Genomic DNA, 56,450 nt, shown 5'->3' with positions numbered 1-56,450 from the left:
GTATGTGAAATGCATGCTTAATTTGGTCCTGAAAATATATTTGGGCCATTGTCCTCCTGCATGGTGAAATTTTAAAGCATGTGCTCGCTTCTAAGACATTAAGGTTCACATGTACAGTTAAGAATGAATTCTGCTGCTCTTGTCAACAGTCATCAATAAAGACAGTTGGGACTCTTCCTGTGGAAGCAATACATGCCCCTAACAGTATATTTCATAGATGAGCATTTCAGCTTTGGATCATTTACTGACGGCAGTTTCCACTTTCCGGTGCCTTTGAACTTCACACTTTAACCTGACCTTTCTCTTGTTGTTTGCCCTTGCTTCTTAACAATATCCCAAATGTAATGTTTTGGCTATTTCTGGTGTATTCTGATTTTTCACTTTACTACCTGCAACTTCTTGCAACAAGAACAAAGCACAAGGTGCAACTGCAACATATAGAATTACCTTCTTGTTGACTTATTGTTAGCTATGAGCTAAGGAAACACCTGATTAGCCAATTAGCCTGATTAGCCTGATTATCTTATGGTATCCTAAAATGGGGATTATGCAATTCATATGTACTTCACCCTGCATAGATTTAAATACCCTGACATTCTGCACCTTTTTTTTTCAGATCCAACAGATCTTTATCTTTAAACTTGCTCCTCTCCAGCTTATAACTTGTAAGCCTACCCATAGTTCTCTAACCGAGGTCACAACCTTAGCCTCTAAGGCCTGTCAGAAGTGTATGTTGCATTGTGGTGTGGCCACAAACCCTAGGAGACATGAGAATAGCACGTCACTCTGTGGTTCAGTGGAACCTTGATGGGTATATAGTCACACCTGGAATTACTAAGCAAAATGGTCTTGTATTGATTTCTGATAGGCCGTCAACTCCGCTGCTTGACTGCACCTGTCCCCACCACCTTCCTGGGCACTGGGCCAATCTTTACTTAAAGCCTGGGGGATGAATATAGTCAAGCAGAGCCCAAAGCATTCAGTCACAATTCTTATTTGTCCTGGGATGTCCAGTTTAGCCTCACCAGACAGCTGACTCAGCTCAGAAAGAACATTTCATCAGCCCGACTGATCACTTCCATGGCCATCTTATCAGACTTTGACAGTCTTGTTGGAGAATGATGTCTGTTTTTTCATTTCCCACCAGGTTAGGAAGCTTGCCACGAGAGCCCTTGTGAATCCAGTGTCTTGTACACTCAATGAGAAGATCAATAGATTATTAGAGTGGAACTACCTGTAGTGAGTCTCCATTTTCCATTTTGTCAGACTGAATCCCAGCTAATGTTTTCCCATTTTATTTGCATTGGGTTAATATCTGTTTCACACATGATAAAGAGGTTGTTGCCAGGATGAACTCAAAGGTTTTATCAATAGGTTGTCATTTAATAACTTTGATTCACTGCCTGAAAGCCACATATGTGGGAACACATAAAAACAAACAAACAAATAAAGATTTTGACTGAATCTATGACTGTCTTATGACTGAATCTGAATTTGGGGAACAATTTATTATATATTATTTTTATTTTGCAGTGTTGCAAAGTTTACTTTTGTAATTTTTTATTATATACCTAATTGAAGTGTACAGTTAACATAAGCTTGTCAAAATAGCCCTGATCAGATTCAGAGGGCACACCAAACCAAATGCTAAACCAGCTGATAAGACTGACAAAGCGCAGATGGTGTTATTTATAACCCAAGTATCTACTTACTGTCCATCAAGACAGATAAAGGAAAAGGTCTGAGAGAGGGGATTAGACTAGGCCCATGCCAATCATATTCCAGTAAGATTCCTCAGTGCAGAAGATACTTTGTTAAGTACTTGTTAAAAGTGTTATTATGTAGGATGCCACAAGCATCTCCCTAGTGGCTGACCTCTTTAGAGGCAGAGAGAGAATGCGGGAGGAGAGTGGATAACATTATGTGCCACTTCAGACACTTTCATTAGTGTACATTAACTGTCCTTTCCAGAAGAGGTTTTGTATATATTACAATGACAACCAAAGTTATTATTAACGTGCCCACAGCAATATCAGACAGGCTTCTAACAGTTATCAGTACTAAAATGGGATACACAAGCAGATGCTGTGATGACTAAAGTAGGTGTAATTTTCTCTATAATTGTTTATTGAATGAGCAAAATGTGTTCAATACTTTAAAATAAAAAAAAAATTTTAATTGATGTTCTGTTCATTTCTTTGGGGTCTCAGTTGAATCTTTATGAATTTCTTGATGTTAAGTGTTTGATACATATGTTTTAAACTTTATTTTATAGTCCATTTAGTAAACTTTAGACTATATGCTGATATTAAAATGTACAGCTGTGGAATCTAAGACAAAGATTTAACATCATTTTTCCTTATCTATCGTGATTGCAGCCTTTCAGCATAAAGAATTTCTTTCTAAACATGCACAGGCGGTTGATCCTCAAAAGTAGACTAAACGAACATGGAGGATTTTTCAAACATAAGTGCTGACCAACCACCTGTGCTTTAATCAATCTCTACACGAGTCAAATGAATGAGAGATAAGCGCGAAACTGTATATATGCTCTCAGATAAGACTTAAGCCTTTGTAGAAATTACACAGTGGAACAAAAGGCTTCACTACTGATATTGAGTGCACAGCCTGGCCTTCTTACATGATTTTTCTCCACACTTTTCCTCGCTAATGTAATTGCTTCTATTTGTCTTCCCCTGATAGTGTTTTGATTTGTCATTCATCTGCATTCCAGGCCCAAAGCTGAGTCAGAGGACTTCAACTCTGCCATTTCTCATAATTCCATCAGTCATATATGACACTGAAACCACTTGCATGCCTCCCTCGCACTTATGTTCAGCCAGTTATACTAAATCTTTGCAATAGTGATTTTTAAAAATCTATTTTGATATAAAATGTCTCCTCCTGATGTTTGCCTGGAATTATTTATTTGTATTTTTAAATTTCCACTACTGAGTCTAACCACCTTTCATGTGCAGTACAGTGCTGAACAGAACACCTCACTAATAAAATGGAGACGAGGCAATCTCACACGGAGAATATTTTGTGTTTTGGTGTTGCAATTCTTCTACTTTTGAAAGACCACTGTAGCATTTAAACACTATATCTCTCAAATTTAGCTTAAGGAGAATGTAAGCTGAGCAATAGAAAATAAAAATCACATATTCAGTGCAACTCCAAACCTTTACACTGACTGGATGTTCAGCAAAACATATCCATAGATCTTTGTAACTAAAGGCCTTCACAGTCCCTGCCTCAACATTACCACTGTCACACTATGAGGCTTATAAGATGTTATGTTTCCCTTTCTCATTGTTACATGGCCAGTCCGCTACTCAGAGAGGGTTAAGAGGGAAAGCAGCCCTTAAAGTGTGTGCCGCTTAACCTTGACCCACGTCGCGCTCTTTTCAAAGTGTCTGTGTGTGTGACTGCAGCTGCCCCCTCGCCACTTCACAGAGTGTTTACATTCTAGCGAGAAGTCTTTATCTTCCCCCAGCCTGGGATCCCTCTCTGTGAGTTTACACAGTATGAGCGCGCGCGCGCGCGCACACACACACACACACACACACACACACACACACACAGAGCGAGTCTTGCTGTCTTTCGCTCTCTTTTCCCCTCTCTCTCTCAGGGGTACACACACTCACACACAGGGCCCAAAATGAGTCTCCCATAGAGATGGGAGAGAGGAAAGAAAGCTGTCATACCCTCATACATTTGCACTGGAGCCAAGGCCAAGATCCCTTTCTACAGCAAAGCACTTTGAGGCCAGACCTGTTTGTATACATGATACATGATACTCATGATACGATATATATTTAGTCTGCTAAAACAGTTTTAGGGTTAAAAAGTGTTTTCTCAAGTCTACAGCACAGTGCTATACTTTTCCACTACATCAAATATTTGTTTTTCTTCAGGTCTTTCAACCAGGCCCTATTCATGAACAAATTCCTGTTATGGGTTTGCTTAAACTAACTTTACTGATGCTTTAAATATCCATAGAGGCCAATTAATTGATTGAAAAGGATATTGATTTGGCATTAGTTTATCTGCTGATAACTTCTCTGCAGTCCCTTAGAGATAGTAAAACTAAAGAGAATTCTTTATATAAACTCCTTGTCACATCACATTTGGTGATAAATATTGTATATTGAACGTTGGAATGTTTGAATCTCAGCCTTGTCCAAATTGCTAAATGAGTCTTATCATCTGAACTGTAACAGCACTCTTATGAGCCAATCATGATTTGTGTGCACAGATTGTGAGGACGTGATTGGCAGGACCGAAATCTCTGTGTCACTGAGTAGTCCTGTGGACCTTCAGTGGTGTCATACAATCAGCATGTGACTGCCTGCACTACTCATCCATCATGATAGTGCTTCTGGTATGGATAGCAGAGATGGTGAGTCCTCTTCCCTATTTGTATCGTCACCACTCTGCAGTCTTGTTTATGTCAAGCAGACATGACAGGTTGGGTTGGTTAGGGTTGGTTAACCAAATTCAAACCTCAAAAAGCCCATGGTTTAGTAGCCCATAGGCAATTTGTACAAATTTAATTTAATTGTTTGAACATATACAAAGTATCTGTATGAAAGTAGAATGATTTCCACTCATACACAAATGGACCATCAATTTCGTGTACAGTTCATCTCAGCAGCTTTTTGTTTACATCAAAACAAAACGTGCAGCAAAGGAGAACTCTTCATGATACCTGGCAAAAAATGAATAATTCCTCTGTGGTGACCTGTGCTTTCCATTCTCTCATTGCCCATCACTATGACTGATGGCATCTGTTGTTCACGATGTGTGCATCAGAGGAGACAGACAAATACTCTGTCATCAGGACATGTGCGAGGGCCTCTTCACCGACCCGTCTGCTGCTGCTGCAGTTAATTGGAAATGCAAACTGAAAACACAGATTTCTCAAGCTAGGCAGAGGTTGACAAGCTGAATGAGAGATTATTCACTCACCCTGTAAGGCCTTTTGATAGTCCAGGCATATTTATTTAACGCCGGGCCGAGGGCTGGAGTGATGAAGGGCCCAGTTTGTTTGTAAGGCAAATGTGGTGCTGGACCACCAGCATGTAGAGAATAACAGTGCCCCTCCAAAGATACACATACACAGACTTAGGCCCAGAACTTCGAGGTGAGTATGTGCTCTCAGAGGTTGAGGACTGAGCTGTTACCAAAGCCAAACAATCTGTCACTGATGAAAGAAGACAAGTGGATGATGGGCCAGGGTCTTCCAGCAATGATGTCAGTGTGTGGCTGGAAATGATACTTCTTATCACAGTTCTCTGGAATCCCAAGACTGTTACTTATGACTCTCATATATTAGTATTTCCTTATTTCTTTGTTGTTGATAACCTACTAGCAGGTCACTTTTAACCATCTAGCAAATTTTTTTAATTGTAATATTTAAGTTTGATACTTGACATAATAGACATCATGCAGTTGGAAATTGATTATTTACTGAGTAAATAATATACTGCATATACTGCATATACTGCATATATACTTAATGTACTGCAGTAAATTGTAGATGTAATTATTTGCTTAAACATAACCAAATATCACTTATGTTTCAAACAAACCTGAAAACTGTTATTTTCTTAATAGTTTCTTGTGTATTTCTTAATAGTTCATTCTAAAACTATATTCAGGCATGTCCAAAACTCCAGATGAACATACAGTCCCCTATGTCTTAGTTTTGCATTCGTAGGTGACCTCTCTTTAGACCCACACACACCCATGCTATTCTTCATAAGCCTCAGCATGCACTTCCCCGGGCCCTTATCCACAGAGCACATGCACATGAGTTAAGTTGTGGTTCAAGACAGACAGACAGAAAGGCTGAAGCGATATTGAGTGTTGGCTTCCTACAAAGCTGCTTTCGGCTGAGGTGAGTCAAGATCAGCATTCCATTCGACAGTGGTAGGTTATGACTCCAGTCTGTAGCAGCAGGGGATTTTATTGATAATGTCAAATCACACATTGTCCACTTCCAAGGCTCCTTGCTCTCTTGTGTGGTGTGCTGAGGCAGGTGCTCTCAGGTTCAGACTGTCCAGAGGTTGGTGTTTCCACCAGACAGCAAGGGTTCTAGATCCCTGCATTTAGTGAGATCAATATCATTCAAATAGCAGCTGGATCAATACCAAGAGACAGGTCCATATCGACCTCTGACAAGCATAAATAGAGCATGCATATAGGACTGGTAAGCTTTGTGTTTTTAGATAATACTGTATGCGTTTACCTTTTCTGAGATCAAATGCTATTTCAAACTGGTGAAAGGACATGTGGATCCTAATGGTGGTTTAGTGTTAATATTAACAGCAATATAATGGAAGTCCTCCATGACACAGAAGCAGACATTCCAATGAGAAACAAAAAATTATCTGGTATTTGTCAATAGCTAAAGGACTTTACCATGAGATTTTGTACATCTATGGATCAGTGAGCAGTGTCTGGAAATATAGTTACTACTTTCTTAAATAAAGAGGATGGCCAAACGTGGGTAAATTGATCGTGAATCTCACCCTTTGTCAAGAGTTGTCATCAGTATTACTGGCTGTCTGACACCATACCAGATAACATTACATGGGTGTTTGTTGATTTTTTTAGATACAAATTTGTGGCATTTGCTGGGTGCATTCATTATAACCACATGAAATATTTGAGTAATCCATTATTTGGTAGTTAGTGTCATAAATGTGAAACACAGACTTGACTGAAGACCAATAATTAACTCCTCAAAGAACCTCTCTGTCACTAGGAATGGTGTCCTGTTGTGAACTGGCGAGATTCACTGACCTGTTGAGTTGGCTCTTAAGGCCCCTGGGGACATTGTGGGGGGCTCATTCACCAGGTAGTTTATTGATCCTCTGGGGTCCAGACACATGTTTCCTGTTGGGGTCTTTCAGTCCTCAGATCTTCTTCTCCATTCACTCAGTACCACCTTCCCAGCACAGACCATGGTCTATGCAGCATGCAAGACACACTCCAGGATGGAAAGCTCTGTTTACTCCTGTCCAGTCTTGACACACCTGCAGATTTTATATGACCACATCACTACTGCCTGATTTAACTAATGACCAATGATTTTGAATGACTCTGCCCTTATTCATTCTGCTCCACTTTGCTGTACCCAGCCAAAGCACGCTAAATCAGAGCAGACGCACACAAGTTCTTTCAAGTACATGGAATGGTCACCAGTGTATTTGTCAGATCTCAATATGTCTTATGTGTTTTTGATGTGATGATAACTACTGCGAAGAATGCCAGAAATCAGTGAGGCTATAAAAAATGGTTTACAGTTTGAATTATGCCCAAACTATTCTGTGCAGATAGTTGATTGATTCAGGCCGTTGCTTTAAAATGACCTGCAAATAATACTGTAAAACTCCACACTGAACAGAACTGCAGTATATGCTGCTGTAAACTATATACTACTATCAATCTACTATTAAGCTACAACATATGTACTATATAGTACTAAAATTATTTTAAAAACAGAAAAATAAGAATTCCAGAGAGTTTCCAGATAGATTCTCCAAGATTTTCCTCAACTTAAAACACACTGAACCATATTTAAAAAGAAAAAAAAAAAAAAAAAATACCACCTCCCCTCAAAGTTTTCTTCAGGTTCTAATAAACATTTTCACCTTTCTTACAACAGAATAAGCAGATTATGGTTTTGGTGAAGACTGCAAAGAGATCTTTGCTATGAACAGCTTGATGAATGAGAGATTTTAGTGTACATGTTTTTGTCTGAAGAAAACAGACCAGGCCTGCAGAAGTCAATTTATATGTAATTTAGCCCCCTCAAAGTGTCCCAACTGTACCTTTATAAGAATGCGTGATAAGAGAATAGAGAGTGAGAGTGATGCTGTCAACAAATAATGAGAAAGACAGAGTCTGAAATGACGCAGACCCTCTACGTAATACCCACCCACCCTCCAAATAAGTAAGGAACCTCAATGTTTTCCATATGGAGAACAAATGCAGGTGAAAGAACTAGCTGGGTGTACCAGAGCACCCCATGGGGCTTTTACCTTGTTCCACAGATGGCCTGTAGGTGGAGAGAATGGGGTGCCTTATCTGTCCTAATGATTAGACAGCTGGAAGCCATTTTCCAGGCCTAGAGCTAGATTAAGCTTTGAAACCTTCACTGGTCCATCCAGCCATCTCATGACAAGGACGGATGAAGGCGCTCTGACATACATTAAAATCTGATATGACTGCATTTTAAATCAATGCCATCATTTCACCACATGATTCTGCTTGGACCTCATGAATCACATTATGCGAAACTCAATGATGAAATGAATTTTTGATTAGTGCTGAATGTTGGTGCACTGTGATTGCTTAAGTTATGATGAAAGCTGATAAACAAGTTATTAACTTGAATTAATCGTATTAATCATATTAACTTGAATTAAACTCATTAGTTATGTGGCTATGTTACATTTTCTTTGTTAAAAGCAAGCGTCTCCTTATTCACTCTGGCTGATTGTGAATATTGGACACAGTGAGTCTTTCTGATTTTATCAAGTGTCTTGATGCAACTTTTCTTCTTACATATATTTGCAGGTTTATTTATTGGCACTGCTGCCTTCACCATTTCCACCAATCTAAACATATCCATCAAGTAGAAAATGTTATTTTCTTTTAGCTTAGACAGCTCTTGCATGCCTAAGCAGAGCAACTCTCTCTGTTTCTCACCCTCTCAACACCCCAGTTCCTGCAGCTCCAGACCTGGCCTGGGTGCTGAAAGACCAGATATAGGGATTGGTGGAGCGCCCCCATTCCCATCTCAGCGCTGTCCAGTGCTCTGTGCTGTGCAGCACATCAGCTGCCTGATGCATGTCTCTGCTGATATGCTGAACATCTTTACAGGAACCAGAAAACATGCTGTCTGATGGAAGCTTGGCCTAATTTGGCGTTCCTTGGTCTCGCATGGTCCTGCATGGAATAAATGCTGGTGAGACTTTTCTCCATTTTCTACTTACCTGAGCTTTTTTGCAAGCTTTCCAGATTGGACATAGTTTTAGTATTCACATTTAGTTCATTGTCACATTTTAGACATTTATGTAAATACATTATGCATGTAATCATGGAAGCCAAGTTAGTAAGCTTGACTCTTATATTGTTTGACTCTGGGCTGTTGGGTTGCTCATACCTCGTGCCTGCTTCCACACAGCTCTGTCTGATATGTTCTTGTGAGGGCCTGGAGCTGTCTGCAACTGTGTTGTGTTTCTATGGCTGGGCCTTTGACTGCTACAGTTTGCCCCAAACAAAGCTTTTATAAAGCAGCTGTGTGACTCCTTCAGCAGATAGATTTGTCTCTTGGACTCTTCCTTTTTGAACTAGTCATCCATCAAGGGCTGTCTGCATTTCGGTATATCTTAATAAAGTAATCCCCCTCTCTTTTTTTCTCTCTCCTTTGGAATGCTCTTGTTCTTTCTGTTCCTCTTTGCTCATTCAGGGCACCCCAGCAGTGATTTGTTTTCTTTGCAGATTCTGGGCTGAGAAGGGCCATGGCTTGTCATTACTCCAAGTTGACTCTGTATCTCTTTTAAAAATCTTCAGTTTGCTTGCCGAATGATATCTTGTGAGTTATAGATTATCTTATGGCCCAGCCAAAAGAAATACATGGTATAATATTTGCATAAATAGGGGGATCATTCCTATACAGTATGGATGCAATTGTTACCACAAAACGTACAAGCCAAAAGGAAGCTTCACTGAGATTCCATTAGAAACACTGAGAGCTTCAATTATGCCAATTTACTAATTTATGTACATTTTTGTATGCCCACTACAATTTACTGTTACATTCCAATTGGCTGATGTTTTTGTTGTTTTTATCTGGATTACCTCAGAGTCCATGTATGTATTATTAATAATGCTAACCCTGACCACTCAGAATCTTAAAAGTTGACCCCATGTTTTGGAGGACTTGCTTTGAAAACTGACCCTGACTTAAATGTCTTTTTTAAAAATCCATGGTGTAATCTGTCTTGGCTTACAGATGCATGTTTGTTTGATCGAAGGATGCGTGGGGTGGGCGTAACGATAAATCAGACGTTAAGCAGTAGGCCTAGCACTGTGGGGCTACAAGGTTAATGAATTTCTCTGGCCAGGGGTTGGGGGGGTTGCGGGCGTCAAGGATTTCAGGGATGGATAAGACTGTTCGCGTAGGAGCAGGTAGTCCAGAGAGGCCCCATCTATCAGATCAAAGGCGTCTGCAGGGAAGGTCACCACGTTTGGCCGAAGACCTGCCCAGAGAAGAAGAGAAAGGGAGGGAGAGAAGGGTGGAGGAAAGCAAGACGGGGAGATGGAACTAAGAAACTGTCTTTCCACAGTTCTGCTTTCACTGCTGGCTGTCTTTCTTTAAGCACTGACTAAATTGTAGACAGCATTCTTTGTGAAGGCCTACCTGAAATATACCAGATCATTGCCTGATATTATGTGCCAATAGTCTCTTCATTCACATACTATATTCTATTTACACTGTTATTGTAGTAGATTGGACTAAGGGGAATCTTGAGTTCTCAGTAGAGATTGGTCTTCTTCTTTTTAAATGTTTACATTTTCTTCTTCCTCAAGCAAAACGAAATATGAATCCCTCACTCTTATATCAACAACTTATATTTTTACTCATAAACTCCAGTACCCAATATATACATTTGTCACATTTCCTTCATAACTTCAGTGAACAGCCCTATGAAACCTAAAGTCATCAGACTTTACATGATTTTGAGTTTTGCATTTACTTGTAGCCTAAAACACTATGTGTGTCACTTAAGATCAAGGGGTAAGTCCATTTTGGCTCAAAGATGATAGTTTTACAAGACATGACATTTCTGATCAGGGACATGTTTTCTCAAGAATATTAGTATTGCATTAAGGGTTTGACTAATACCCCTTTAATCTGTTGATTTTCCATTTAACTTCAATACTATTTAGGGCCTTTTTTGTGGGGACAAGGGTTAGCCATGGTCTTGGACTAAATTGCAGATGGTGAATCACTATGGTATACTAGGATATATATATATATATATATATATATATATATATATGTATAAAGAGAGAGAGAGAGAGAGAGAGAGAGAGAGAGAGAAAGAGCTTTCAGATGGTAGAACAATACAAAATTATACTCCTCCAATTTCAAAGATGATCTTTTACATTTATTTCATTTCTGTGTTCTATGTACATTTGTATTGTATTTACATCCCAGTAATTAATGTTACACTGTGTCTCTTGTATCTTGCTCTTCGGACAATTATCAATAGCTTGTTTTTTCCTGAAAAGAAAAGAAAAGAAAATCTAAACAAACAATGCAAAAGAAAAATCTAACAAATATTTCAGATAATTAGTAGCGTTGCAATAAAGGCAAAATAAATACTATTAACAGGGAGTAATGCGGTTATCATGAGCTTTTTCCAAAGTTTGTATATACCTAATTATTGTTTTTCTCAATGTGTTATTTTAAGATGCCATTCTGGAGGCTCCATAGCCTTCATAAGGGCTCTGTAATGGGTGCACATAGTTCCACATATTGACTGGAAACTAGAAGTCATGTTTGAACATTAGACAAAGTGCCTTTTTTGAGAAATTATCCCTGTGTGGTTTTGCAAGCTTTTGTAATTTTGTAAAAGGCTATGAGCTAGTTAATGACAGCTAGCATTGGGTATAATAGTGCTATTAAAAAGTACTAATCTATTCCATTAAATGGAGATTATGGGGTAATCGGGGTGGTAGAGGACCAACTTTTATGCTTAGAAAACATTCCCTCAGTATTGTGAGGTATTCCCTCGGTATTGTGAGGTATTCCCTAGGTATTGTGTTGAAAATAATTTTGTAACAGCCACTTTAGCCTGGTAGATATAATGAGACACATGATACATTCAGTGATCAAAATTCCAAGCAATCTTGTAACATATCCCTGAATGTTTAAAATCACTAAGTGCATACATCTACACCAACTGACAGTTACACACCAGAAGCTGCATATTTAACATTGATCTGCTCATTTATCTAAAGGCTTTTCAGACTTCAGTGGTAATGTTGTACAAATGGTAGAACTGATGAGAAGTCAACTGGAAAGTTTCTTTCTCTTATAATCACTACATTTGAAAGAATCTACATCATTTTCTCCAGTATTTCAGAATAAAAAAGAAAGCATAGCACAAACATCAAGTTGAAAAAATAGCTATAAGACTGGACTTATTTTTTCTCTTTTTTTAAACAAATTGGTTTGTGTAGTATTTATTTAGCTTGTTTTAGCCCTGATTTACACAATACAATATAAACTTTTATTCATCACTACAGCCCATATTATGAAACAAAATTGTTTATCCTGCATTCTAGTACAGGAACCATGCTAGAGTTTGAAGACATTCATTGCTGTTTAGCCAGTTTGTCTTACTTCTGAGCTGATGCTTACAACATCTCTGTCCAAATCAATGATGTCACCTGATAATGGAGAACTTGGGAGGATGAAAAAAAATTTATACACTCACACACAAACACACACACACACACACACACACACACACACACACACACACACACACACACACACACACACACACACGTTTTTTGCATCACTGCAGTCCTTGCTTGCTCCACTCTTCAGCTTGTATATGAGAATCCAATTAACTCCCCTCATTCCATTCCGGCATGACGCTTACACTGTGTACAGCATGGTACTGATGAGGGGACAGGGTGCGGGGTATGCCATGGCTGTACAAGTACTCGTTCCCCTGCAGGCTGGTACTTGGTGACTGGATCCCTGCTCCAGGGCTGCATTGACGGCCAAGAGTCTGATGGGGCATCGAGCCCTGGTACATGGCATGGGCATCACCTAGCTGTGGTGATGTGTGGCCAGCCACTCCACTCAGCCTGGACACTAGCGGTCCAGAGGTGAAGTGAGCAGAGAAATGTTGGTAGGGTAGCCGCTCCATTGGTTGCATGGTGGTCACAGAGCAACTACTGTAAGGAGAGACACCAGCCCAGGTGTTGCAGCTGATGTCTTCCAAGCTTGAAACAGATTCTGTGGCTTGTGAAGCACTGGCATACATGCACGCCTGCCGCTGTCCTGATTCAGTCCGATAGGGGCCACCAGTGAGAGCCAGGCTCTGAGAGTAGCTGACAGGGCGATAATAATGGTCGTCTTCACTAGAAGAGCTCTCCATGTAGACCTTCTTATAGGAATGATCTCCTGTGTGACAGTCATCCTCAACTAAAGGTGGAAATGGGCAAATATGTTACTGACATGACTGATGTGGCATGATGCTACCACATCAAATTGTGCTAAAAATATATATTATTTTATACTGGAAGGTATAACAGACTGGAACTATTGTACTTTTATTAGCATGGGTCTTGCTGAATTGGCTTTCAGTCTGTCTATATTTACTGTTTGCACTTACAAAATACTGACAGCATTTTAAGTGCTTGGTCCTAGCAGCAGGCCTGAGGCAAGCGTTATATAACAAATTTAGATACCAGTTAGCCCACCTTTTCTCTTGATGCAATGAAAGTCTTGGCTGTGCTCATGGGGTATTGGATAAGAGTTGGACTGTGGCAGTAGATCCTGGGAGGAGCTAGTAACCCCGTTCTCACAGGAGTACTGAGAGCTCATGCTACTGGGGGTGGGCATGCCTTGGACATCCCCACTGAATGGACTCTGATTTGTGCCCACCCTCTGACGCACTGTGCTTCGGGGAACCACTGGATACTCCTTAGTGCTGTAAGAACCGACAAGGATATCACTAATGTCAGAGACTAGCCATGCTTTACATGCACTTACAAGAAGTCGTCCAGTCCTGGATCTCCAAACAGTTACAGTACATACCACGTATTTATTTTAGTCCCTGAGTCATTTGCAAAGCCTGTGGTTGAAATACAAGGATCTGTTTCATTCCAGTTAAACTGTTAATGTCATTAAGGGTGCTCCATTTTCCAAAGCTTTCTCTGCTATTGCTTTGGAGTTTGGAGCTGGGAACAGACTACTGGATCCAAGTCCTACCTAAGTTCAGATCTGTTTTGTCTCAGATAAGGAAGTACTTAGGACAAAAAGGGTCGCAGGACCTTTGACAGATACTTGATAATAGAGGACAAAAGTGGTCTTTCGGTACCACTGACGTCATACGGTTTCACTTTACTTATTTGCTAATGATACATACTGTAAATTATTTGCTTATTGGTCCCTATGAGACATCTGTGTGCACAAAGTCTTTTTTAAAAGAAAGAAACAGGTACCCTGTAGGATTTTCCATCCTGCTCTTGGATTAGGGGAATGTGCAACATGGAGTGGTGATAACTCAGCTATTGTAAGCTAATAATAGGACAGTTCAGTGGAGCCCTAGGGAAGAAATGGCTGTTGAAAATCATGCAGCCTTTAAGAATTGTTTGAAGTCTTCAAATCATTATCTGGAAAATCAATAGAACACATTAACCCTAGAATCTTTTATCGCAAACATTAGGAAGTGTGTTCTTTGGTTGGCTAAAAGTAATGACAGACAAATGTTATCTACATCACAGAATTCTATTTCCAGTTTTCCTCATGTATCTTCCTTCTTATGAATCTCAAAATATCCTTTTAGAGTGCACAATGACTTTGTTGGCTGCTGAGAGCTATAAGACCAGTTTTTCTGCTTTGAAAATGTGTTTTTCCACACTATATTGACGCGTTACACAGTAGTCATCTGGAGTGAATAAGAAGAAAAGCCATGTGTGCTTTGCCTCCAAAGGAGTGACTGCAGCTCCGCCACAGACAATTGTTCAGAATAGCCACAAAAAGCAGAGCCTTTGCATGGAACAGAGATATTGCTGTGGTTTGAAGGTCAAGCCAGATCAGGCATGAAAACCATCAGCTGGAAGACTGGCCTTCCTTCAAGAGCTACACTTTCATCACAGCCTTCCCAATATGGAAAAGGACAGCTACATTTCTGAAATAAACCACTTCTGGTTTGTATCTAAAAGCCTATTTGTTCTCTCTCTCTCTCTCTCTCTCTCTCTCTCTCTTTGTGTGTGTGTGTGTGTGTGTGTGTGTGTGTGTGTGTGCTGGTTAACAGAGCTCAGTTAAGTGATAATTAGGGATCTTGTTTCAGTGTTGACTGCTCCTGTAAAGCTCATCCTGTCTCATGATGCCGGTCAAGCTTATTTTCAGGGGTGACCTTTCAGTGAGACTTGTGTATTTATGGCGCCTATATCTAGTGAAAAAGTATTCAATTTCTCTCAGCAGTTATAGCTCTGTGGGTGCAGTGATGGCTAAATTTAGTAAAAAACACACTGCTTGAAGTACTAAACAGGAGACCAATTTTAATGCTGTCAGAAAACGATTGCATAGATACATAGTAAAATCGCATTTGCTATGAGCAGTCAATTTAGTAGAAAATGGTTGTACAGATTCATTACCCTTGCATAATTTTGTGATTTGAAATATGTGCAGTAAAGGCCTTAGGCCTACATATATTATTAGACCACCTCAAATACAAGGAAACTATTTCACGCTAACCATTTGAATGAACACAAATCAGGGGTGTAGCTCTCCCGCATTTGGAAGAATGCTGTCACTTCTTACCTCTGCATTCGTGCCATGCGGTGTAATTCCACGTCATCACTGCCACGGAAGCCCTTTGCGAAGGGATTGTTCTCGATTTTCAGCTGGGTGATCTGAAACAACCAGCAAACCACTGATCACTTTATTTGTCCAGCCCCTTGACGCGCACAGATACAGTTAAAGAATATGAGTAAACATAGAAAAAAAAAATTCTTTAAAGATTTCACGTTTCTTTAAAAATAATTTTTAAAGCACATCTTTTTCGAAAATGTATATTGCTAGAAATATAACTAAATATGAGGTTCATAGAAGGATGTACTGAATCTGTGCTTTTTGCAATTTTGCAAATGGTGCTTTAGAAGATATAACTGTTCTTGTTCATTCTTTTTCTAGTTCATTTTTTGTTGTTGTTTTTCGCCGAGTGAACATGGACTTTTCTAATGTCTCTCTGCTGTTGAGAATATAAATAAACATGGTCGATGTCCTCACGCACTGTTGTTTGGTTGTTGCCGGAAAAAAGTCAGTTTTGGAACAGACAGGCCTATAATTGTAATACTTTGTAGTTATTTAATAGTCACCTTTTTTCTCACTACCTATGTGCATAAACATGTTTAACACTTTACTGTAAAACAAAAGTTAATAAAATGAACATTCTATGCGAAACTATGGAGTCTACAGTGGGATTAATCGTACATGAAAAGATAATGCAGATCATTCATAACTGTAAGCAACACAAATGCACGTACGCACTCATACAAATGCAATTAAACCACACTGACTCATCGCGCCATATAAAAATTTTAAAAAACCTTCAATGGAATTTAATTTCCATTTCGAATACGTGTTTAATATTTATACACTAAAACGGTATTAGGTAAACAGAAAACAACAAGAACCTTTTATAATTATAGGTGTGGCAATAGAAAAGATGTCTGAAACCAATAAGGGTCGTACACGTCTTAAAAGTGATAACTATGTGCAACCGAAAAATAATCTTAGATGAACTTTCATATCCCCCGAATAAGACACGCTTTCCTTGGCTTGTAAATGATCTTCATGTTGGGACTCGCTTTTAAAGTGTCGTAAACGCACTGAAGACTTGGCAAAGAGACTGCTTCGTTCAAATATTGGAATATGTGTGGAGTTATGATGCCAAAATACACTGGCATTTAGTAAAGCTTGCTTTCAAGCAAGAGCGCAGGATGAGGACCTACCAGCTTCGCAGGTAGTCTACTATTTGAACAGCCTTATGGAGTGTGTGTGTGTGTGTGTGTGTGTGTGTGTGTGTGTGTGTTTGTTTATATATATATATATATATATATATATATATATATATATATATATATATATATATATATATATATATATATATATATATACTGTGAATTATCATAAATCATTAGCGTTTATTCATGCATTCTGATCATACGCTCCATGAAAGACAAATCGCAATTTTATCGATTGGTCAATGCTTTCTCCAACTGATCATGAATGAAAGAATCAATGAATGAATGAACGAACGAGACTACTTTCACACTTCAAACATAAGACTTCTCTTAGTGACTACTTTTGTAACTAACGTTACTTTTCTAAAAGCAGGAAATAATAAAAGCGGGAATAAAATTTCGCTTCTGGAACTCGTATGGTAACTCACTGAATATAATCACTCTCACAGTGAGCGCCCCAGTTAGATGGATTTCCTGTTCTAACAGGCAATGAATTTTGATTGGCTCATTGCACATTGCCAGACGTTGCCTCCCATTGCGTATTTCTCCTAATCTGAACAAGCACCTGACGCAAACATGCTTAAAACAAAGGATCAGAAACAGACACATCAGGAATGTTTTCAGATTTCTACTAAATCATTTTACTAAATGACGACCAAACGAAATCTGAAAATATTTTTGAGAGAATTTAAATAAAGCTACTTACAGTCAAGATAAACATTATTGACTGCTGCAGTGTATCAAGTGACGTTGGTAGTTAGTACCTGTTAATATAATTGCTTTGATATTTAAAAAATGACGTTTGACTATTATTATATTGCCTGCTATTAGGGGTAATCCCCCCAAAAAACAAACAAACAAACAAACAAACATACATACACTAACCTTTTACTACAGAAATTTTGAAATTTAGTTATATAAAGTTACACTTGATCTTGAAATATAATGTTAGACTCGTTTGGATTATACAGATATCCAAATTATACGGATATCCAGATCTGAATTAGAGTTTTCCTTCATTTTCTCAACTCCTGTAACTGATTTGTCTATTTTGCTGGCAGTAGAAGTCAACTGCTTGATAGTATCATTAATCCTAAAACCTGTTTCTCTGTGTACACTTTGGAAATACTTTTTAGGTGATGGAACGTTTCCCGCACTACCAATTAGAGCTCGGAAATGTTGCCACTAATATTATTAATTAATTCCGGGAAGGCTGGTGTAGTGGGAGAGGCAACCTGTAACCAAAGCGCTATTGCACGCATGAACAAATGTGGTCCCGTCTTTAAGACTTTAAGAGCGTAAGCGTGTAACAAATTCTAAAACAAATTCTAAAAACTATTTACAACATAATCAAAACATCAACGGTGGTCAGATGCTAGGAACATGTACAGTATGTATATATAGTGTGCATATGCTGCAATTCTTTATCACTTGCCACTTGCTCCCATTACATATAGTCCTACAAACTGTTCCGGAATGCGAACAAGGCTAGAATTGTGCGCTTCTGTACAAATATTCCCTCAAAATGTCTATAACAAACATGATGCGAAGAAAACATCCTGCAGAATTCTGTTCAGAGTCTCGTAAATTCCTTTGCGAGAGATATTTTGTCTTACATATCTACACTTTTAAAAGTCTCCTATATAAAGATCACATCTAATGGAAATCACCTCTCGTATATGTAGCATGTACACAAACATCTATTTCATTATAAATGGCCTAAGCACTTTATTGACTGGAGAGTCTATTAAGTTGACTAGTACGCTAAGTAGCCTTAGTAGGTTTCAGATAAGCCTTTAAGCTTTTAATAAAGACTATTATGAAACATCCTTGCCACAATCACAGCATGGACGAAAGTTAGTTATTTAAAAATGTGAAAACAAAGTAATCTAAGTAGGGTACTTTCTTAATAGTTGAAAGAAGCGGTTCAGATTGTAGACTTCAGTTACACCTGATGAAAAAGCACATAGACCAGACAGATTTTATTTTATATGCAAAATCGAATCTTAATTGCATTATGGGTTCAAATCGGTTCATTCTAATTGCAAACGGTAGCTCACCGTTGCAAATGATTGCTGCTGTTGCAATCATTACCAGACTGAGTAGTTTCACTAAGCGGATTTATTGGGCCTATTTTCGCTAATTTCCTAATCCTGCACGAACTTTTTCTTTATTTCTGCAGTCGCTTACTGCAAATAAGCAAATGAAGGGTAGAATAATATTATATGCTGAAAAATATCTGTAAACCCACAAAAGTCAAACCTAATCTAATAATCTTACCTTGTGGTTCTGATAAGATGTAACCGCAATAAAGGCTGTTTCGGGGAACACGTGCGTGCAGAATGCGGTGTTTTTGGAGCCGAATCCATTATTTTCATCCGCCTTCACGATGTGGATCCTTGGTTGATATTTATGCATAGAATTTAAAATAATCTGGAGGAGAAAAGACCGAAAAGATTTTTTTGAAAAGCAGTTGCCTTACAAGCCAGTTCCAATAACATCAGCAGCGTGTATCAGAAACCTTTACATATGTGCTATTGCAATTTGTAGCATTCTAAGTGGACCTACACATCGCGAAGGACTCATATTTTTAAAAAATCGTCTGATATACCAATTTGTAATCACGAGTCGCGCACCATAGCCCCAAAGAGCGATTTGACGATCCGTACGTTTTTTCGATTCACATTCTCTTTCCTTATACTTATACTTTCCCTCTGACCTCTGACCCTCCATTAGTAAAATAATCAGCGGTATTGTGGTCTTGCCTAGCGACACGGAGACATTGTTCGCTTAGCCCTCAACTCTACTCATAAGGCCCCTGTTATCCGAAAGCCTAAGCCTAATTTTCACTGACACACGTGGAGTCATGGGCATCGGTGGTGAAGAATCTTATGGCTTTCATGTCCACTTTACAGAGATTTTAAAACATTTTCCCTTAACAAGAAAGGAACCCCTAGATTACAAGGAGTTTAGATTTTAAGGCTTTAAGGATTGATATGTTGTAGTAATTACACATACACGGGCTCAGCACTGTGGCTCTAGTTAAAAAGGCAGCTCTGTATAGTCTGTGTATTGGTTGATCATCATCATCATCATCATCATCATCATCATCATCATCATCATCATCATCATCATCATCATCATCATCAATATGAACCCCTTTGATCAGTGTTACCCATCATTTCTGTCCGTGTTGTTGGCTAAGAACTAAGAATTGCAAAGTAACAACTGGTTACATAACTTTCTCTGTCTACTGTAAACTTTAAACACCGCACCGCACACAAAATGACCATTCCTGAGACCTGTAGATCTCAGATGCATTTCAATGTTAGACTGTTAAAATACACAAACTTTTGCACAAAATATCATGGCTGATGATGTAAAGAATGCATAACAACAGTGTCTAATGTACAGAGTGTCTAATGCAGTTTACAAGGATTTGCCCCAAAACTGCAGAACAATATTTGGAGATCTGTGTTGATATCAGGCAGAGGACAGTTTTTCTGGCATGCTTGTGGTGGACCACCCAGAAGAAGCGCAGCGTTTGTCTGAGTTTGGTCTCCTGTTGCGTTGTATCTCCATTTGCCCAAACTCTGTATGATAGTTTTTAATGATAGCCAGAGATCACAGAAGGTCCTGAACGCTTGCCCCTCTCTTTCATGTTGCTGACATCACAGGGATTCTGAAACCCTCCAGATTAAGAGTCTTAGTAGACCCTTGTCCATCACTCATCTCACACTGTCATTAAAACATAAACATTTTGAAGTACAGATATCCAAACTGCCATTCTGACTCAAATATTTCTAGATGGCAGGCTGTTTTTTTGGTGGGGGGGTTTGGGATTGGGAGAGAATATGTAAGCATAATGAGGAAATGATGAATGGTACTAAATTGATCAAAGCTTTCAGTGAGTTGAAAAAAACAAAAGTTTTTAATTTGGAAAACTCAGTCTAACTCTGGTCTTCCCAGTTAACTATTATCTTTCAGTATAAAGATTTTTTTTTCATTGTGATCTGCTTTGCAATAATTGTTGTTTCTCCTCGAAAATCTTTCCTTCATGAAGCAAGCCTAATTAAGACTGATGTCAAAAACACTGGCTTGTTTTATATATATCCTAACTGGAACCAGCCTACAGCATTGCATGCTCAGCTCCCATCTCTGAGGTTAGTAATTATAAATACGTCTGAAATTATTTCAACCACCTGGAGCAACAAGCCAATGGATTGTTAGTTTGGAAGAGAAACCATACTTCATTTATAAATCCCAGGGTGCTCTTTCAGCACAAAAAGAAGGCATGCCAAGAACCACTGCAACCAATCAAAACTGCATTTCTGGCCAGAAATTTACAACACTACTCACTTTCCAACTGGACTCCAATTTCACTCTACCAGCTGGGGTTTGGCAAGACAACAAGCATGATCAACTTAAACACAAGCCAACGGAAACTTGTGATCAGCACTAAATAATGACACGAGATGGTATGCTGTGTCTTTGTTGTGCACCATTATTTAAAAAGTCAAAACAAAAGAAAATTGAGCAGACTCAAAGATTCAGCCAATAAAATAGCAGGCTAAATAGAGATGTCGAGGCATTCATTCTCTGATTAAATTAGATTTTCAGTGGTGACTTATCTTATACAGTGTAATTTATCATTCAGATCTCCATAATATGTGTTTAGTCAGTATCAACAAAAATGTTGATGATGAAACGCAGGGTAATAGTGAAATATTCTAACAATAACTAACAATAATTTATTTTAAAAAATGTATGTATGTATGTATATATATATTAAAAAAAAATTAATTAATTTTTATATATATATATATATATATATATATATATATATATATATATATATATATATATATAATGTGTTATTACAGTATAAATATGTTTAGTGTGTATAATCTTTAAGGTCTGGTTAATTTTACCCACTCGTTTGTCTTTTTAAATTTTCAGATGTACACTTACGTTTCAGGCACTTTATAACCGGCAGAAATATATTACGTCTCTACCACTTCAGAAGCTATTGTGCCTATTAATAAAAAACTATAACCTCGGCCTAATGGATGCCGTCTAAATATATAATCCAGTCTGTACAGTACAATAGAATATGGTATACCCATATGAACATTTCTTTATTGCTATTGCTGCTTTTTTGGTTTTTACATTTATTATTACTGGGTCTGATTTAGTGTTTTTTTGTTATTGCGCATGCGCCGGCATTTGTAGCTAGAGCCGTTAAAGGGGCGTGCGCGCTTTTGACGTTCAGATGCTTGCAATGTACCCGAATCTACCCAGTAGCACCTACACTGTCATAGTCATAAATCTGACCTCACCCACATCGGTCAGTGATTTTACTCAGCGAAAAACTAATACACGTATATAAACAGTAGGAAAACGCTGTTTGCTTACATGTCCAAAAGGATCAAGGTGGTTGTTGGTCAGTTTAAGTTTCTGGAAGGAGACAAGCTGTCGCATCCAGTGCGCGCCTGTGGCTGGAGAGTCCGCGTGCACGTAGAGCCTTCCCGGCATAGCGGGCTCAGCTTTCCCCGTCACTGACCTGTGCAACGGCGCAAAAGGCAGTGATTTTTAATGTAGCAAGTTTACAAAGTTTCAGTAACCTATTTATTGCTATTTTACGTTCACTTAGCGCCATCAACCTCGTGAGATTATTACGCATGATTTAGTTTGTTATTAATATTTGTAGTTTATATTTACAAAATTATTTATATTTACGATTTTCAGTCTTTTCCATATCCATATACATGCCCAATTAATTGCAGTAAGATGTTTTCCATATGTAATCTAATTTACACTTGCTTGGATTTGCATGGTTTATTAGCTCGTGTTGTGGCATACTGCCATGAATTCTTCCATCTGGTAATTTAAAAAACAGTGTATTTCGTAAATAGACAAAGCGGATAAAACACTATCTGATTAGTTGCAATGCCTGCACTGGACGGGTAATTATCAGTGATATTGGCATGTGGTTATCCTTCCTGAATAGCCTTCCATTTAAAACCACTGACCCAGAAACTGGTGTCTCAGACATGTTTAAAACCAGGAATATAACACCAGTGAGTGCATCGTTTTCATGCCGGTGCTGGGACCAAAATGAAAGGTGCAAGCGAAGTGTTTAAAGGATTTTTTTTTTGCTAATCCTTTGACCAATTTAATCTGACAAAAATGTAAGACATTCTGCTCATTTAGCAGGAACAGATCTTGCCAGGACACCTTCTTATGTTTGCTACACACTGTTTTAAGGTCAGTGGTTCGGACTGACAAAGCTTTCACGTTAGCTCCTGAACTAAAGCAGCACTGAAGCATTTACAATCACTTGTTAATAGTAGGCTAGATGAGTACATAATCTTAGGCTATTGTTGTTTCGACATGGATTGTTCTAACATCTTAGATTTGGAACTTTTGACTAAATTAATCACTTTATACAACTAATGAAAAACGATGCAATACTGCAAACGTAATGCGATACACGGGGTACGTTTGCAAAATAACTTTGTTAGTTTTTGGTACATGCCATTTCTTTAGTCTCGCCTAAGAGTTTAACGTGAAACTGGTTTTTAACAGCTGAAACTGGCTTTTGTACTCAATGTATAACCCAAGATATGCATGCATTTTGCTCTCAAAAAGCCAATAAATGCTAAGCATGATACTTTATCATAAATGTAAAAAACTAAACTTAAAAAAAAAAAGGTTTTGTCTGAATGTGCCTAAAGCGTCTCAAATCGTACACAAATATTTGGCTAGACTATCTCTAAAGAATAAAGATAATTAGGCTATGCTAAATATATAGTTCTCATATAAAGGAAGGTAATTCTATGATGCATAAATAACCTTCAAAAATATAACAAAGGTAAATATTGTTGTCTTACGAACCATTTATTATCGGCGAATTTATAACGATGGTCGTCCGCTGGCACGACATCCATCAGAAGAATGTATTTCGTTTTGGGGTTCAGCCCTGTAACCTTCACTTTAAAGCTTGGGAACATTCGCCTGTGGATAAATGAACATTAAAATATGTTAAAATTGGGGATTTAGAATTTTTGTTTTTATTCTCACTGACAACGGCAATAAACATGATAGCCTACAGCACAATTTGTCCAGGAGGTGTGTCTTCTGAATTTAGAACTATTTCGATTTTCTAACACTTCAGTTAATCCTTTTCAGTTGCCATGAAAGATAAACTAGCAACACATGCTGTAAGAGCTTTGTTTATTCACTTGTACATTCTCTAAGAAACGCTTAATTTTTGCCCTTTATGGTATGGACCTATTGATTTTCTCAAGGTCAGTTATTTCAGTGCGTTACATTTATAACTGACATCTTTAATCTTAAACCGTTTTAAAAAGAAAAAGGTTTATAATTTTCTACGACAAAACTAGCTCATTTTGCAGCTTTGGTGTTGCATATAGACTCGAACTTGGTAACAACCATTGATTATTGTGAATTAACGTCCTCAACGTCTGTGACTCCGTAGCCGTCCACATTAACGTCTACAAATTTGTCACCCGTGCCAAGTTTATCCCTTTCCATGATGCATGTTTTGCCCACATGTAGTCGAGGCGCGTATATGTGCATGCACAAAAGCCTACACACCAGGTTAGGCCCTATTAATTACAGTTTGGGAGACTGTGTCAGGCCGATTGGAGCCAGACCCAGGGTGTTATGAGGCCAGACCTCCGGGAGTTGGTGGGGTGAGGTGGGATGGAATGGCTAACATGTTTCAACTAAAACCGAGGGGAAAGGCGCTGAGTATAAAAGCGGCATTATGCCGCTGCACTGATGAGAAAAAAAGTAAACGTCAGCTCAGTTTGCGCAAGGCTACTGAGACGTGACCGTCATAAATAATAAATACCTGAGGCCCGATAGACAATTTGTTAACATACAGATGCACCCCCGACTTATTGATGCGCATATGCAGAGGCTGGCATGGACAGAGTTGGCACGTTCCGCTCGTCATTCATAAGGACTCTCCTTTTATTTGGTGACACGATCAAACTGCAAGCCGAGTTTAAGCAAAACTGACAGTCTGTTCCTGTTACCTTTAATACAGGCTTATGTCCTAGTTGTTTAATTTTAGGCACAGTGAGAAAATAAGCATGGTGAGATTTACATACGCGGCTAACATTGAACCAGAGATACCTTGAAAGGTAAAAATAGCAGAAATGATTGGAAAGGTTCATTAAAATCACAGCACCATTTAAACCACAGGCACTGTCGTAAAACGTATTTGTAAGAGTATGCGCATGCGTGATTAGAAAGTGCAAAAGGAAAGCGACTAGAAAAAAATGCATTGCTCTAAACCTGAAATTGGGAAAACTGCACTTCACGAGATAATCCCATAATCTCTTTGGCCAACAAAAAGCATCATCTGGGCATATGAAGCGAGAAATGGGCATTAGGGTTAAGTAAACCATTGGGTAATACATGCAGTAATAGGTTCACTAGCAGTCACCTGCCATACTGATCTTATAACTGTAACGCTGTTTTATTCTAGAGGGAGTCCCTCATAGTGCAAACACTAAAATAGTGTTCGAATAGCGGAGAGAGCCCAGTATCTAAAGAGGAAGGAGTCCTGTCTCAGTCCGTATTTAATTTCACTTTCGGTAAGAGTAGTTCGATTTAAATCGCAGCATATCTTCTTTCCTTTTTATGATGGTTAATTATGAATGGTCACTGGCGTGCAGAGGAGGATATATGAGGGATTAAAAGGCTCATACAGTCGTTAACCAAAAAGCGATTGCCTACACCTCATTCACTATCTGGAAATGAAACTATGGATATTGAGAGAACGTTTAGGACATGAGCGACCTACCTCCCTGCCTTGGTGATGATCATTTCGGTCCCTACTTCGTGGAATTTCATCCACAGCTCTCGTTCGTGTAAGTAAACCTTTATTCCCTCCATTCCCTGTAAAACGACACATTTCAAAATGGGCCGTCTGCAGGAACCATTAAACACCAAACGTAAACCAAGAAAAAACAAGAATACGGAAAAAGAAAGAATAATAAGAATTTTTTTTTCATTCGGTGCGGAGGTTAATAAATGAAAAATCAAAGGTAGCTCCCAGTTTTCAAAAAAAAATAAAAAACCCGTTCTGGCTAAATAAAATAAAATAAAATGCATAGAAATTAATCTCATAAATGGAACATTTTTGTCTGGTTTAATTTTAGTTAAAGAATAAGTAGAAAGTATTCAACTTGAAAGAAAATATGTATAATTTTAGTTTAGAAAAACAACCACCCGTAGTTGTATATAAAAAGGACACGAATACGTCTTCTGAAAACAGAGGCCAAGAAGCGCGCATAAATTAACTACTGAAAAGCAAGCAAACAAATAAGCAGAGAACCTACATAAAAAGAGTTCTAAAGGAAGTACAACCAATGAATATAAATTCATTAAGATGTCTCTTAAGTTATTAAGTTATTTAATTTTGTTTTGTGCCACGTGCTAGGCCTTTAGCACCCAAATATCGCATGGATCTTTTGATATAAATAGGTTGTATTAGTTAGTTTTTTAGTTTGAAGTAAAACGTAAAAACAGAAAATTCAGTAACTGCTCGACTTGTCTATTCATACATCCATCATATTTGAGCGCATCTGTGTATGGTAACACACACACACACACACACACACACACACACACATACACACACGCACGCACGTGCGCGCGCGTAGCTACTTCTAACCTGTTGAATGTAAGTTGTTTGGGATGATGGAGATTTGCTGGAGTTCCCATTCTGTTTCTCAGATTTACTCTCGTGCAAATCCTTTGAATCGGTATCATTTGGAGAATTTTGAAGCCCAAAGCCCTCTTCGTTGTCCGCCATGTCAGAAGGCCTATCAGCCACTGTTTTTACTCTGAGGCCTAAACGACAGAATATTTGATCAAATCATAAACTCATTCTAGAAAGCCAATGTTAAGCATACACATCTCACAAGTTGTCTTGACGAAGTGTTTCGCCTAGAGTTGAACATTAGATGCATCAATCAGAAAGCTGTGCATTCATTTAATAAACATTTTTGCATGTTGGCCCAAGACCTTATAAATCTGCTATGACTTTATAAATCATGAACGAAAGTACGCTAGGCCTATCGGATGGGTTACATTTTCTTCTAATAACAGGCGACTTTAGGTTTTTACGTATTCTATGTATGAACACAGGTCACCAACTTTATCTTCTGCTTTTCCCAATTAGTATCTTTCTGAAGGGACAGGTTATATTTAATAATTTAACAAATTTAGATTAGTTTGATCAAATCATTAGTTTAGATTAATTTGATCAAATTATTATTATTATTATTATTATTATTATTATTATTATTATTATTATTATTATTGTTGTTGTTGTTGTTGTTGTTGTTGATGATGATGATTATTATTATTGTTATTATTATTACAGTTGTTATTTCACGGCACGATCTAATCTGTTTTTATAAGCATGAACTATAGTATAAGGCTATCTGATAAAAAGGAGCATGAACGATTCAAATGTTTTAGGCAAATTCAGCTCCAAGTGGCCGGACAAACAGCTCTTGATTAATGGTGGTCGTGTTTAAGCAACAACTGAACCAAACGATGCTTAAAATTGAACACTTTTAGAATGTTGATAAACACATACAAGAACGCTGTTAGTTCGACAGGCTCTAATGCATCTGTTTCTAAGTGTTGATGCCGTGATAACAAGATCATTTCTCACGACGGCCTATGTGTTGGAATAGCGTTCGCGATAGCAATAACTTAAGTCAACCAGTAACACTGGAAACAAAAACGTAATCTTCAGTATTGAAAAATATATTAGCCTACCTTTTATACAGATGCGAAGCGTGCAGTTTCGCGAATCTGACCACGTCCGAGTGCTAGTATTTTCTCCAAAAATTTCTTTTAATAGCGACGTTCCTTTTAATGCGACATATAATCCAACTGTGCAGTTCACGGAATGCTATTATGTGAGGCCATGGATTTGCCTTATGTCCGCAGTCAGGCAAGAATTCTCCGCCAAATCATCAAGCGAACGTAAAGCTATAGAGTAAATCTTCAAGGATTGCCCCAAGATGGTGATGAACAAGCGCTCATGGCAAGACGCACACTTTCAGAGCACGGTATCGTTTTTCGGCGAACCTAGCCTGCTCACACATACCATTGTAAGTATTCCTCTAGGAGACGAGTTGTGTCACCGCCTTCCCTCTCTCTCTCTCTCTCTCTCTCTCTCTCTCTCTCTCTCTCTCTCCGCCTGCTGCTTTCAACTGGTCAGCTCTACAGATACGCTGTGGAAAACGGAAGCGCGGAGACGAAAGCTGCTATAGAGACGTGGACACGCTGTGCAGTAGTAGTATTGGTCCACCTTCAGTACAGATGTCCTTCATATCTCCACCCCCTGCCCGCTCCAAAAACAAACAAACCCTACCCTACTTTTATGACACTGGACGAATATTTCAAAATTAGCTGAAAAGTTCAGTGATTAATAATAATAACGAACGATTATATTTGTTAATAATTTAATTACAAGCATATTGACATTTTAAAAACGAAGTTTAATTGATTTTATAAGCATAAATACTTCGAAAAAATATGACATTCTTCAAATATCGTATTATTTGTCGCTTTATGTATTTACTAGTGATTAGGAACGATGTATTAATAGGTTCTCCATGCATAGTATCTTTCGAGAAACGGCACAGCGCAAAAATGACAACCGGAAAGATATATGGCTGCGGTAGCGTTATTTCTAATAATTGCGCAAGTGTCGTGGATTACAATGGATACAAAAATGCAGAAATGAACTACAACTGTGATCGAATGCGTTCATGAATCTCCCTGTTAAATCTTTTGTTATGAAGATAACAAGTAGGTCACATGATAAATAAGCGTGCAATGTTTTATAAGTAGAAGCACATTGTATTTTATTAGATATTTTGACAAGAGGTAGCGTAATCGCTGTAATACCCATATAAAACCCACTGCTCGGCTAAAGATCTCACCTGAGATTTGATTCAGCGTGTACAATCGAAGTCAAGTTGCCGAGAACAACAAGATAATAAATAAGAACGTGAAGTGACAATAAGACAGTATGAGTCTAGATGACAGGCTATTTACAATTTTTTAAAATTATATTAGTCTGTTTTTGTTAGACTCTATTACGTTGTTTTACAGGTTCGGTTCATATAGGCTACTTCACCTGACTCATTGTGCTAGTAATGTTGCCGTATTGAATACGCTGTGTTAATTCTGATTCACTTCAGGCTGAAAGTGTATCAAGAGGTCAAGACAAATTACTGAAATGGATAAACCAAAACCAATGTTTACTTGGTCATGATTTTACAGACTAAAGGAGTACAGCCCACCTTTGCCTTGCTACTAAAAAACAGGCTATACGTCCATTTTATCTGTCGGTCAGAAAAATCAATATTTATTTATTTTTGTTTAGTTTTCATGAGCTTCTAAACGTAATAAAGAAGTTATGTGATTAACAAACGACATACAACTGTATAATATCCATGTTTGCTAATAATACATTAACACCTTCAAACATCTCTTATAATCTAGCACGTATACAATAGCACGTAGTAACCCCCTGTCGGTTCTCTAGTTCCCTAATAGCACACAAACGAACCACAAGTCTCGTTTACTGACAGTTCAGTGATGAAACTTGAAGCAACTGTGCCGCCAGAAACGAGAAGACTGAACGCAGCATAATGACTGCAGACAACGTTTATACACCATTAGCTCGTGGTTGAAATGGTTTGTTATGACCAGTTTATTGATCGAGCAACATTATAACAACACCTACAGCTGTAGATTGGGTTATTACAACAGTCAGGTCTCTGTTAGCCTATATTTAAGTCAGCTATATTTAAGCTATATTTAACTCCACTGAATTCATTCATAGCAGGCCACTTGTACAAAATTCATCCATATGTTAATACGTTTGCTGTAAATGTTAGAAACGAATCGTATTATGTCTCTTGGGACGTTTTTCCCAACTGTCTATTGAATAGTATAGGTGCTTTATTAAATAAGAGTGCGTTCTGGTGAATTAGGTAAGTATATTATGGTGAACGGATGCCATATCCATATGCTACATTAATTCCAAACGAGTCTCCCGCTGGACAACATGTTAGAATATTAATGCTCCAAATGTAAATTATATTTGTTACATTGGCAAATGATAAAAGTAGGCATGTATTATATGATCGGCAGACATTTCCGACGTTACAGCAGAAAATTATAATTTCGCTGACGTTCCAAGGTCCAGAAGGAAATTTCCCCCAAACACATTTTCATATCTACGCCAATAGGTGTCACGAGAAATCTCAAATTAAACAAGGAAATATAGTTACTGAACAAACAAACCCACCTGTTAAATCTAGGCCTAATATCGACATGCATATTATTCTCGCTAAACGTTTTGTCGCTAAAGATTTGTTTAAATCAATTTCTCCGAATGTAATTATGGAGTAAGTACTGAAAAGACAAAGAAGCACGCTCAAAATATAACATGTTTTGCGGAATTTTGAGCTTTTTCGCATTGCAACCTCATCACACTTGCAGACGCTTCATCCGTTTTTTATCTTACGATCTTACGTAACATTTGCATTGAATCGAAACTAAATAAGCGTGTGTTGACCTTTATCTGAGAAGAACTGCCAAGTGACATGACGTTTAATTCATAATTATGATATTTGTAAATTATTAACCTGTGTCGAAAATCCCATTTAGGTAAGAAAGGTTTGCCAGACTTAAAGGTTATGTCAAGGCAATATCGTGCCTTGTTTGGTGAGTTGCTTCAGGGTGCGTACTGGGTTTTATTTTTTTCTCAAGTATCAACTTGTGGCTACAGATAAAGTTTTAAAAAGTGAAATAATTATGTTGTATGACAGAGGTGTACACGCCTGGAAATTCTATGACAAACGTGTTTTCCACCCAAGTAGCCTAATAAATTCTGATTTGAAAGATAAAGATTTGAATATCTTTAAGAATTTAGCCCATTAACTAATTAATGTAAGTTTGCTTAAAACGTTTTTAATACCTATTTTCTTTAATCGAATACGTTCCGAAAACATAAGAGATATCATTACCATTGTGAAAACTATCTATTTTCCGACTTCAAAGGAAATAAGTCCGACGGACCACATCAGCTAACTGGGGAATTGAACGCTTAGTCATTCTTTAAACGTTGGAATAGGAGATGTCATACATGGCTCAGATTGTAGTTGTAGTGCTTTGCCATGTAAAATAAGTTATTTTACAGAACTTTAAAAAAACACCCCAAAATACTAAATCACAGACATATGCACACATTGTCAGTCAGCCACTAACACAGTTGTGGTCTAATTAAAACGCTCTCATTTGAAGTAATAGTTACAGTCTCAATTACACGCACTCTACAAAGCACTAGTGCAACATCAAAACATCAAAACCGCATATTAAAAAAATACATTCATTTCGAAAACGTTCGTTTCATGATAACATGTTATGTTGATGCGAGATATCATATTAAAGTATTAATACACAATCTACTGCACAAAATCTAGTATTTGATGCGTTTCGTGCTTGCTTTGAATGTTGAGAAATAAATACATCTTCATTATCATACATCTTCTAAAAAAAAGTTATAGATTAACAATGTATAGATAAAACCTGTGAAAATACGTTTTGTATTTGCTTTTCTATTTCTGTAACTTATGTTCAAATACTTTCTAATTATATTACTAAGGCAACTAAAATGATACATTTGACTGTTTTCTACAGTACGCTCAGCCGATTGTTTAAGTACTCTCAATTAAGTTTGGGCACGAATAGCGTGATAGAGCCGCGTGCGGGTTCACCGCCACAGTTATTCTCGTCTACAGCCGAAACCACTTGAATTATAATACAATCAATTTCTATTTAGATAAACAAATACCTATAAGGTTTAATAGTTATATGACTCAAAAATGTTAATAATGAATTATTTAGCTAGAAAAAAACGTATTTTACAAGTACCTAATAAAACCCTTTGATTCGGGAGTTATGAGCACCTATTGTCAAATCAAATATATATATATATATATATATATATATATATATATATATATATATATATATATATATATATATATATATATATATATATATATAATTTTTTAACATTTTGCCATCAAAAGCTTACTGTTAGCAGTGGCCAAATTGGCATAACTTCAAATAACCCCAAAACAATGTGAATAATATCTAGAATTATAGGGGAGTTAGATTTTTAAGATCACGTTGAAAGATTTTTTTTTAATAGCAATTGCTTTACAATTGCATAATCATAAATGCAACTTCTTTAAATATTCATATTACTGTTACACCAAATGTACCAAGTATAGTTTTTGCAATCATAGTATTCGAGGTAAGTGACTCTGACGAATTTGAACCATTTGAAAAGAAATATAAATGAGAAATATAAATGAGAGCAAATCCCCTAAAATTAATTTGTAATTTGTTGTAATGTATTTAAAGCTACAGCAAAGCTTAAGATAGGAAAAAAAATTGGAGTGAGAAATCAAAAGCTTAGCGACTGAGTCACTACAACGGCACACGCGGCACCGTGATAAAATGGGAATTGCTACTTCCGACTGCTGACAAGAGGAGCACGTGAAGCCTGGTCGCATTGGTGGGTATAATGAGCGGCTCACATGTTTGTATAATCAGAGCGGGTCGAGGAGGCGGCTGCATGTAGGCTGCATGGGGCACGTATTAACTAGCTTAGGCGCTGCAAAGATTTGCTGCCAAAAGGAAGACGGCAGTTCAAGCAGCCAGATGAGAAACATGCTGACGAGACCTACCACTAGTGCGGTTTCCCTTAGACCTGCCATTCTTTGTGCATCACTTTGAAATACTCTGGGCAATATTCTTTGTAGGACACACTGACACATGCGCATACACGCGTTTGTGTCTTCATCAGGATAGGTGTGTCATGTGTGCAAGATTTGAGTGCGTATGTCTGTGCATGAACGTTTGCATGTGTGTGGCATTCCCATGGGTGATGGATGGATGAACCACGAGGTGTTCGGTCTGATTTCCAGATCTGAACAGGTGCTGGAGGTGGTTTCAGGACTTTCTGTGAAGAACAGTAGGAAGAGGAGGCTAAGCTGCTCCTCGCAGCGCTCTACCGAGAAACCAGAAATAATCTACGGGGTATATTTTGAGCTTATTTTGAATCATTGGTGAAAGGAAGAAAGCTCAGCACCCAATATATCTTCCATATATGAGAGACATGTTCTTAATGTAGATAGCTGTGGCATAGACTTTTAAGTTTAATATCAACACAGCAGTCATATGTGTCCCATTTCTGAGAGTAAGAGTGCAGATCTAAGTTCTGTTTTTGCTTTTTATATCCTAATGAACATGGTTAAATAGACGAGGATTGATGGGTGGGTAAGTATTTGATCTTAGCATATGCAGTATATAAGCACATGAGCCTGGAAACAAACATGTATTAAAGCCATGGGGACATGTTTGAAGAAACCCCTCATTTCAGTCCAAGGGAGCATGTTTTGCATTCGCCAATACACTTTTCATTTTTGCCCAAATACAGTGGACAACCTATTACCTAAAGCAGTACCTTTATCCAGAATTCAGAATTTTATAGATCTAATAGTGCCATAAAAAGACAGGTATGCAACTGCTTGCAATACTTTATCCGCCTGCAGACCCAATCCAGTCGGCCTCCGCATTTTCACCCCAGCAGTGTCATCCAGTCCACGTGTGTGCGTGACCGGTGCTAAACCCGTGGTTGCACCTCAAGGTTTGTAGGATTTGACATGGCCACACATGGCCATCCACTGGGGCTCCCACCACAGCCCATCCTCCGCTGGCTTGTTCCACTAAAGCCAGGGTCGATAAGGTATCTGGGGGCCTTACTAGAGCGTGCAGCTCAGCAGCGCCGGCCCCCACACCTCGCACCTCACTCACAACTCCACAGCCTGTCTGGGGCCAAGGGCTCTGGGGCCGGTGGGCCTGGGCTGACACATTTCTGCTAACAATCACATCACACACTGGACCCGCATTCCGTTTGCCTGGTCCGTTGCTTTTTTTTCCGTTCACTTCCACAGGTCTCCCCCAAATGGGTCAATCAAACCACTCCCCCTAAGCACACATGCTAGGCACACATGCACACACATGTACAATTGCAAGCCTCATGCAGCTGGTAAGTGCTCAGAGGTCACAGTCATTAAAAGAGCCAGAACACGTTGTGCGTGTTCTGATGTCATATTCAGGACACTTCCTGCATTATGATACTGAACTTTCATTGACAGAGGTGGTAAATAACACCGTAATTGTGATCATTTCATGATAAAATATTAATAGTGGATCAGTCTTATTATTAAGCATAATTGTACAGGACATTTAAATGATACCCTCTAACAGAGGATTGATTAATTGAACTGTTGTGTTGTGGTGGCCTCTGCTGCACATACATTTTCACTTTGTAACAACTGAACAAGACACAGAGCAAAAGCTCTCAGATAAGCTTCTGTAATTTATTCTTAACATAAAACAGAGCAAATGAACACACCTGAGGAAAATCAATATGCATAAACCCCTTACTGTCACAGTAACACAATGGAAAAGTTGAAAATAAAAACATGCAAAATCTTTGTTAGTTTAGACATATCAAGGAAATGAAATATTCACATTAAATTCATATTCCTCCACATTCTTACTAAACACTATGTTCGCTCAATCTTTGCTGGCAACAAAGTGGCAATATTGACAGTGACATTAATTGATTCATAGATCTCAGCCACAGTTCCCTTTCACCAGTCTCCAGCTGGGTGAGTCCTCTACATTTTTCCTTTTTGTAGTGTCAGGTTTCTACGCATCCTACTGAAGATGTAAAGCTCTGGCATATAAAGAGAAGCATACAGAAAAACTAAGGGGTTTGTTTTTAACAGCAGCTCTCCACAAGATATGAGTTCTCCAGTGGTTTTGGATCAGTACTGTGCGTGAGTGTGTGTATGTGTGGACGGTAGGAGGTTTTTGCTGGCGTTGGTCCATAAGATCTGTGTGTTGTTGGCTTGCCCTGGGGGGGTCAGATCGCTCTCAGCTGAATCACATACTACTCACATGCTATTTATGAATTGCTTTTTCAGGTCAATCTAGTGCTAGTCATGAAGCTAATGCATTGTATTTAACTGACCGAAACGGATACTTAAAAGTGAATCACTGCACATTAGCCCTAAGTTCTCTTTTAGTACTACCTTTTGTACCAAAAAGTATTGTTTAACCATTAATTTTTGACTCTGCAAATGATAATGTGAATCTGTAAATGCAACTATGCAAATGTTGCCTTAAACATGGGAAGAGCACATTCATAATAGACTATAAGGAACACATGTATGATGCAGTACTATAGCTGCAGGAATGGCAGTACTCACTACTAAAATAGTTAAGGATTTTATAGCATCTTTGGAAGTTTTCTCCTCCCTAGAGGAAATAGTCTCCTTGTATTGGCTGTGCATATAATTTGGAAATGAACTCCGAAAATGAAAAATATATGATCTGCCTATACTGTAATAGCATTCACCTAGCCTAACATCACTTCAGTGCGTTGCAGAAAGGAAAGGTTAGGGTTAGCTTAACTATTTTTTAAATTACAAATAGCTTCTAAAATATGAAATGTTTAATGTCATGCAATAAAGTTAATAGCTGTAGTTGTATACTTCTGATGAATATTCCTGGAATGTGATCTCACATGAAGTTATTTGGCTCCTACTAGTTTTCATTCATTATTGGCTCTGTTGGCCTTGTGTCAGTCTGATTAAGAAGAGAATGACCTGCATTTATTTGTGTGTGTGTGTGTGTGTGCACATGTGTATGTGCGCGCGCGCGCGCGTGCGTGTGTGTGTGTGTGTGCGTGTGTATGTGTGTGTGTGTGCGTGTGTGTGCGTGTGTGTGTGCGTGCGTGTGCGTGTGCGTGCGTGTGCGTGCGTGTGCGTGCGTGTGCGCGTGTGTGCGTGCGTGTGTGTGCGTGTGTGCGTGTGCGTGCGTGCGTGTGTGCGTGTGTGCGCGCGTGTGTGTGTGTGTGCGCGCGTGTGTGCGCGTGTGCGTGTGTGTGCGTGTGCGTGCGTGTGTGTGTGTGTGTGTGTGTGTGTGTGTGTGTGTGTGTGTGTGTGTGTGTGTGTGTGGATTGGTTCATCTTCTGAGACATGGTTCTTTTTCTCATGCCTTCTTCCTTATGCTCTTAAGGATCTATTTCTTGCCACTGTCACCGTTGTCTTGTTACTTAGGGGCCTGGACTTGGATTCTCTGCTAAGCTTATTTCTGTAAAGCTGCTTTGTGACGAAAGCTGTTGTTAAAAGCACTATACAAAGACATTTGAATTTGCATATTTGTGTAAGCATATTTTCAGCTTTTCTTCAATATTTTGTTTCCATTAGTGAAAGCATTTAGAGAAAATCATCATTGCTTTTTCTCATTGTCTTGAGCAGTGGTACTCAATTCTGACACAGGAACATGTTGTTCTCCCCACTTTGACCCACATGGTTAAGTTAACCATCAGTTCACCAACTAAAGCTTTAACTCTTCAGCTAACTCAAGTCTGTTTAAACCATGAAGCACTTAAACTACTATGGAACTCCTAGATCATCTTGATCAGATATAGATAAAAAAATGAGCCTTTTGGCTAAATTTGGCATATTTACATCATGGAATGATGATGATTAATATGTATTGGCTCTCTTAAATAACTAAAACTAGAGTAACAGACATTTAGATTGTTCTAACAATATAGTACAACAATAGTTTCTTTATTTTTGTGTAGATTTTTGTTTAGATTTGAGAAAACTCAAGAAGAAGGAGGAGGGGAGGACTTCAGTGAAAAGAAGCAGAGCAGGGTTCAAATGAATAGGCCAGGTTTTAAATGTCTTAAATCACATCAGTTAGTGGCAGAGATCTACAGCATAGTGAAATTAACAGAAACATATCACACTTTAGAATTTAGCAAAGAAATATTTGCTAACTAAAATGCACATAATTTAAACTATCTATTATACCAGACAGACATGTATGGTATCTTGTCAAATGGTCCCATCTTGTGGTCTTTTGTGGTTATTGCAGAGTAATACTCCGTGCACATTGTGCGTCCCAACAGTCTAAATGGTCCATTCTTGTTTCCACTCTTCTTCTCATTTCCTTCTCTTCTTTCATCCTGCACGTACTTCTTATTTATTCATTCCAGGCACTGTTCTAATATTAAAGAAGCAGAAGACCTAAATTTTCTTTCAGATGTCTCTGTTTGATGGAGGTGTGACTAAGGAAAACTGAGGTGCTGTTGAAAGTGAATTGCATCCTTTGGTAACACCCACTCATATTATGTGGACACAGTTTCTGTATAAGGAAAGAGCTTCTAAAAAGACCATTTGTTAATTTAGGTAGTCTGAAAGACTTCAGCAGTAATGTGAATGTATTCATCTGCTGATGTTTATAAATTTCATAACTTTCATTGTGGTTATAGATATACCACAGATGTTTAAAAAAATAAGTGTCAAGTGCCACCTTAAGTTGTTAACTCATTGTTCATTATTACACCGTGGATTTCCTGTTATAAGGTTAAATTAACTAGAAATCTTAAGGCGACTTCACTTGACACTTAACATTTAAGCTACAACAGGTATTTTATGGTGCATTCTATCCTCAGTTATGCTGTTTATTTTCATAATACAGACGATGCACTTGGACACGCCATCAGTGATATTTCCTGGGGTCACTGGATGTTTCTTTCAAAAATCAGACACCCTCTCCTAGGTGACCCAGCTGGGAGTGATGCCACAACATCCTTGAAAGGATGCCATGCTTATGGATCCAGGCTTCGAATTTTCCTGATAGTCCTGCCTTGTCAGCCACTGCCAACCTACAAGGTGGCCCTTGATGGAGGCAGAATTCTTCACTCCTGTCAATGGTCTCTCCAGATAAAAACAGCAGCACTCAGTCACCAAGAACCTGGCTTAAAGCACACCTGTGCCCCTGTGACGAGCTGCACCAAGCACCAAGACTTGACCAGCATGCTCATCACCAAAGTAAAAAGGACCACCGAAGTACTAGAAAAAAACCCCCCAAATAACATTATTGAAATGATATTCATATATACAGTATCTCTGGGTTGATGTTGAATGTGTTTGACTCAATTTGCAGTTTCAAAGGAGATTTGTGTATTTAAGAGCATTCTATTGCTAGGTAATATATTGCACAACAGATGTAATAATATCATAGAGCTTTAGATAGGGCCCTGCTGACTCTTTTCATAGTGGGCAGTGGTAGCTCAGTGATTAAGGTACTGGACTTATAATCAAAGGTTGCTGGTTCAGGCCCTGCCACTGTTGGGCCCCTGAGCAAGACCCTTAACCCTCAATTGCTCAGGTTGTACTCAAGTCATAATTGTAAGTTACTTTGGATAAAAGCATGTATGTAAATGTATTCATTCCAGCAACCACAACACTGTGAGCTCCTCTCAGGTACCTCCCTTTGTCTGTTTTGTAGTGGCCTTCCCAGTGACTAAGGCCATACCCAGTTCCACTGGCACCATCAATGCATACTGAATGGCACCAGTTCCACATGGATTTTACCCATTATATCACCAAGCATTCCCCCAGCACCGCAGGTCCATCCAGGCCACCCCAGTGACTCAGGCCACTGGCAACATTAATGCATGCTCAATGCCACCAGTTCCATCTGGATCTAGAACATTATACAATGACATGACAACCTCAGCCACTCCACCTTTATGGTGCATTTCCCCAGATAATAGTGGCCTAAAATGATGTAGCATGTCTTAATAAAAGTGTTTGGTTCTCCTGATCTGTCCATTTCTTCTCTTGTCTGCTCCTTATGTGATAAAAACGTGTGAACTTGTAAGCTTTGTGACAGGATGCAAAGAGGAAAGTAGAAAATGAGGAAAAGGTTGTGGGAATTGATGCACTTGTAGTTTCTCCACTGAGTGGACATTTTACAGAGTGCATTTCAGTCAAACAAACTCTTAAAGCTGCATGTTTTTGCCCATTCATTCTGTCCATATGCATTACACATATCTTTTACCATCTTTGTTTAGACAATTATACATTTTATCATGAGCTGTACATCAAAAATGTAATAGTAAACTGTCAAATATATTCTGTAATTCCAAAAAAAGATATAGGATTCTTTTACCAGTAATATCTAACGTACACTGCTCCCATATTTAGACATTTGTGAGCAAAAAATGACCTTTAGACCTTAGACTAGCAGAATGCATTTCCTGGCCATTTTCGGCATCCGGAGGACATGTCTGGGTAGGTGTAATCAGTGTTATGTGATGAAGATGTGCAAACTGCCCATACAGCTTCAGTGATGGGATTCATCTTCAAGATTCTCCGAAGGCACTTATGGTGGAACATGTTTCATTTTCTGGTGATGGCTACAGTCTTTCATACTCAAATATACTTTCATATTAAAATTGAAATTAAAATTTATTTGTACAGCACTTTTTATATGTTCCCACAAAGCTGTTTTACAGAAATCATATACACAGGGAATCTGGGTCCAGGTTCACACAGCTTTCCACATTTTGTGCTTGGCATCACAGTGGAGATATAAGTGTAGCTTGATCTTCAGGGAGATTAATGCAAAGGACCAGATGTTCTGTAGCCTTCAGAAAACTCTTGCTTTCCCGATTTGACATTTAACATCCATTTATGTGTCTCCATCTTGACAAATGATGCTACATAGGTATATAAACTGTATGACCTCGTCCAGAAATTATTTTCTGATGGTGATCCTGCCATTTGTGCTCCCAGAGTCAATCCTCTGATCATTAACTCAGTTGTATTGGCTTCTCTATCCAGTCAGTCATAGTGCGCTGGAGGCACTCATTTTCTTCTTCCAGAAGTGTGACTTCATTTGCAAAATTCAGGTCACAAAGGCAGTTATTGAATGATTAGGTGATGCCAGGCCCGAGATGAACCCCTGCTTTCATGCATGATGTAATCTAGAGTGATGAGGAAGAGAATGGGAAATAGCTTACATCCATGATGTACCCCAGTGATGATTTTGAAGATGTCCATCTGCCTGGCATCGGTCTTGATGCAACTTGAAGTATAGGCTCTTGAGGACAGCAGTAAAAGCTGAAGGGACCTCATACAACCAAATAGTATGCTATAATGATTCTTGATGAATGCTGTGAAATGTCTTCATGAAGTCGACAAAGTTGATGATAAATGAATAATGGTACTTTGCATTGTTCAGTGATGTTTCGCAGCACAAATGTTTGCTCACTGCATGATCGCCTACTCCAGAATTCTGGCCTGCTCTTCCCGTAGTTGCTGGTCAATGGCCACTCAGAGCCTCCTTAGTAGCTATGCGTTTATTTAATCAAGGCTAGTCATCTTGTTGCTCCTAATCAGGCTCCTATACACTACTTAAACTTTGTTGCTGATTTCTCTTAAATTTACCTGCAGCTATTCTTGGGCATCATTGAAGGTGTAGGTGACAAATGGGTTGGGTTGGTTAAAGGTCTCCTGAAAATGCTCAGGCAATCTGTGATTGAGCTCTTCTTTGCTTCTACACTCTCCTTTCATTGATAAACGTCCAGGACCAATCTTTAATCCATCAATCCTTCTGCTTTCCTCTACATCTCCCAATGACATCTTGGGCACAACTCTGGACAGTATCCACAATCGCCGCACACTGGGATTTGATGTTGGACAGATCCCTGAGGGCCTGGAAGCAATTTTGTAATGTAAAGTTGAATGAGCTGGAGACTGCAGGCTCTTTTAGCTTTTCAGTGATTGGAATGGCTTTTTTGGCATTTGAATCTGATTTTGATGTTTGCTGTAATGAATGCTTGCTCAAATCTTTGGTGATCATCACCCAATTTGGCATTTCAATCGGCCAGAATAATATTCACGTCATGTCATCTCATCAATGATATCTTGGTGTAAAAACAATAATTCACAGTGCTTAAGCATTTTCTAACGGGGTGTAAGCATAAATGATCTCTGTCATGTAGTTGATGACAAAATGGGCCATATTAGTAGATCACTGACCAGCTTCCATCCAACAAGGCCACGTACTGCCCGTTCACAAAGTATGAAAGCTTGAGAAGCTCACATATTTATTACCAAGTAGGATAACATTAATGACTCAGAAGCAACATATGAAAAGTATGTGTTTAAATCAAAGGTAAATAAAAACCTAAGAACATCCAAAATCATAATGATGTCCCATACAAATATAAACACAGATAAACACAATAACAGAAAAACATCTTAGTAATGCAGTAAAGGCCGATAAAGAACCCAAGCAGCAGACAGAGTATAGAAAAACTTGAGCAATCAGAAGAGAACTGGTGATGACCGTCTAAAGGCACCATGATTGCCATTATTACAACCATGGAGACAGTGACCTCTGGAGGCTGCTTTATGAACTGTCTGATGTGGACATGGCAGTTGTCTTTTAACCACTGCCCAACTACCACCAGTGAAAAAAAACTGCCTAACCATCTTTTGCCCACAACAGCCTACAAGGCAAAGACAAATGAAGAAAAGCAAGCAAAAATACAGAATTAGACCGAGCCTGGGCTAAAAGAAGAATAAACATCAGCGTGGCATTTAGGGTGGGGCGTGCAGAGTGCGGGATGCAGAGTTAGTCACATTTCACTTTCCTGCTTGAAAGGTAGCTAATTACTACCTGCTTACTTCATTTATTAAATTATTTTTGAAAAAACAAAAACAAAAACACAAAGATGGTAATAGTTACAGTAATAGTTACAGTACTCTGATATTGCAGTTGGGTAACATTAGCTTGCTTCTGGTGCTAAGGCTACTGGTTAGCGTTGTTTAATTTAAAAGTAGCTGAAAACACTTTTGTGAAGTACCCAGGCAGCTGTATCAGAGTTTGTCCTGATATTTATATGAGCTTGAGCTCTCACAGCTAAATGTTCTCATAAGTGGTTTACTGATTATTTAGCACAATTCATGACAGTTTCTCTTATCAAACATATAACCTCTGAAAAGTATGTGCTAGTTTTTTTTTGTTTTTTGTTTTTTTTACCAAATAGATTTATTTCTTCTTGCTTGTTGGCCAGTAATGTTGACATGTCTGGAGTGGGGTGGAAATGGGGGGTTAGCTTGGAAGTTGTAGTCGTTCAAATGTTCAAGCCAAGTCCACTCTCTTCTTAATCCTACTGCAGCACAGAGCAAGCCAGTGCAAAACAAATACTCCTTTTGCTGGTATGTGAGGAGTCATGCAAAAAAGGTGAATCTGTCTCTCTTTGAGTTACACCAGACAGTTGAATTATGATATGACATTTACAAAAGTAGGGTTAAACAGAGGCCTTGGATCATACAGAATAAGGAGGTAAGAGTAGCCAGTGACCAGGATTAAAAGTAGAGGTGTCAACAAGTCCTCACTTTGCAAGTATTTGAAAGTCATTGAAGACAAATCCTAAATCTTTTCCACCATTTGTGCCATACCTATTAATTGATATCAATTACAAATATTCCAGTGGAAATATAATACAACAGTATGTTTTTATTTGTCTTTGTATTCTGCTGTAATGGCTGCAGGCAGACTTTAAACAATAAATGAGCTATTAATACAGCAGTATAATACAAAATCTATGAGCACACTTGAGTGACTTGCCCTAAATTTGAAACTAGGAATTCGAATTGAATTCATCATTAGAGTGTTTAGCAACACCACTGATCACTTTTCTCAAGGAGAATTAGTTGTAATGAGCTAAAACCTGTTTATTATGATAGAATTTAAATTGTTCCAAAAATTAATCAAAGTCCTAGCACGTCGACACACGTCAGTACAAGTCTCAGGCCAGTGATAATGAAATCTAAGTAAAGTCACAACCATTTCTGATTTTGTCAAGTCATTGCCTCTGATTAACCCAGAAACACACAGTTTGAATCTAGGAATCTTTTAAAAGCAACAGTTAAAGTTCACCTGATACAGCTATCTATATTGTGCTGTATGCTATGTTATTGTCAGTGGAGATGTTTCTGGCATACAAAACAAACAGGATAGCCTTGATTTATAGAGTTTATCGTGAAGGGAATAAACCTTTTACTGTTCTGGTCTTCTATGGTATGAAAGCATATACAGGTGTTGCTGTGACTGCCTCGTTCTTCCCCAGTTAGGTGTTGCAATCTTCTTTTTAGCCCCATCTAGTGGCTCTACTGTCACCCATCAGTACTTAGATGACAGTAAGGCTGCAACATTTAGTAGCTGATATAGATAATGTCAGTTTAAAAAAATCCAACAAATTGCTCTTCGGAAATCACAGGGTTTTTTCCCTGGAAAAGCAGCAGGCTAAGGACATTCGAAGCTGCTTAGAAACCAGGCTTTTGATACTATGCCTCCTCAAACTTGTTTTATGCCCTAATTGTTGCATTGTCTATCAACTGCTTAGAACATTTATATAAAAATATTTTTGTATTGTATTTCGTACATATTATTGCTCCTTCGGAGCATTGGGACGACTTAAATAAATCAATTATTTCTACAGTCCTGGGTTATGTAATTGCCCTAATACACCATTTGCATCTTTGTCAAAGTCAAAGTCAAATTTATTTATACAGTGCTTTGTCACAAAGCAGCTTCAGTCATGTCTGAGTTGAGGACCCCAGTGAGCAAGCCAAGGGCAGTGGCAATGAAAAACTCCCTAAAGCATGAGGAAGACGAACCAAGACTCCTGTGGACAAGAATGGATACCACCCACACTTTTTACATTTTTGTTCTTCCTATTCAAGGAATATTGTGTGTTTGAAAACAGGAACCCACATTGTTAAAATGTGTACAGAGAGTTTTTGCTATACTACATCATTTGAGATCACCTTTTTTAGTATTTTTTAGCCAGGCATAATTAAACCCTCAGACTTCCTGGCAATGATTTGTATCTTCAAAATGGACATTTAGGGAGCATTTAAGATTTGTTTGTACTCAGCCAACACGAACAGGTACTTGAGGGATTCACGCGGTCTATGGACACGATTGCCAAGCAACAAGCAGACCAACAGGCACAAATGTCGAAACTTGGACAATGTCTCAGAGAACCTGTAACCTGGTAATACGCTATGACTACTTCTCCCCAGCACGAGCCACCTCCGGCATCCATTCCCACTCCCAGCGGCACTCCAACTGCAGTCCCCGTGAGTAAACCCGAGAAATAAGATGGCTCTCCAGAAAAGTGTCGGGATTTTTTGTTACAATGCATCCTGTGTTTCAACAGCATCTCTCCTTGTTCTAACCAAGCAAAGACTGCATTCCTTACCTCTCGTCTAATGGAAAAAGCGCTAGATTGGGCTACTGCCCTCTGGGAGAACATACAGGTGGTTTCTTACGGGGACTTTATCGCTCAATTTAAAGCTGTTTTCGATCACCCACATGAGAGGAAAGCATGTGGAAAAATGCTTACAAAGCTCCGCCAAGGTAATCGTTCTGTGTCGGACTATGCCTGTGAGTTCCGTACTGTTGCTGCTGGTAGTGGGTGGAACATTGCGGCCCTGCTTGTCACTTTCCAGAATGGTCTGAACACAGAGGTACTGCATGAACCGGCTTGCCAGGATGACGAGCTCAACCTCGATCAGTTTATAGCCCTAGCCATCCGTCTTGACCGTTTTCTGCGGGAACGAAGACCACGTAGAGCCAACAGTACCCACTTAACTTATACCACTCCTGTAACAAGAGTAGATCCCAGACAAAAGAGAATGCAGTGGAGCCCATGCAATGTGATTACTCTTGCCTGACCGAGGAGGCGAGGAGACATCGTTTCCATGAGGGATTATACCTGTACTGTGGGTCTTCAGGACATGTTATCAGGGAGTGTCGTATTAGACCCAACAGGTCTGCTTTCTTGTCCCATAGGGGAGGCATGGACTCCAAACCACTTGCCAAGGTAGGGATCATACCTGTTAAAAAGATGGTAGTGAAGTCATTTACGGTACCTGTCTATGTTAGGGCTCACACTCTGTCCTCTCTGTTTACAGCCCTGATTTACTCTGGAGCAGAGGGCAATTTCTTACCAGATGCCCATCTGGTAAAAGACTTAGATATCACCGTAGAGCCCTTACCAAAAACCCTTCACCTAGCCGCTCTAGATGGGTCTTCAGTAGGGTCTGGTTCCATCACTCTCCGCACTACACCAGTCAGACTCACCACAAGCACACTTCACTCAGAACTCATCTCATTTCTGGTTATAGAAGCCTCGTCCTTCCCAATCATTCTGGGCCTTCCATGATTGGAACAGCACAACCCAAGCATATCATGGTCACATATAGAGATCACTCATTGGTTGTCTCGATGTCAGAAGGACTGTCTAACATTACCTACAGTGAACCTATGTTCCACCTCTGTAGAAAGCCCTGCTGACAACCACACCTTTTCTGTTCCTCAAGAGTACCAGGATCTCACTATGGTTTTTCAGTAAACAAAGAGCTACCTTGTTACCCCCTCACCGCACATATGATTGCTCCATCAATCTCCTGGAGGGAGCCGTGTTACCTAAAGCCTGCTTATATCCCCTCTCCCAAGAGGAGGAGAACGCCATGGAGATGTACGTTGACGAGGCACTAAGTCAAGGCTTTATTCAGCCTTCCACGTCCCCCCTGGCGTCTAGCTTCTTCTTTATAAGGAAGAAGACGAAGGTCTACATCCATGCATCGATTATCGCAACCTCAACCAGATATCCAGAAAATATGCATACCCGTTACTGCTTGTCCCTGTATCCCTAGAAGAGCTTAGAGAAACCAAATACTTCACCAAATTAGAGCTCCATAGTGCATACAACCTGATATGTATAAAAAAGGAGAAGAGTGGAAGACTGACTTCGGGTACCACCAGGGGTCACTATGAATATAAAGTTATACCTTACAGTCTCAGTGTAACACCATCTGTCTTCCAAGCATTTATCAATGACACATTTCGCAAATACATGATATTTTAAATACATTATATTATATGTGAATGTGTAACATCGATGACATCCTCGTATACTTACGGGATCTGGAAACTCACATGTGACACGTCCATTCTGTTTTGAAGAAACTCCTGGGCAATGGACAGTATGTGAAAGGAGAGAAATGCGAGCTCCATCTCACTACTACGACCTTCTTGGTATATGTAATCAGCTAGGGCGGTATCACCATGGATTACTGTAGGACAGAGGCAATTCTCACCACAGTCAAGAGGCTCTAGAGTTTCCTCGGCTTCGCGAACTTCTGTATGGCCCTCTACGTGGGATTTCCGTAAACCGGGTTCATGTTGCAAACTGGGTCCTAAGTATATCAGTCCCTTGGAAGTACGCAAACGCATAAATTAAGTGACTTACCAACTCAATCTGTCTGCACATTACAGGATCTCTAGGTCATTCTATGTCTCACTTCTCAAGCCTGTCATTCCAGGTCCTTTGGATGAGGTGTCTCCTGACTACACTCCACCTCAACCGGTTGACTATAACAGCACCCCGGTGTATGCGGTACGTTGCATTCTGGACTCCAGGAGACCTGGTTGATTGGGAAGGGTTTGGTCCTGAGGAACAGAGCTGGGTCCCTTGTTGTGATGTCCTGGACCCGGTCTCCTTTCGGATTTCCACGTGTAGTTTCCTGACAGGCCTGCTCCTCGTTCTCTGGGACGCCCTCACTGCCTTCCTTCTGGGGATTCTCGGGCGGGTTCGGCATCTTCCGCACTGGTCGTCGTGGGTATCCTTGTACCTTGGCCGAAACCCAAGCACACTACAACACCCAACATGCTGTTCGTCACCTGGTTAACAACTCAACCAATCATACACATTCCTTCAGATCCTCATCACCAGAATATTGATATCATCTGTTTCTCTACATTCAACTGTATTTAAACCTGACTAGAACTTCCCAGTATTGTAAAGTATCGCTACTAGTATCTACTGTGCATACCAAGCGGTCTTTTCTTGATTTCTCTCCTGTGTATTGTTTTTTTTTTGTTTTTTTTTTTGCTTTTCTGTCTTCTGATTTTTGCCTGCCCCTTTTCGGAATAGTTTGCCTGGTTTATGATTGCTCTCTGTTTTTTTTACTTGTTTACCTTAATGATTTAGATTACCCATCCTTGCTTTCCTGGTTTTGACCCTGGCTTGTTCATTCACCATGAACTTGTAATACAACAAATCCATCGCTCTACATCCGCAAGCGTATGACCTTGCTTGCCCCATCACATACAGTGTTTTAATAAGTCTGTGTTCCCCAGCAATGAAAAATATGTTGTTTACTATACAGGCAATTTCAAATACAAGGAAAAATTATGAAGAAAAATAATGCTTTAAAAATTAGGTATAACCTAAAACTGTGTCTTTCTGGGATTCCATAACAGTTCAGGTTGGTGTTCTTACTTGGGAGAGATGACAGGATACCTCTTCAAGATGTACGGTGTTAGCAGGCCTGGTTTCTGCAGAAAGAACTGAACAATAATATTTGAACTGCTTGCCATCGAGTCTTGGCTGTAGTGATAGTTTCTGGCTTCGTCTTTAGGGTGACAAGTGCGAGACTTAGCCCTCCCAAACTGGCTATAACTAATTTTGGTGGTGAAGAACAATACATTACTTAACAAACAAAACCACATTTTCCTTGCTGGTCCAAATAACTGTCATCATTGTATCTACCCAATAAGAACCTATGACATGTGAAGTGTCGATCATTTGGTCATATTTCCATTTTATGTATGTTTTACAGGCTGTTTGGATGTGATACTCAATGTGTTGTCCTGTTGCAAAACCAACTTGAATAATCACTGTAAATATTAAAGAACCCCCCACCCCCATCCCAGCCTGTGAAAGCAGTGCTCATTAGCATACAAAATAAATGTCCAGAAAAGGCATTATTGCCACAGTGGACAAAATGACAGAACACACCATAGAAAAGCTGAAGTACTCTTTGCAGATGTTTTCCAGTGAGAACAGAGAACTATTTTAAATTATGACAAAAGAGTCAAAGTTTTCTTTTTGAATGATACAATAGATTCCAAAATCTGCTACTAAGAATTGAAAAATCTGGTGCTGGAATGGTTTTTATCACTTGGGAGAACAACCTGGCCTCATATAGACTCCCTATGATCCTCTGACTTTGTTACAAACAGCTGGAAAATATGTTTCAGTGGAACTCCTTCAAAACTGGAGCTCTAGTAGTAGCAATGTTAACAAAGTTAACGCACAGAGAACCATAGCCTAGTAAATGATTCTAGGTGAGTAACTGCAGTGTACTGTAGTAAGAGATGTAGAGATATTCGAAATATATACATATATATATAAACATGACATTTTGGACAGAGGTCCTTCATCAGCTGTGCAAGCAATGTGCTATATACAGTCATGTATATAAATCATCTGGTCCTTAGCAGGTCTAATAAATTAAGTAAGTACAACCTCATATGAACAACAACACATGACAAATTACATTCTGTCATTATTTATTTAACATGCAGAAGCAGTGTATGAAAAATTAAGTACACCCTTTCTGCTGCCATAGGAATTAAGAGGGTAAGTAGCAGCCAGGTGCTGCTGCTAATCAAATGCCCTTGATTAATTGATAATCAGTGAGTGTGACCACTGCAGTAATAGCAGAATTTTGGGAGGTTTCCTGGTCTGGGGCGTTCAGATGATGTGTTAAAATGATGTGAAGGAGGAAAGAATTCAGCAATGATCTTAGATAGCAATAGATGCTGACCATCAGTCTGGGAAGTGTTATAAGGCCATTTTTACAAAATGTGAAGCCCCTCATTCAGCAAGTGGGAAAGATTATTCACAAATGGAAAACATTTAAGATAGTTGCAAATCTTCCCAGGAGTGGACGTCCCAGCACATTCACCCCAAGGTCAGACAATGATCAGAGAAAATGATGAGAGAAACTGCAAAAAACCCAAGAGCTAAATCTCAGACTCATGACAGCACAATAAGAAAAACACTGAACAAGTATGGCATGTTAGAAAGGGTTGCCAGGTAAAAGCCTCTTCTTTCTAAAAAGAACATAGTAATACATCTTAAGTTGTATCAGAACAAACCACAAGACTTCAGGAACAATATCCTTTGGACAGACAAGTCCAAAGTGGAAATGTTTGGCTATAATTCATGTTTGGTAAAAACCAAAATACAACATTTCAGCACAAACATGTCATACCAACAGTCAAGCATGGTGGTGGAGAGCTGGTGATTTTGGCAGCAACAGGACCTGGGCACCTTCAGTCGTATAGTTGACCGAGAACTCTTCTGTATACCAAAGTAGTCTAGAGTCAAACATGAGGCCATCTATCTGACAGCTATAGCTTGCCTGCAGTTGGGTCATGCAACAGGACAATGATCTCAAGCACACCAGCAAACCTTTAACTGAATGGCTGAAAAAGAAAAGAATCTTAATTGTTGCGATGGCCTGGTCAGAGTTCTGGCCTCAATCCAACTGAAATACCTTAGCGTGACCTTAAGAGAGCTGTGCATAAAAGAATGGCCACAAACCCCAATGAACTGAAGCAACGCTGTAAAGAAGAGTGGGCCAAAATTCCTCCAGAAAGATGTGAGAGACTGACAGTCATACAGAAAGCCATTACTTGAAGTTATTGCAGCTAAAGGTGGTTCTACAAGGTGTTGATTCATGGGGTGTACTTAGTTAATCACACATAGCTTCTCCATGTTGGCTTCATTTTTGTTACTCACACGGTCTAATTTGTCATATGGTTGTGTTCATCTTAGGTTGTATTTATCTCATTTTAAGACCTGTTAAGAACCAGATGATTTTTATGTCCTGATACATAAAACCACAGAATTCAAAGAGGGTTTACTTTGTTTTTCACATGACTTTGTAGATATATAAAGTTCCCATCTCACCCTTCCAGTGGGTCACCATAGCCTTTCCTCATGCTTTTTATACAAAAAAGTAGTAGCTTTTTAACAAATTAACTATCAAGTATCAAATCAAACATTTTAATCAAACTAGTTTCATGTTATAACAGTGGTAATTTATATATGAGAGCAGGGGGCGTTGGAGCATGTACTGTTTCAGTTGTGTTTGTCCATGATGAAATAAATGTTTTTCTCATGATTATTCAAAACTCTACTAATATAAATATTTACTGTGGAATCTATTAACTAAATTATTCTTGTTTGTGATTGGCTGCTTCTGTTTTCTTTGAGTTTGTTCACTCTGAACAGAACCATGAGGGCTTTTAGTTTTTAAAGAACTACAACTAAGCAGGCTTTAGAGCATTAGTTAGCTCGAAGCTTTGGGTGTACATTTGACGATGGAGATGAATGGATAATTAAGCACAGAGAATACCTTGCGACACTGAACGGAAGTCGTTTTGCAGAGCTATTCTATAAGGCGCCAGTAGATGGCAGGCAAACCACGTGAAATAGTTGTACATCGGTTTTCTGTCCTTTGGGTGTGGGTGTGTGTGGGTGTGTCTGATGTGTCTGCGAGAGAGAGAGAGAGAGAGAGAGAGAGAGAGAGAGAGAGAGAGAGAGAGAGAGAGAGAGAGAGAGAGAGAGAGAGAGATTGAGAGAGAGAGAGAGAGAGAGTACACACACGCCTATTCAGTAACTCATTTGGTTATACCCTCGCTCTTCCTTCACATGTCCAGATGGACCTGAAAGAATACAGTAAAGGTTATTCAACTGTGTTGTAAAGGTTATTCAAACCCCTGTGTGTTTTTTGCTGTAAAGTGAAATACTGAATTAGACTTTTCCACTTTTTATCAAACGCTTAACATTGTAATTAGGCGTATTAGAATGAGGATCAGACAGATAGCACAAACTAGATCTTCTGCGAATTTTATTTAACTGCATGAAACACGTCATATACCTTATCGGGCCGATATGTGACTTAGGAAATAAACTAAAGGTGAATAGGTAATTGAAAATTTATAGTATGAAAATTATCGTGAGACACTCTTTAATATCAGTGATGACCTGCTTCCTGTGGATCTTTGTCTATTTCGATCTTTGACCTAGGTACAGCCCTTAACGGATACCTCATAACAGGTGATTTTGCTTAGACTATTGCAGTATCATAAAGTACTTGCACATTGTAATAGGTGGTGATAATATGACGGCCCTAAATGGCGACAATAGCAAATCAGATAATGTGTTTTTCCTCATGTTAACCAACCGTTTTAATGTGATGGCATTATAGTTTTCGGAATGACATTCTATCAAAAAATAAACGGCTCGGCAAATTTTGCGGCGTTGTCTTGGGTGATCGCATTAAGGAAACTCCTTTTTTAACCTTTAATTTTTTTCCGAATTCATGCTTGTAGACTATGCGTTTAGAGTAATTACAGCTGTTGAGCAACTACTTTAAACAAGTAGTTGATTCTAACTTATAAAACACAGTTATTAGTATACTTTACACTTATCTATGCAGTTGTTAGGCTACTTTACACTTATGTATTTTCGATTATAAATTGAGAAAAAGTTCGAACTTTCCTAAATTGCGGTGCGACCCATGGTAAATTAATAACATCCAAATCTCCATAGACCGTGGTTCAGATAAAAACCACATTAGAACGCCTATTTTAGTAAAATATATGTTAAAACATAGGTTCCTTGGAGCGATTGTGAACGACTTCTTCTGAAGCGCAATGACTATAACATTTGAAGAAACGTTATCAGTTATTTACTGTACCAAAGTTACAAAATTCTGATGTAAAATCGCTCTGAAACTGGAAAAGCTAAGTTTTGTGTTGAACCAAATGTTGATTTATTACTTTGGTTGATGTTTGTTTATTTTGAAGTTGAAACGAAATTCAAACATGTCCAACCCTTATGACATTTGAACGCTTTATTGGGTTAAGGTTTTATTATATTTGTTATTATATTTATTATAATTGTCCGGTATAGAGCAGAAGTATACTTGTTAAACACATAATAAAATGGTTCTGGCCTTATCTTACAGGCTATCACTAATGAAATAATATCCATACCCTGCATTACCTTCCTTCAATTTAACAAACTGTATCGCAAGCTCGTTTGTAATCGCAGTGCTCTTTGGCATGTACTTTGCCCTGTAACCACTGGGTGGCGATAAGCAGCTGACCTCAGCAGGATAATTCCTTTCCAACATAAGGGCCTAATACAGACGCAGCGTCGCCTGTCGAGTAATAAATTCAGGTAAGATATCGAAGGCGCCAGGTGAGCAATAGAATGAGCAATTGAGATAGTTCTCGTTGTGTTTACCACGATTCTCTAGCGCCACTGTCGTTACTTATTAACCATACAATATACAAATAAAGATATGTGCTCGATAAACCTGTAAGTCTAGGCGCAACAGTGGGCAATCACGTTATTTTACATTCTTTCAGGTTCATATCGGTCAAAAAACACAGCCTACTGGTTTCATGGAGCCCCTTATAAAGCTTAATGCTGGTTAACGTACAGGTACGTCAGATCGAGCCGAGCTAATGGTTTCACTTTTTTTTTCGCGTTCGTCCTAACTTGAAGACATCAACCTTAAACACACCTTCTTTCGGATATTTCAAGTCACAGAAAAGCAGAAATGTCGCTAAGAAAGATACGGTGCACCTCCGAGATATGTTACGCACTATAATTTGCATGACGAAACGTATATATTAGCCTACATATTTTGAAATTTTGTAATACTTTAGTCTACAACATGAGTAGTTATAGTCTTTAGGTTAATTATATGTGTAAAAACGATGTTTTAATAGTACAGCACGATTGCGCTTCCCATCTCGGAATATTTAATCGATTTTGTGGTTCTTAAAATTCCTTCTTTCGTTTTTACATTGGTCAAATTCATTTTTTAAATGTGCGTCAATGCTTTATTGAAAGTTTGAAGAAAACGTCGGCGATGTAGAATAAACTGCTAAAAAGTATACCCGAAAAACACAAATATGGTTTCAAACTGCGTAAGTCGTTTTGAATATAGGTATTCTTACGGTCTTTCTTTAAAGTAATGAAATTCATCATCAATTTGAAGCAACTGGCGAAATGTGCTGTCGCCTTTAATTAGTTTGAACAGAAGCACTTAAACACAGACAACAGTAAATGGAACGATGGCACGTAAATGTGTCCGCTAGAAAACCTAGCAGTGCGGGTGTTTGGGGTACATTACAATCCATAGTCAGAAGGATGTAAATGAGAATGTCATAAACCAGGATAATACCTCACAAACTATTTTTACACAGGTATATCAACAATAAATTAAGGACAGAACCCCAGAAAAAAATGAACTCCATCATATTTACACGCAATATCCTTATGAAATAATTACATAAATATTTTGTAACTACAGTATATGTCACTATTTACATTATAGTCTTAACCATATCCGTCTTTTTTAGAATCCCCTTTCCCAATTAATTTCAATGCTGGATTCAGTATGCAGTTTTTGTACCACGTGGTAACCAACAATGTCAAAGGATTTAACCCATAACTACAGTCTATTTGCCCGTGTATCTGTTGACCGGCTGGGGCAATTTTTGGAATTGTTACTACTTGTTTAAAAACGTTTTGTTAAACAGATTTTGCAGTTGTTTACTCAAATTATTCTATACATGAGGTGAAATTAAACCCGTGCAAGTACTGCCTCATCTTGATTATTCCGTTTTGCATTTAACTCTAATTGATAGGTATTTGGTAATCCAAAAAATACACGCTACGACAGCAAACTGGCAGTCGTGGTCTTATGACATGCAAACGCTTGCTTCCATATGGCGATAATGACAGACTTCAAATAGATAACTGAAAATTCAAACACAGCAGTCTTTATAAGATAGAGATATCTAAATAAACTAAAACATACGAGTGCATATTAAATTAATCCATTTCACCCCAGCAACTTGACATAAAACATAGATACGACAGCAGCAGCGTATTCGATCTGTGACATATCATTGCCAAGCTGTTCACTTTCAATACTTCTACGGTAGCCTATTCAATTAACAGGAAAACTGTACTGTTTTAACTTAACAAAACAGAAACGTACGTACTAAATGTTTGTTTGTGTATTACCAAAGTGCATTTTAAAATCTAACATTTTTCACAATATGTATAGGTCCGTATTGTAAACCCGCTTTCGCTAGGAAGGGCGTCGTCGTACACAATCCTTATTAATGTACTTATAATTCGCAAGGGGATCATTCTTGTTGACAGCGACCATCGCTCACGTAAATCAAGTTACGGAGACACGCTTCGTGATCTGTCTTGCTTTGAATCGAGTCCGCTGACCAGTCGCTGAATGCTCTGCAACTCATTGCTTGAATCTTTCTCGGAGCACGTTTTTGGTGATAGGGAGACTGAGCCAGATGACATGGTTGAAGATCGACTAGTGACCTCAGAGCTTGAGTCCAAAGTGGCCGAAACGGGACTCGCGGCCATACCGTCTCCCTTCAGATCGATGGCGCCACTTGCCATGGAAGGTATGGCTGTAGTAAGCAAAGTGCTGTCCGGAACACTCTGTAAGGAGTACGGGCTGTACCTTAGCCGTGGACGCACAGCGTTAAGAAAAGGATGACGGTGAACGGAGGACGTGGCTGCAGAGTTGGCAGCTGCTGCGGCTGCCATGTACGTGTAAGGATATGGGAACAGACCTCCAAATGGAGACACTGCCAAGCCCTGCACAGAGAGAAGATAGTAAGATATCTCTATAACAGCAACAGAGAAAGCCCCACGGCATGTGTTAGTAATCAAGCGACCAAAGCCTGGGGGCGTCTCATAGATCCACACTCAGCTAGTGCTTAACTAGTGATTTGATTTCACACTGAAGCCCAAAAGTGTTCCCAAACAACGCATTGGGGAAGATACCACATTGCGTGGAAAACTGTACAGTTCTGCCAATCGATGAAATGCCAAGATGTCATAAATAGTTCAAAAGGCATCATTTAGTGAATTAACATTTACAGCACTGAAAACTACTCATAAATCAGCACATTGGTATTTAAACTACAAAACACATCACATACGTTTAACACACCAGAACAATCTATAGTGGGCTAGTGTGTGTGTGTGTGTGTGTGTGTGTGTGTGTATATATATATATATATATATATATATATATATATATATATATATATATATAATTTTCTTTCTCTTTAAACAGTTATTTTTCTTATATGCACCCCAAGGTTTCCAAATATATTGCACAGCTATGTCCTCGCTTTCATTTCATCCTTTCACGATACTAAAAATGTTTTTTATTGTCCAAACGTTGATATTATTAACTGATTAGAAATAGGATGGATCGAATGACATTTCTCCCAAAGTTATATTTTTATTGTCTATCGAGGGTACGCAATTATTCGTGATTTGTTGTAGAGAAAAAACATCATTTAAACTCATTCTTCAAGTCTAGTCGCACAACGAGTTATCAAACGTAACGACAAACTCATACTGAGTCTATATACACGAAGAACTAACTAAAGCATGGCCAGAGTCGATATTAATAACGTATATAATAGCTCATTTACCTGTGATGCCAAGACATGTTGCTGCAAATGAAAAGGCACTCCTGGAGCTCCCGTCAGGCCTTGCGATGGTGACGCCATGCTGGCCGTGTCCATGGTGCTAACTCCTCCGGAGGATACCGCTGCCAATAAAGGCCCCATCCCTGCAGCCATGTTTGAAAACGCGCCTCCCATATTAAACTGACCGGGATGCAAAAGGAAAGGATGGGCGCCGCCTAAGTGATTGAAAAATTGCTGGCCAGCCAAGCCCGGTGGAAATCCAAAACTGTGCAAGTGGCTCTGGTTTAAGTGCGCGCCGGTGTCTGTCTGTACAGTCAGTGGCGTGTAGTTCTCTTTGCTTATCGACCTGCAGTGGTCCGCTTTGGTCTGCTCTCGACCGGGACTTTTGAGGTCTTCGCTGGACCGGGTGGTGCTGGAAATGACCGTAACGGGGCTCTGCCGTGAATCTGCCCTGCTTTTCTCTGTCCTGCCGACGCTCTCTTTTAGTCGGGTGGCAGAGTCACTGTCTCCGTAGAGATGGCCTTTCCCTAACGTGCCCTCGTGATCCTTGGTATCCTCGGTAGTAGTGGATATTTTGCTAGAGTCTGGCCCTTCCTTTAAATTTCCATCTTTGTCGTCCTCGTCACTGTCTTCTTCGCTGTCACAGAAGTCTGTGGCAAAAATAGAAAATGCGACACGTCAACATTTTCACACAGGCTTCTTAATAAGGTTAATGCCTGAGTTTAAATTAATTTGCTTCTCAGCCGTAGTAGCCAACTATTAAAAATAGCGTGGTATACAAAAAAGAAAATGCACATGTGCTAATTTCAGCAGTTACTTTCCGACTATTCAATAGATTGGGTATGCATATTAAATATGCAGGTATGTTAGAGAATTAACAATAAAATAATGGAATATTCCCAAATCAAGATTTATGAAAAATGACAGCCTTTAAAATATATATTTTGATACCAGAAATATTACTTGAAACTAGTAAAGAAATTAATCTGATTAAATAATTGCGAAACATGTTACACTATATCGTCACTTCGTCACTTTTATTTGAAAACAGGCCTGATAAATAAATTCGTTAAATAAACCTAGGTTATAGAAAATGGATGCTAACACACACACAAAGACACACACACACACACACACACACACACACACACACACACACACACACACACACACACACACACACACAC

The 56,450-nt window shown here is 38.9% G+C and overlaps 2 protein-coding genes across 7 annotated transcripts in view; both read right to left on the bottom strand.

Annotated features, from left to right (window-relative positions):
- Positions 1-11,167: 11,167 nt before the first annotated feature.
- tbx5a (T-box transcription factor 5a) lies at positions 11,168-28,113 on the bottom strand. Of its 3 annotated transcripts, XR_014125052.1 has the most exons (10): positions 27,628-28,113; positions 26,510-26,688; positions 25,637-25,731; positions 23,695-23,814; positions 22,213-22,360; positions 19,078-19,230; positions 15,593-15,684; positions 13,525-13,754; positions 12,599-13,246; positions 11,168-11,305 (listed from the first exon to the last, which is right to left on the bottom strand). XR_014125052.1 is itself a non-coding variant. In XM_027020586.3 (9 exons), the coding sequence occupies exons 2-9, from the start codon at positions 26,648-26,650 to the stop codon at positions 12,660-12,662; spliced, it is 1,566 nt and encodes a 521-aa protein (XP_026876387.2). In that variant the 5' UTR covers positions 26,651-26,688; positions 27,628-28,113; the 3' UTR covers positions 12,504-12,659. The 3 variants fall into 3 exon arrangements, 2 of the variants coding, with proteins under 2 accessions (XP_026876387.2, XP_081576069.1); XM_027020586.3 differs by lacking the exon at positions 11,168-11,305 and having other exon boundaries at positions 12,504-13,246; XM_081719943.1 differs by lacking the exons at positions 11,168-11,305; positions 25,637-25,731; positions 27,628-28,113 and having other exon boundaries at positions 12,504-13,246; positions 26,510-26,631.
- A 17,708-nt stretch (positions 28,114-45,821) lies between these two features.
- Positions 45,822-56,450, bottom strand: part of tbx3a (T-box transcription factor 3a) — a 15,394-nt gene continuing 4,765 nt past the window's right edge. For 2 of the 4 annotated variants that reach the window (XM_035527681.2, XM_081720038.1), the window contains exons 6-7: positions 55,267-55,913; positions 52,768-54,415 (exon numbers count right to left, since the gene is read on the bottom strand). In XM_035527681.2, the coding sequence (XP_035383574.1) occupies positions 53,978-54,415; positions 55,267-55,913 (1,085 nt within the window). In that variant the 3' untranslated portion in view covers positions 52,768-53,977. Of the gene's footprint in view, positions 46,560-47,188; positions 47,257-52,767; positions 54,416-55,266; positions 55,914-56,450 lie in introns of those variants that run through there. The other 2 variants (XM_081720036.1, XM_081720037.1) reach the window with 2 other exon arrangements.

Source organism: Electrophorus electricus, chromosome 8 (assembly GCF_041902795.1).
Source record: "Electrophorus electricus isolate QZ-2024a chromosome 8, ASM4190279v1, whole genome shotgun sequence".
Classification (NCBI taxonomy): Eukaryota; Metazoa; Chordata; class Actinopteri; order Gymnotiformes; family Gymnotidae; genus Electrophorus; species Electrophorus electricus.
This window is presented reverse-complemented; position numbering and strand designations above follow the sequence as displayed.

Bases quoted from the DNA above. Each gene is read 5' to 3' on its own strand.
- tbx5a (XM_027020586.3), bottom strand. From the start codon at position 26,650: ATGGCGGACAACGAAGAGGGCTTTGGGCTTCAAAATTCTCCAAATGAT. The intron at 23,815-25,636 runs GTAGGTCGCTCA...ATTTATCCACAG, and splicing joins ATCATCACCAAGGCAGGGAG to GCGAATGTTCCCAAGCTTTA. The intron at 15,685-19,077 runs GTAAGATTATTA...TGGTTGTTTCAG, and splicing joins CATCTTATCAGAACCACAAG to ATCACCCAGCTGAAAATCGA.